This window comes from Eucyclogobius newberryi, unplaced genomic scaffold (genome assembly GCF_026437365.1).
Source record: "Eucyclogobius newberryi isolate DKJ021-1_F unplaced genomic scaffold, fEucNew1.0.hap1 SCAF_8, whole genome shotgun sequence".
NCBI lineage: Eukaryota > Metazoa > Chordata > Actinopteri > Gobiiformes > Gobiidae > Eucyclogobius > Eucyclogobius newberryi.
The window spans coordinates 18,886,501-18,958,589 of NW_027316500.1; the positions used below are offsets into that span (position 1 = coordinate 18,886,501).

At 41.2% G+C, this 72,089-nt stretch overlaps 1 protein-coding gene across 1 annotated transcript; it reads left to right on the forward strand.

Annotated features, from left to right (window-relative positions):
* The first annotated feature begins 18,325 nt into the window (after positions 1–18,325).
* Positions 18,326–50,342, forward strand: oprm1 (opioid receptor, mu 1). The gene is made up of 6 exons (XM_072437551.1): positions 18,326–18,836; positions 45,417–45,766; positions 48,031–48,206; positions 48,746–48,924; positions 49,247–49,427; positions 49,826–50,342. The coding sequence occupies exons 1-6, from the start codon at positions 18,562–18,564 to the stop codon at positions 49,829–49,831; spliced, it is 1,167 nt and encodes a 388-aa protein (XP_072293652.1). The 5' UTR covers positions 18,326–18,561; the 3' UTR covers positions 49,832–50,342.
* The last annotated feature ends 21,747 nt before the right edge of the window (positions 50,343–72,089 follow it).

The window sequence follows — 72,089 nt, forward strand, 5'->3', positions numbered from 1 at the left end:
CTTTCTTGATTTTAGCTTCCAACCTTTGTTTCCATGGTGGGTATTGTTTCTCATGACTCCCATGGTTGCTCTTATAGCCAAGCATCACTTCAGCAACAGGATCACTGCTCGCACTCATTGTTATATTCATTTTGTCCAAGAGAATTTCTAACGGCGTTTAGATTTATTATTATTTATTATTATATTTTATATAATATTCCATTTTGACCGTGCAGGAAACATTGTACTATGTGTACTACTGTTGCCTTTCTAGTTTGCCTGGTATGTTCAACAGTATGGCATTAAAAAAATGTATCTTCATGGAGTCAAGCAGCACCGGGCCAAGTTACAGGTCAGTGAGAGAGCCGAGCCCTTTCACAGTAAGAATGCATGTTACAAGGTGTAATTGAATAAAAGGACATGAGATCAGTTAAATGCTTATGGAACATTCCAGGCAAAGAAATAACCTCTCCATAGAGACAAGTAGTGGACCATCCACCAGAAAAGTTATATAGTACATCTTTAATATTTAGGCGTGTTATACTGGAATGTATTCCAGGAACTAAGGGCCTAAAGTGGAGTGTAGCATGTTTGGAATAAGAGGGAACCCACATGTTACAAGAGGAAAATAAATGACCTTGTCTTAAAACAATTTGCTAACATGGGCTATTCGTTAAGTCCATTAACAGATGTTAGCATGTCTCTTGACTGGTGACATTTCACAATCAATATATTCTAAGCAGGCAACAAGTTGAGGCTCTTCAATCGATATTTCTTTTAATTAAACCTGCATTTGTTAGCCTCCTTTATTTACTTAAACTGGCACCGTAACATGCTGTCACCTTCAGTTTTTCTTGGTTCTTATTCAACATTTATTAAAATGTTTATTATTTTCCGTTAAAGTTTTATAAACCAAGGCATTTGCACTTTAAAAGAAAAGTTTTTATGCAAAGAAGTTTAATCAGTAGTAATTTTGTGTGGTAGCTTTTTGACCGTTGAATGTGCTGCCTCCTCTGTGTTTTCACTCTCACTAATGAGATGACCAAGTGCTTGTGTTTGGAGAGGTCTTGTTTGATTAGAAGAAAAACACAGTTAGATGAGGCGATCCACAACCAACTCAAACATAGATATAAAACATAGAAAACATACAAAGGAAAAAATACCGGCAACCGTTATCAGATATTTTTATTTGCCAAATCAGGAACATTGTGTATTTTATATGGATTTTGGCCATTGTTCAAAACATGGTTGCCTGGTCAAAGTTGTGTCCTCGTAATTCCCTCCATGTCACATCTGCTGCTCATGTCCAACTAAGAAGTCACATTATAAACTTTGTCAAACTGGGGGAAAATAGGCTACGTCATTTTCTTTTATGTTTTAGTGAAATGTGTCTGTCCAACCTGTCATTTGCACTTAAATCTTCCACTGCGTTGCTATTTCTGCACACTAAGAACAAAAAAATGAACTAAATTAAAGAAGGTATTGGCTTTTGTCATTATCTTTCAACCTTGCATAATATACAGCTAGGTTTAATAGTTTGAGTATAATTTCTACTACTTGCACTTTTAGTAGTGTTTGATTTTGCACAGAATTCTTTCGGCACAACAATAGGTTACAGTACATTTACCAGAGGATTGGTTATGAGTTATGATTCTGCCCACATGTTTACCTTCAACAGCTGTGAACCACAAAATCAGATCTGATGCAAGCGCTTGAAGTCTTCTTATCGTCCACCCTCAGCCTGCAGCACCGTAAAGGTTCATTTCAACAAAAGTTGCTTTTCTAATCTCTAAGAAATATTTAAATGTGTCTGAAACAATGAATGTGAGGCATTGTCTGATTATCATTCTTTAACCTTGACCAAAGAAAGCACTCACAGGCTCAGGGGGAAAATTGAATTTGTAGATGCTCATGGTATAATAATATTCTCAGGGCACATTTTATGACCATGGATGACTGGCAATGAATATATACAAGAAAACAAGTTTTTTGTTGCATAAAGTGAGTCTGCGATGTCATTGAGCAGATTTTGCAAGTTTATTTAACAACGCATGCAGAAAATATTATGTGTATTTAGAAAAAAGTGTTTTAATTACCCAACAACTTAGTTTATTAAGGAAAAGTTTTGTTTTTTTAGCAGGGCTTCATCTCAATAAATAGTAAATGCAGTTTTTAATTTAATTTTGGGAGTCGAGTGGTCAGATCCTTGATGAGTTGCTTTGGAGACTAGTAAAATTAAAAGCTTTATCAACTCTACCTCCTGAGGAGACTCAGGTCTTTCTGATTGACAGGGCCACTCCTGAAGACCTTCTACGACTCTGTGGTGGCATCAGCTCCTGTAGGTGTGGCCTGCTGGAGCAGCAGCATCACAGAGAGGGAGAGGAGGAGGCTGGACAAAGTCATCAAGAAGTCCAGCTCTGTCCTGGGCTGTGCTCTGGACTCGGTGCAGGAGGTGGGGGACAGGAGGATCCTGGCTAGATTCACATGAGTCTCACCCCCTGCAGGACACTGTCCGCTCTGGAGAGCAGCTTCAGAGACAGACTGATCCACCCTCGCTGCGTGAGGGAAAGGTTTCGCAGGTCTTTCCTTCCTGCTGCTGTCAGACTTTATAACAAACACTGTTAGTCCTGAACACTCGCAATACTGACCTAACCATGTGCAATTCTGTCATATGTGCAATTGCTGTGAAATTCATGTGCAATCTATGTGCTGTCGTGACACATATTCATGTGCAGTCGTGGTCACATGCAATGGTATTTATGTATTTATTTATTTGTCTATGGAAGTTTTTGTTTATAGGAGATCTTCTACTGAAAGTATTTTTCAGACTTCCTATAAGCGATGTGATCTGTTCTTTTCTTCTGTATCTACCTCTGTATCTACCTCTGTATCTACCTGCGTTGCACCAATGAAATTTCCCCATGTGGGACAATAAAGGATTATCTTATTATCTTATCTTAAGATGTCATTATACATAGTACAAAGTACAGGTAATAGTTATGTTAATTATGCTTGATTTTCTACTTTTGACTTTTACTGAAGCAATACCAGTTTGCTTTCATTTGTGTGGAGGAGTGGCTACAATAGATCCCTGGAAAACATCAAACATCTCAGTCCAGTAAAGTGCAGTAAAGATACTGCACAGAACCCTCGAGCTCCCTGGCCTCTGGTGAAAGACCCAAGCTTAGAAAAATGGACGAGACCACCCGCGGAGGGTGAGAATGAATTTTTATAAGATATATATAGATATATATTAAGAGTATATATATAGTATATATAAGAGTGACGCAGAAGATCGCCCTCCTTGTTTACACATCTCATCGAATAACATTCCTAACCTTCAATGACAAATGAATAATAATAAGAATCATAATAATCTACGGTGATTGCATTGTTTACCGTAATGGTTGCCAGGTTGCATTATGGCAGTCTTTAACATCATTGGTGCATATGGATGTCACAGCTGGCCAATAGCCAGTGAGTGACTCACTGTGGCACCTCTTGAACTGTCTCTCGCAGACATATGCGGTAGAAATCAATAAACCCTGTTCTGACAAATAAATGTGATAAAAGTAGATCAGTCAGGACAGGAAGTAAGGGAAAAATGCTAGTAATAAACAGCAGAGGTGAACATTTGAAACTAATTAGGTTAATGGGAAGCCGGCATCCATGAGCCAATCAAATTTGCCAGTTCGCAATAGAACAGTTTTCCATTAAGTTTTAAATATGATTTAGTATGAATTACGCCTATAATAAAAAACTAATAATCATATTTGAAATGAGGAATGATACATGTTTGAACTGTATTCTGATTACTTCAATTTCAGTACATTTGATTTAATAATAAAAAAGCGACAGTTTTAAAAAAGAAAGTTCTACGTTTGTTGGAATGATTGCTATGCATTTATTTATTAGAGAAGGAAAATCACTCATGAACTCACAGCTGTGTTTTATTTGTTCTCACTATTAATGCCAGGCTGTTTAAAGCTTATCTTATATGATTAAATAGGACAGCGTATTGATTTCATTTTACAAAACTAACTGTATTGTGACTACCACCAAACAGGAAAACAGCATTGTATTGAGTTACATTTCCAGCCCTCAGAGATGGATAGTACTCATACATTACTTGAATCACTTTTTGAAAAATTTAACTTTTCAGAGTAGTTTTCAGACTGAAACTACATGAGTAATATTTAGTTTGAAGTAACTCTTACTTGAGTAAAAGTTTTGGTTCCTCTTCCCACTATGAGTAAATGCTAGTGACAAAAACTTTACTTTACTTTGACCTTATTAAATGAGACGAGCATTAATTTGTGTTTCTTGCACCACTCCCTCAGCTAGGATATGTCACTTTAACTTCAAATATTAAATCAGATGTTATGTCAAGACAGTTACTCCTACCTGATTTTTTTACTCTTACTTGAGCAATTTCTTTGACTACTTTGTACTTCAACATAATATTATTTAGAATCCTCTGCCCACACTGACTTAATTAATTATGATTTGTTTTATTTTGTATACGTTTTATATTGAATATTCTGTTTCTTTACCTGCAAAAAAGCAAGCAAAAAAATATTTCAATTTGAGGATGATTAAAGGAAATTCTGATTAGCATTTAAGATATTTTTGAATGTTGCCTAATATCCCAGCGGACCTGTACTGTGCAAGGTCACTGTCCGACATCGCCAGACCTAATTACATTGTGACGCTAATGAATATATGAGCACCATAATATGAATTACTGCAGCCATCGTGTCTGGAGACAGGAGAAGCATCGTAGAAGACGATTCATTATAAATGATGAGATGCAGACAGCGGCATAAGCAAAGCAGACACATACAGACCCCAGATGTGGCCATAACGCTGATGCTTAGCAGAGATTTCCCAAAAAGCAGAATCATTGTCAAAACAAAGATATTGATGGTGATGACAATAAAGCCATAAAAAGAATTTAAGACAAACATAGTGCGTCGGAAAGTAATGAGTTTACGTGGCGCTGTCTGGATCGACTACTGAGAGAAAATGACAAAGTGAAGGCGACAGCAACACACGGCACCAGCATAAATAATGAAAGAAAACAGAGGAAATTAGTAAAACCAGAGAATGGTGGTCAGAAAACAAAATAGACAAAAATACGTTGTTTTCCAGCCAGGGTTCAGAGGAGCGATGTTTAATGACGTAGAAGCTGTCGTAAGAGATATTTTTAACAGGGTTATATAAGATGGTAGAGCAGTGTTTATTTAAGAACGGATAGAGGGATGTAAACTGTTATGGAAGTCATTAAAAAGTTGCTTCTAAACTAAGTAGAGTCATAAAATTGTTGAAGTATAAACATTTATTTAGGAATACAATTAGGGTTCAAGGTGTTCAAGACATCACCTTTTTAGTTTTTCCCTTTTGAAATGAGTCTGTGGGACACTGTGCAATAGTACATTTGACTTTTTCGATGTCTAAAAGCATCTTATGAAAAGAGAGAACCTGACTTCTTATATAAAACATGGTAGAAAGCCTTTTGTAATTTCCAAATTGTGGAAAATAGCAACAGATTGTGGACACAAACCTCTGACAATGCATTGAATTCATGTCGCAATGTTAAGAATGGCATCAACTTTCCAGCTGATGTATTGTCATTCTGCTGTCTAAACCTGAACAGACCAGCATCTGCTGGTGGAGTGAAGAAGCAGCAGTTTGAAACAAAATAGAAACAATGGGCCTCATTCATAAAGCGTTCTTACGCATACACAAATACATATGTTCTTAACTGAAAATAACATTTTGAGGACAAATCCTACAAATAGTCAGGAGCACTCTTTCTAATTCTAATTCCCACATAATTGTGAGTTTTATATATTTACAAATGATAATTGCTTGGTAAAATAATATTGGATACTAAAAGCATGATCAGAAGTGATATAAAGAACAGCCTTGAGCTTCTGTTTGGGCCACAGTTATAAACACTACAAGACTCAACACACAGCAACTTCTTAAAGTGGAAGTTACCAAAGTGTTCTTAGAAATGATACAAGGTTTAGTGAAGATCTATGGACAATAAAAAGGGCTTGGATCAGGGTATGATGACGTTAGAGCAGTCACCAGGAGGCATTTTGCACCCAGTTGCAGAGGGAGACTGAGTGAAAATGCAAGATTATTAAAACCTGCACAAGTGACAACAAAACTCATGGTGTGTATTTTGACGAGGATACAACATTAAAACATGATCCAGGGCTGTCCAAACTTTTATCATCACAGGCACACTGAAACTGATTTCAATTCAATTCAATTTATTTTTGTAACGCCCAAAGTTACAACAGCAGTTGCCTCGGAGGGCGACAGTGAAAAACAAATTAAACAATGTTCATAGGGACTTGGCTTGACTTGACTGATGAAGCGGAGGGCCAATCAGGGGCCGTAAACTGGGGTCAATATAGTAAATCATTTTAAGGTGAATTTACTACAGGTTGTTAAACCAAACCAGAAACAGAAAGGGTTGGCAATTTAGGCCAATTCATTCAAAGGAGGGGACCCCACCCTTCTTGACAACTATAGACCCATCTTAATACTCTATGCGCTTGCTAAAAATCTGGAATTTCATAGTCAACAACTCAAGGAATTCTTGGTCCCTAACAACATCCTTAATAATCTTCAGTCTGGGTTCAGAAAGTGTGACAGAACTACGACAGCATTGTGTTGCTTTGTTGATCTGTCTAAGGCTCAAGTGATGATTCAGGTACATTCAGGATGGTTCAGACACTATCTGTCTAATCAGACACAGTATGTGCATGTGGATGGAGTGTCAACCACCTCACTTACTGTGCAACAAGGGGTACCACAGGGATCTGTGCTGGACCCCCCACGCTTTATTATCTACTTAAATAATTTGTCCAACAAGATTAAAAATGCCTCTCTTCATTGCTACACCAGTGGTACGTGTTTTACTCTTCAGTTTCTGCATTCCGTACATTCATATGGCAACAGTATGGAACATATATTATAGTACAAATATTTTGGTTACCTTACAGACAGCTCTCTTTTGTTGCCTCATAGTCAAAGCTTGTCAAAAAGCGGTGCTCAGACTTGGCTTCTTCTTTAGAATCATGTCTTGTCTGTCTTTTTAGGCACAGCCACATTTCTCCCTGTCCTTTATTGTGGGAACATTATATATAGACAACCACTTCAGTCACCTGACACAGTTTACTATCGAGCTCTCATGTTCATCACAAACCTCAAATCACTTACTCATCATTGTCTCCTTTACTTCTGGGTTGGTTGGCCCTCTCTTTCTTCATGTCGCTTCATTCATTAGCACATGTTCATTTATAAATAGTTTTTCTGTCTTCTTGCCTCACTTACTGTACAAGCACATGTTACATTGTTTTTATGTTTGTATTCTTATCTATGTCTTTTACTAACTTTCTTTTGTTCTGTTTGTTCTGACAAATGTAAAAGCCTAGCCAGGGACCAGGGCTGCAAATGAGCATGTGGCAAGTCGTACGTAAATGACATCCATGAAGCCCATGAAGCCACATCCTCAGAGTCTTCAGGGCACATCTGGCTGGCACAAGTGATGTGGTTGTTATGGTTATGTTGTCCATAAATCCTTTTTTGGGGGGGCTGCCTTGTGCTAAGAGGGATTGGTGTTGTCAGTGAGGCCATTGGCTCAGAATGGGGCCACAGGGGATCATTGGTAACCCTGACAAAGGAATGGCTCCACACAAATAAATGACTGTCTGAATTTGTGAGAGGAAACCTGAGTCCAAACTCAGAGTAACGCAGGACGGACATCTGTCCATTGAGGTCCCAGGATGGCCTCCAAACCCACCTGTAGGGCCCAAAGACCTACAAGTGTGTGCTGTTAAGAGAAAGAAAGACATGATTCAAAGAACTGTGAGATCGAAAATAAAAACATGAAATCAGTGAAGCTCTTTCCTACTTTAATTTAATTAGTTATATAACAGGTGAAATTAAATTAAGTTCTGAAAACTCACTCATAAAACTGCATTAAATTGATTTTAAATCTAAATATTATGCGTATCCTGAAACCCTAAAATGTGGTTGGCTGAGGTGTGTGTGTGTGTGTGTGTGTACGTATTTGCACACATACATATATACATATATACTTACATGTACATATATGTGCATACATTGACAGTTGTTGAGAAGAGCTGGTAATTGGCATCCACAGAAACAGCAGCACACACACACACACACAAACACACACACACTTACATGTATTTCTAACAGAACAATCATTTGCAGCTTTTGCACTCACTCTAGCAGACCAACACATTTTGAGGGCGGCTCTGGCGAAAAAGCAGAGTGGTCCTTTTCTCTAACTGTGATTGCAACCCCATAAATTCCTCCTGTGTTTTCAGCACTCTGGTTGTCATTTCAAGGTGCACACTGGTTGGTTATTGACCTTGAAAATGTTTCCTCTATGTACACTGAAGGGTTATTGTCGGTGGTGTAGAGCAGTGGTGACTGTGAAGCAGGCTGTTAATTTTTGTAGATTGATAATTGATCCTAAGTCGATACGACATATTGCATTTACGAGGCTCTTTGCTCTTCCAGAAAACAATTATGACCTATTATAAGCCTTCTGCTCGATAATGGTACAATGAATGCAAATGCTGCTAAAGCTTTTATGCAATGCAATTACAGCTATGAAAAGACGCTTGATAAAAGATCAGTATGAATCCTTCTTGTTGTTGACAAGGCAGACAGGGGGCTTTGTAAAATAAATCCAAATAGAAAATCTCACAATATTAGACAATATTCAAAGGAAAAAAGGAAAACAAGGGCGATGAGAATGCTGAATGGATCTGTGGTCAGCACAAACAGGAGAGGTGAGCTGGAGGAGCAGGAGATAAAGTAGGTGTTGGCATGTGCAGATGGATTGGTGATGCCTGAAGATACAGATAAATGGAGCAACACACAGTGACATTGGAGGCAGTGAATAAATGGTGCTCCCCGTGTGCTTCCTGCTGCTCTGTCATTTCTAACATCCTTTGTTTCAGATGTGACCGGTGTGCCTACAAAGTATATATTTTAATGTTTAACAAATAAGAGTACGCTCGGATATGGACTCAAACTCAAAAATCTTTACATTCATGGCAAATAATAAATCATCTACATTTTTCATTTTCATGTATACAATTATCAAAAGAAATGTTTATATTTCAGCACTCCGTGGGCCACTAAAAGGATAATTCCAATAGTTATATCAGTGGTTGTATTATCGTCACAAATACTATTTAAAAGGTAATGTTGCACAGTTTACAAATTCAAAACTTGTATCAGAAATGGTTAAGTGGTCATCAAATCAAATGAAAGTGTTCAGTTGTGCTTTTTCAAGTGCGGAACTGATTCAATTATTGGCTGAAAATACAAAATATAAAGATATTTAACATGCTGGCCCAAATGTTAAGTTCTTGATTGAAATGTGATGTCCCATGACTTTATCACATTAAGCGTGTGGCTAAAATCAAAACATTAACAATCAGGCAGACAAAGATTTACGTTTTTGATGGAGGGTCCACAAGAGATGACACCAAAAAAGGTACATATTGCAACTTTGAGGTTGAGTAATGCCACTATGCAGTTATTGTGACTGAAAAAAGTCCCCTTACTTACTTTTTGGTGGATAGACCCAGTAATTACAAAGACATTGACAGGTTATAAAGCAGGTTAGACTATATGGAGCTGTCTTGATTATAATTGCACATTCTCTACCATACACATGCCCATTAAACCTGATTATACAGGCAGAGGGGTTTTTCAGTGTGAACACTATGTCACGGCTAATCACGACTCCTTTAAAAATAACACAGCGCTCCCTTAATGTTCACAGATGTGCACTGCATCTTCACACTTTTACTATTACAGTACTCCTGACATTCATCACCTCAATAGACATGGTGTGTTTGTAGTTTATAATCTGATTCCATTGTTTGTTGTGAATGCATTGTATTCTTCTATGCTTTAAGAATGTATCTACATCCCTATTATTTCCATTTGGTCACAGAGCTGTTTAGGGCATCTTTCTCCATTCTTTACTTATTTTCTTTTTACACATCATGGGACAAATAAACATTGTATCGAAGCATCAGAAATGTTCTCCACTTCTGTGCATTGAGTTAAGGACAGGACAATTTATGTAATGTATGTTTTTAATGTACAGGAGGTTTGTGAAATCACATTGATATGTAAAGTAAAGAAGATTAGGAAGTCACAGTTCACAAAAATCACAATATTCAACTGCATGCTGGGATGTTGTTGTCATAAAAAGGCTCATGGTTTAGACGGAGACGTTCATTATGACTAATGTGTGCAAGACTGCAATGGGCCAAGGAAGAAACCATTTGTTTCTGAGCTGCATGAAGACAACAGTTACAACATATCAATAAAAGCTCCAAAAGTAAAAGAATATATTTGTTTTAAAGATTGTTTACAACACATAGACGCTGTCCTTGACTTCATTCTAGTTTTAGAAAACACCCTTTGCAGCATAAGTAGCTATCTGTAAACAAAAAAATATTATATATGACAATCATCTGATACACCAAAGTCCAATGAGGCAAAGAGTGAAGAGTAGGGTTGGAAGCAAATGCCTGGGTCTATCACAGACACTTGTTTCTTGGTCGTGATGAAATATAATTGTACAGGTATATTTGAGTTTGATCACAGTTCTGCCCAATCAGAGGGCAGGAGTCTGTTAAAATCAATCAGTATCAGCTTGTTTTACTTGGAACCAGGAGAAAGAGTGCCATCCATCCATCCATCCATCTTCTGCCGCTTTATCCGGGGCCGGGTCGCGGGGGCAGCAGTCTGAGCAGGGACTCCCAGACTTCCTTCTCCCCAGACACTTCCTCTAACTCCTCCGGGGGGATACCGAGGCATTCCCAGGCCAGCCGAGAGACATAGTCTCTCCAGCGTGTCCTGGGTCTTCCCCGGGGCCGCTTCCCACCTCTTCCCACATGCCTGAAACACCTCCCGAGGGAGGCGCCCAGGAGGCATCCGGAACAGATGCCCGAGCCACCTCAGCTGGCTCCTCTCGACGTGGAGGAGCAGCGGCTCTACTCCGAGCTCCCCCCGTGTGGCCGAGCTCCTCACCCTATCTCTAAGGGAGCGCCCAGCCACACGGCGGAGGAAACTCATTTTGACCGCTTGTTCTTTCGGTCACTACCCAAAGCTCATGACCATAGGTGAGGGTAGGAACGTAGACCGACAGGTAAATAGAGAGCTTTGCCTTTCGACTCAGCTCCCTCTTTACCACAACGGTCCGATGCAGCGACTGCATCACTGCAGCCGCTGCACCGATCCGCCTGTCGATCTCACGTTCCATCCTTCCCTCACTCGTGAACAAGACCCCGAGATACTTGAACTCCTCCACTTGGGGCAAGGACTCTCCATCCACCTGGAGAGGGCAAGCCACCTTTTTCCGGTCGAGAACCATGGCCTCGGATTTGGAGGTGCTGATTCTCATCCCAGCCGCTTCACACTCGGCTGCAAACCGTCCCAGTGCATGTTGCAGGTCCGGGTTTGATGGAGCCATCAGGACAACATCGTCTGCAAACAGCAGAGATGAGATCCTGTGGTCCCCAAACCGGACACCCTCCGACCCCTGACTGCGCCTAGAAATTCTGTCCATAAAAATTATGAACAGAACCGGTGACAAAGGGCAGCCCTGGCGGAGTCCAACATGCACTGGGAACAGGTCTGACTTACTGCCGGCAATGCGAACACAGCTCCTGCTCCGGTCATACAGGGACCGGACAGCCCTGAGCAAAGGGCCCCGGACCCCGTACTCCCGGAGCACCCCCTAAAGGACACCCCGAGGGACACAGTCGAAAGCCTTCTCCAGATCCACAAAGCACATATGGACTGGTTGACCAAACTCCCATGAGCCCTCGAGAAAGAGTGCCTCAGAGAGAATTGCAATGAGTAGTACCATTGGGAAACAAAACAGCCTCTTTAGAAAAGGATGTATCACCTCTACATAGTCCCCAACAACAGCAGCAGAAGCAGAAGCAGCAGAAGCACACTGTCAGCTGCAGTGCACACCTCCTTTGAGAATAGTGAAGTGTCCTTTACCCATGCAAAAACAACAGAAAAACTTGACTAAAAAACTTGTTATGCCAAAGGGCTTCCAACTCCTCCTCCCAAAGGAGTAAGCTCCATCAGTGAGCCATGGTCATTGACACGTTCTGTGCCTAATTGGTAAGATTGGACTCATTAATAGTCTAAAATAGACACTAATGTCTGTAGTGAGAGCAATGTATGAGAAAGAGCAAGGTAAAAAGGAATGTTCTTTAGAGAGAGTGCTCAGAGAGAGTCAATTATGCTGTGCCATTTGTGCAGAAAGTGACAACCTTACACAAAGAGAAGAAGATACTGTAACTCCATTGGCTGTATCTTCTGTGCTAGAATGTTGTGCCTGTTCATGTGCGTAGGTCCACTCTAATATTAATGATGAATTATAAACCAAACCAAGGATTGTATTGAGATGCAATTGCTGATAAATGAAATAGTTGTGACCTTTATAAGAATTTTGCTTATCACAAAATGGCCTTCACTTACATGAGAGGAAAAGGCAGTTGTGTATTGCCTCAGGGCTGTACCTTTGGTTACTGACTATTTACTGTGGGGTAAAACAGAGCCTGCACCTTGTTTTAATGGAGAAAATCAAATGTTTGCCATGTGAGAAGGCTGCTTTTAGGGACAAACCTGTTTCATCATTGCTCTGGGAACACAGGGGCTCCCAAACTTTTGAGGTTGATGAAAACATGTAAAATCAGGCTTAACATAATTAATTTGAATATTTTATTATTGGATCTAATTTTACGAAATTATACTTTTGCCAATTTAGAAATGTATAAAACCAATGATACCTTGAAATCACCTTTCAACATAACATAACATCTCTCAAATATTTAAATCAATATTTTATAGAATAATAAAGTCTGTTATAATTGTAAGTGAGTGAGCCATGATACAAAAGTCAGACGGAGGCTTCTGAAGACCACGAGAGAGCATTAATATTGTATAGTAATTAATTTACTTACACTTACTTTAGCGTGGATACTTTTAGCTTAAGCGCTCAAGAGTCAAGTGACACCTTTCATTTTGTAGTTGCTATTTGCTACTTGACATATGCAAATACAATCATAAAAGACCAGCACTTATCAGCACATAATGTCATGGGTTCCATCTCAGACCAGTTCTTAACAATTTCTCATTCTGCTCTCTGTGTGAGGAAGCAGTTGTCTGTCTGTTAACCCAGTTTCCTTGTCACACTTTTATCTTTATATTAATTTATTTCTGTATGTTCAGCAATCCAATTCTGACATTTTAAAGCAAAGAATTTTCATTCCCATTATTTCATTTTCAACAAATGTTGGCACAGGTTTTTTATTACCTTTAATTACCTCTCTCCCTGCTCTTCTGTTTTTATTAAAAATTCAACTCCACGTGACATAATAGTAACATCACAAGATGGAAAATGTTTTTGTTAAATGATTGGAAATACATATCACTTTTTATACGAGTACAATCACCAGACAGGGAGGGTTGTATAAACACACATGAAACATACTTATAACATATTCAGAAATATATTTATGTTTATGCTGCCGTACATAAAAAATAGAATCTGCATAGTAGCCAAAAATTGTGTTTCTCCTTATGCCCAACAACAGCAAAAATAAGTAATTTCAAATTGCTCTATAATCCAGAAAAGTAAACGTAAATCTGGCTGTTAATGTCACTGCATTACTTTATCATTCAAAATTATTTATTTTATGGACACATTTGCGGAGTCTTCATTCATTTTTATTGCTCCTGTTGGGAAATGTGTCCTCTGCATTTGAGCCATCCTTCAATAAGACGAGAGCAAACTGTTATGTCCTTAGACATGGCACTTGCCAATATTACATGATTCTGGTGCGTTACACATTTATTAATGTATAATTATGAATATACATTAACAAATGTATATTCATAATGAATTATGTGTTTGGGTTGTCAAAAGTATTGAAATTCAGATACTAATCAATAAGTATTTATACTAAAAATATCACATAAGCAGAACAGAATTAGATCTTTCCTGAAAAGTTTTAAAATAATCGAGTTGATAAGTGAAATAATAATTGACATGATGACCACATGATAATGTAAGTAAAACAAATATTACTGTTGAAACTGACCTTTTCAGCAACATTGTGGTATCAAAATCAGTACTAAATACCAAGACTATTCCTCATCGACAGCAAGTTTTAAATGTTAGCGCTATAATTTAAGGTAATTGGCCTATTTGTACAGTTGTTGTTTTTCACTTGAAACAATTACACCTCTCTGCTGATGCACCGTGCTGGGTTCAGCCTGGAGTCTACGGGCCACAGGGCTCAGTGCAGCTCTAGCCTTAGTGCACATGCTGTGAATCACCTGTGAACCCAGAATCTGTGTTGCCACGGTGCTCTGATCCTGTTCTCGCCATGGCAACAGGACTGAATTTCCCAGTTTTTCCTCATGCTACAGCTCACTGGAGACTTCGTAGTGATTAGTCTTTTCAGCATGTGGAGTTGACACTTTCTTGTGAGCAATCTAGCCAAAGATCTGATATATTTTTCTTATTCCAGCCATTACTTTTCTTCTGGGGCTAGATCAGGATGCCCTTTCCACACACACACTTTCTTCAGTCCCGTTTGGGGAGATCCAAAGCCATTCCCAGTCCAACTGAGAGACATAGGCCATTTCCCAATCCATGTCGTCTCCCTCACCCTGTGCACTAGCTACTTCATTTGGCACGAGAGCCCTTGCAGCTGGATTGAGGGCCCTACCACTACTGAGGGTTTTATAAACCACTCACACACTCAGGCGTTTGTTTTCAGGTGTGACTTAAATATGGCTGTGCGAGTAGAAGGAGATAGGGAGAGGGAGTGGGAAAGGCCATAGTTCCTCTGGAATGTTAGGTCTTCCCTGAAGCCTCCTCCGTTGCCTGAGATCCAGAATATACTTTTCAATACACAATTATTTACAAAGACTGAGTCTGGTCAGCTGTCATGGAATGAGACATACACCGATGCTATTCCGTAACACATCGAGAACACAATTCAACTTAGAATATGAAACGACACAGAAATATCAGACATTTGTGTGGCAAGCTTGGGAGAAAACGCGGGGACTGATCACGCAAGCTGTTGTAAGCAGCCTGCGTGATCCTCCTGCGTCTCACCCCGTTTTTTCCCATGCTGGTTGGTTTTATTAGATATTCTGGAATAGGCGGGTCACATTTCTCATTGGTCAGCTTCACATCAAGGCACTTGGTATTTTTCCGTAGAGATCAAGCCTTGGGTAAACATTACCCAAACTCCTCTGGGTTGTCACCCCCCTTCGGGTAAACATCCTTTGGCCCATCTTTATGACCCCTTCACAAATGCAGTTTGTCACACACCCGTTCTTCTCTTAGACTAATGATGCAGATAAAATATCACTATTATGCAGATAAAATACATCACAGAAATATAATCATATATTCACATTTTATCACATCAGCACACACTCCATCATGCCTCAAGTCAAACTCAAACAGTACTGTGCAATTAGATTTGTTTATGTCTGTGACGCATGAACAAAGGAGCTCATTGGGTATCTATCATTTACAACAAAATCAAATTCCCTTCACCTCAGAGTTTTTTGTGCTTCACTCATTGATATAGCCAGATGCTATGTTTTTCAGTCCTGAGATATTTCTTTGCTTTCCTTTTTCCTCATACGCAGCGATATATGTTTTAATGCAGACTATCCATGCATGTACCGGATTGGCTAATCCAATAGCCAATCACATCTATCTGCTAAAATGGTGACCAGACTGATATCGATCTGTGTAAAAATACAGGGATATAATTCTGGACTTTCTAGAGAGGTCCTCCTGAGACACCCCCATAACATCTGAGTCACTTGAGCTATCAAATACTGCTTGGTAAGATATAGTATAGAGATTGTGATTTGCCTGTGTAGATCATTAAATGCATAACAATAGGTAAATCATTTAAGAACTTCCATGTATCATTTTATGCATGTTTGCATTTGAAACAAATGGACTGAAGTAGTTACATCGTGCCTTGCTGTCATTCCTAAACAGATGAGGTTACAGTTTCTGTTATGCTTCATTTGTGTATTACTAATTAAATTAAGCTAGCAGCTTCTTTGGAACGCTCAGCTCTGTTGTGTTTGTTATCTTAACCAACCAACAACGGCGTTCCGGAGGAAATGACGCTAGCAGAAGCAATAATGCCCCGTCCTTTTTATTGCCTTGTTTGTGTGGAATGTACTGATTAACATCCCTTTGCAGTCAAACTCAGCAGTGTGACTTTGAGTTGTAGCACCGCTGATGTTAAACAGCCCCAGCACAAACAAGCCTGTGGCACGTTTACCAACCGATCTTTGGTCATTTTGCACCTCTGTGGAGCAGTAATGAGACAAGTGGGGACATTACTCTGATTAAATCAATTCCTATTGGATTACACTATGCCATATTCCATGGCTTCACTGATTATAGAGGCAGAACAACATGGACAAACTGCCCTCACAAGAGGATCAGGGCCCTGGTCATGAAGACAAGAGAGCCTTGACATGTAATTCCAGAAAACCATTATAGTTTTACACATGTGTAGTTACAGAGGCATCACAAACTAGTGCTGAGCAATTTCAAGCAGACACAAAATAGAAAAAAATGATGGGGATAAATTGCTTGGGTTTAAATCAGAGTGAATCAGGAGGACTTCATATCCAGTTATACAACCATGACAAAAGAGTGTGTGCATGTTTAAAAGGTTAATGTGAAGGTACGTTTGGCTATGATAAGAGCTGGGAAATATGGTATTAAAAATTGAATTGTGATCTCATTCCTGTGACAATGGCAAGGCAAGTTTATTTGTAGAGCACAATTCGTACACAAACTGCTCTTTTAGTATTAATTGCCACTGTTATTCAAAAAATGCTTAAACAAAGACACTTTTTCGTGCCCATCCCAGTCAACAATTACAGTTAAGTGTGAACTTTCAGAAGAAGAAAATTCATTTATTTAACTCTTCAGATGGACGGTAGATACATTTTGGAACTTCTTCAAGGCAATATAAAGATAATAAATGTGCATGAATCTTGATCAAATCATGATCAGTCTCAACAATAATTGTAATATACATTTATTGCATATGACATACCACTTGCGGATGACCTCTAATTTAAAAAGGCAAAAGGAAAGAACACAATAAGGCTACAAAATAATTTACAGATCAACAAAATAGTCCATACAATTCTAAGGTTGAAATCAAACATGTTGAAATTCATTATATGCAGTTCTTTTTTTTAAAGTATGATGTTCGTCAATATTAATATTTATGTTACCATTTATAGGGTCAAGCTACACATAATATTGTCCTGAGAGTGATAAGTATTCTGCAACCACAATAACAGGCTTATCACAAATAAATAATACCAATATTAATATTAATGGGTCACATAACTTGAATAAATTATATAGAAAAACACTCTTATTGACCTTTGTTATCCAGGTATAGCATAATTATCATCAAAATAAAATTATTATTGATCAAAATATCAACATATTTTTTCTACCATTTACTAACATGAACATCTGGAAGAGCCACAAGTCAATGCACAGTTTAATTTATGCTTTTACACAACATATCAACAAATAGTTGCATCATTTAGGCTTGTCTCAATAGGAAAGGAAAACATATGTATGAAAAATTATTATAACATTGAAACTACTTTATTCCACAGTAACCCGAAAACAACAGTAAATCCTTTTCTAAAGGAACCATATCCTAGAATAGAAGGGGGAAAATGATTAGAATAGTAGTTTGTAGTGTCATTTAAACCTTTACAGTTGGAAGTTTGCCATAGTACCAAAAACATAAGAATATAGAAAAAATACATATGGTATTGAGCACCAAAAATAATAAAGAAAATAGTAATAATTGTGGCAGGACATGGCAATTCAATAATTGCAACTCAAAATGCGACTTATTCAATAGTGACTAATCTTGCTGCCCCAGTCTACAGTTTATTTACGCATCTTACATAAACCAGTGCCTCAGCTGTGCCTTAGCTTTAGGCCATAAGCAGAAGGAAATCTGTTATAGGGCCTACTAAATAAGCACAGAATACAAAAGAAAAGAGACAAAACCATAAAACACAGTGACTTGATAGTAGGCCTAGAGGTATACCTTTCACCTCAGACCAATCAGATGGCAGTTTCCGTGCACCAGAGAGACTGGGCACGAGAATAGTAAACAAAAGCATGTGTCTGCACAACGCAGGAGGAAAAGGGAGCGAGCCAATCCTGTCCCGTGCAGCGGCAGTGAAGCGCCAAGCTCCCACTCAGCTGTATGTCTCCGCGCAGATCGCCTCTCCTCACTTCGCCAACAACTGAGCAGCTTTGGCGCCTCTTCTGGAGCAGTCCGACACTTCTCTTCGGCTCTTCACTCACGCCAAGTCCGCCCTGACAGAACCTGTGACCGTGGCGAGCGCATCGGTAACACTCGGAGGCTGAGCACCATGGAGAGCGCACGCAACGGCTCGGACGCGGAATTCTGGAGCCAGTTCCCCGTGGTTCACAATAACAACAGCCTCTGTCGGAACTTCAGCGATCCCAACAACACTACTACGGGCTTCGCGGACTTGAAATGCGGCGCAGACCGGAGGGGACATCTGGGGGACTTGGAAACCGACACGAACCCAGTCTTCATCGCGATTGTCATCACGGCACTCTACTCCATAGTGTGCGTAGTGGGGTTGGTTGGAAACGTGCTGGTTATGTACATTATTGTCAGGTAAGAAGAGTGATTCATCCACACGTGATATTGTCACTGATATATTGTTTCTGATAACTCCTAAGCGTGTATTACAGTGTCTTATAGCCTGTTGCTGCCCTCAGGGCACACAGCTTACGGCCAATTTGAGAGCGCGTTTGTTGCAGTCCATGACTAAAATGCCTCCAACCTCATGCGTAAATGGCACAAGAGTGACAGGGGAATGGGGACTGGGAGATCGTCATCTGTAATGTATGGTCTAATTTGTTAAACAGAACCTGTGAAACCCAATTTTTTTTAAATTTTTGGCCCAAAGGCTTTATTTGACAGGAAAGTACATCATGGAATGGGGATGAGACTTGAACTCACACCGCTGCGGCCCGCTCCACATGTCATATGTGCTTTCCACTCGATCACGAGTGACACAGCATGTGCTTTTTAAAAGTCTACACATGTATCATCATGTTTATGATCCATATAGACTACATATGCTATATTGGCAAATGACACCCAATAGGCTATGTGAACTCAAGTCTGAACCATGTCAGAAAGAGATGAAAAACACTGAATAAGAGTCAAAATACTTTTGTATTTTCGTCAGAATCAATGTGACATGGTTTCATTACTTTTTCATCAAGACAAATAAAATATTTGTTTATTATTACCACTTCTTGTCACACGGCTACTACTCTTATAGTCCTTATATGGTCCTACTTATTCACAAGCTCATACCGAGACACTGGGGAGGGTTGTCACACTTTTTACTCATGAGCAAATTATTCATCATACATCTCCCAGCTTGAAGCCTTATCTTAGGGTACATTAACATTTTCGTATCTCAGACTTTAGTCTTTATTGTTTCCAAAAGGACATTATTTTCCACATGCACAGAGCTTGTTGGATACATACATAAACAGACAAAACAGTCAATAGACACATTACACTGGAGTGCACTTCAGTGAGCCTATTGAAAAATGTAATGACTGAGGGAATCAGGCTTTTCCCAAAGCAAGCTCTCCCGGACCTGAATGCCCTGTACCTCCGTCCTGAGGGCAGAAAGTGAGGTGTTCATGTGAGTGAGTGGAGTCCTGTTCTGTGGAGAGTTCAATGAGTCCAATGGCCTGGTTTTTAAGTCCATGTTCGGTGTGGAGAGTCAGATGAGAGTCTGGTCCGGAGTTTTTACAGAGATATTGAAAAGGAATAATGACTTAATGTTCTGAATGATGGATTGATTTAATAGAAGTACCTTTGAGTTTCTGGATTATTGAATGTCTGTGATGTGCTGATCCAATGTGAGTGAGTTGTCTTTTACCCTGAATTAACCTTTAATTGTGTTGTCACAATATGTGGGGTTGGTTGTTTCTGTTCCTATTGATTGCCTCATTCCAAAATTAATTTAAGGAAGCCTGAAGGTGATTGTTTAGATTTTTACTAGAAAATTTTTATTTTTTCATCTGCTGTTATCACCTGCACCTGTGCTCCCGAGATAGCCCCGCCCCTTGCCTCTTGCCTTACTCCTATTGGCTGAGCTGTGCCAGTTTCTGCCTGATCTGAGCATGGATCTATTATAATATTGGATCTGAGCTTCAGAGGCTCTGGGTTTTACTCTTGAGTCGACAGAGAAAGTTTATATCCAGCTTCAAGCAACACGAGAAATTACTCAGAAGTAAGTTCAGCCTGTGGAACTATAATAAGATCTGAAAGATTAATCCAAGATGGCGGTGCATTGGTTTCTGTGGCCTGTGCTCATCGGTGCATAACCAAACATTTCAACCAAACATTTTCTTTTTTAAAATATTTTCTTTTGTTCCCAATTTTTTTTAAATTTGTTTGTACACAATTCATAATAACGGGGGACGCAAACTGAGACCAAAGAAAAATTATAATAATACAAATTATGAGAATAATAATAATAATAATGGCACAGTGTGAGTCCAACATAAACATCCCATCTTCCCCAAGATTTTTCAAATGTTTCCAGTTTCAAATCAAGTCTTAAAGTATTTTTTTCCATAGGTCTGATGTCTGTTAATAATAATGTAAATCCAGTCCTTAATCGTCAGGGGGATTTGTGTCATCTATTTTGTTGTGACGGCTTTTTTTTCCTGCTGACAAATTATATTCCAAAGATATTTATTCGTTTATGCATTGATATAATTTGGATATTATTCTCTTTGAAAGTTCTGATTTATAAGCCTTGATAATAATTTCAGGTAGAGGGTTATAATGTTCATTCATTTGTTTAATTTCTTGGTTATAATAACTCCTTATTTGTAAATACCTATAGAAGTTCTGTTTCTCCAAGTCAAAGATTATTTTAGTATATCAAAGCTTTTCACATGATTATGTTTTACAATCTGGTAAAAGACTTTTATACCTTTTGTAATCCAAGCCTTGAATCTCAGGTCTGTTCTGTTTGGTAGAATCCTTGGTCATAAGCCAACTAGTATCATATTTTAACATATTAGTTTAGTTTGTATGTCTTAATGTCTTAATTAGCTCCTTCCATGTTATAAGCACAGGTTTTACCCAGGGATTATTAACTTCCTCCAAATTACTCAACCGTTAGTCATCTGCCAGTAAGTCCTGTACTGGAACCCCCGGCACAACATTCATCTCAATATTTTTTAATTGGGCTTCATATTCTGGGTCACATCAGTACAGCAGGGCTCTGATCTGATCTGAAGTAGCTTTTCAGACGAGGTAAACCCCAGCCTCCTTTTTCTTTTGGTAATTATAAAGTTTTAAATCGGATTCTAGGTTTCTTGCCTTGCCATACAACAAAACATTTTTGACATCTTCAGCATTATTTCCTGAATAAAGCTATGATTAATTTCTGAATACGAGCGATCGCTTTTAATGTTTTATTTCTTTCTCTGGGGACATGGAATGTCACCTTGCTGGGGAGGAAAGATCCTGAGCTTGTGCAAGAAGTTGAGCAGTACCGACTAGATATAGTCGGCCTCACCTCCACGCACATTTCGGGCTCTGGAACCCATCTCCTCGAGAGGACTTCTCTGGTGTTGCCCGCGGGGAGAGGCGGCGGGCTGGTGTGGGCTTGCTGATAGCCCCTCAGCTCAGCCGCCACGTGTTAGAGTTCAGCCGCCAAGTGTTAGAGTTCACTCCAGTGAACGAGAGGTGGGTTGGGGATAGGTCTCCCACTGTTGTGTCGGCCTATTGGCTGAATAGCAGTGCAGAGTACCCAACCTTCTTGGAGTCCCTGGAAGGGGTACTGGACAGTGCACCGACCGGGGACATTGTTCTACTGGGGGACTTCAACGACAGTGACACTTGGAGAGGCGTGATCGGGAAGAACGGCTTCCCCGATCTGAACCCGAGCGGTGTTCAGTTATTGGACTTCTGTGCTAGCCACGGATTGTCCATAACGAACACGATGTTCAAGCACAAGGGTGTCCATCAGTGCATGTGGCACCAGGACACCCTAGGCCAGAGATCAATGATCAACTTTGTTGTCGTGTCATCTGACCTCCGGCCGCATGTCTTGGACACTCACCTGGTGGTGACTTTAGATCCTCTGACGGAGGAGGAAGCCGGGCAAACTTGGCAGCCCCAAGCGCATTGTGAGGGTCTGTTGGGAACATTTTTCGGTGCCCCCTGTCAGCAGGGTCTTCAACTCAAACCTCCTGGAGAACTTCTCCCAGATCCAGGGGAGGCTGGAGACATTGAGTTCGAGTGGACCGTGTCCTTGAACTCTATTGTCAATGTGGCTTTTTGGAGCTGTGGACGCAAGTTCTCAGTGTCTGTCGCGTCAGCAACCCCCGAACCCGGTGGTGGACACCAGAAGTAAGGGATGGCGTCTGGCTGAAGAAGGCCTCTTTGGCTTGTAGGACTCCTGAGACAGTTGACAGATATCGGCGGGCCAGGCGTACCGCAGCTTGTGTTGTTGCAGAGGCAAAAACCAGGGGCTGGGAGGAGTTCGGGCAGGCTATGGAGGAGGACTATCAGTCGGCCCCAAAGAAATTCTAGAAAACCGTCCGACGACTCAGGAGGGGGAAGCAGTGCTTCACCAACACCGTTTATGGTGCGGGTGGAGACCTGTTGACCTTGACTGGGGATGTCCTCAGACGGCGGAAGGAATACTTTGAGGATCTCCTTAATCCCGCAATCACGTCTTCCGAAAAGGAAGCAGAGACTGAGGACTCGGAGGTTGACCCGTCTATCACCCAAGCTGAAGTCACTGAGGTTGTTAGCAATCTCCTCTGTGGCAGGGCTGTAGGAGTGGATGAGATTTGAGATTTGTGAGTATCTCATGTCTCCGGATGTTGTAGTTGTCTTGGTTGACACGTCTCGGCAACATCGTGTGGCGGTCAGGGACCGTGCCTCTGGACTGGCGGACCGGGGTGGTGGTCCCTCTGTTCAAGAAGGGGGACCGGAGTGTGTGTTCCAACTATAGAGGGATCACACTCCTCAGCCTCCCCGGTTTGGTCTATTTCAGGGTACTGGAGAGGAGAAATCGACCGATAGTCGAACCTCGGATTCAGGAGGAGCAGAGTGGTTTTCGTCCTGGTCGTGGAACACTGGACCAGCTCTATACCCTCCATCGGATGCTCGAGGGTTCATGGGAGTTTGCCCAACCAGTCCACATGTGCTTTGTGGATCTGGAGAAGGCTTTCGACCGTGTCCCTCGGGATGTCCTTTGGGGGGTGCCCCAGGAGTACGGGGTCCGGGGCCCTTTACTCAGGGCTGTCTGGTCCCTGTATGACCGGAGCAGGAGCTGTGTTCGCATTGCAGGCAGTAAATCAGACCTGTTCCCAGTGCATGTTGGACTCCACCAGAGCTGCCCTTTGTCACCGGTTCTGTTCATAGTTTTTATGGAAAGAATTTCTATGGTCGGAGGATGTCCTGCTCTCCCTTAGGGATAGAGTGAGGAGCTCAGTCACATGGGAGGAGCTCGGAGTAGAGCCGCTGCTCCTCCACGTCGAGAGGAGCCAGCTGAGGTGGTTCGGGCCTCTGCTCCAGATGCGTCCTGGGCGCCTCCCTGGGGTGTTGTTTTGGGCATGTCCCACGGGAAAGAGGCCCCAGGAAAGACCCAGGACACGCTGGAGGGACTATGTCTCTCCGCTGGCCTGGGAACGCCTCAGGATTGCCTGAAGGAAGTGTCTGGGGAGGAGGAAGTCTGGGAGTCCCTGCTAAGACTGCTGGCCCCATGACCTGGCCCCGGATAAGCGGAAGAAGATGGATGGATGGATGGATAAATAATACAGCATGTCACCTACACTTTGTCTCTGGAATTGTGCCAAAAAAAGATGGGAAGAAAAACTTAAATGCGAGCCGATGATTGGGCCACTTATGAATCCAGTGTTGCAACTCCACATTATTCTTATCTATCGCCAGAGCCACGGCAATTATTATTGTAAGGAAAAAACCAACAACAGGCTTTAACATGTGACTGTGGAACTGTGAGGGCATGTTCTGTCTAAAAACAGTCAGACTCAGACATAACCTGTTTTACGTGAAGTGGAGCAGTACCTCCTGCCTACCACCGCCATTAGATGAGAGAAGCAGCTTCTTCAGTGAAAAAAAAAGCTTTTATTATTCCTGATTTCCACTTTAAGTTTGTAACTGTTTAGTATGATTTAATAGTTCAGTTTTAGGGGCGTTGTTGACTGTACAGTCCAATAGAGACAGTATGGACAGAAAGGGAGTGTCTTATCCAGATAATATAATAGTTCCATGGTTTAACTGGATTCTTACAAAAATGTTTAGCTTAATGTTTGTTAACCTCAAGCCACAGCGCCCCCTGGTGTGGCTATGAAAAAAGGACGTGACATGCTATATGATAATATCATATAGCATGTCACGTCCTTTTTTCATAGCCACTGTATTTCAAACACAAGTAGTAAAACTTTATAAACAAATATAATACCATACAGTTAGCCCTGATGAAGGCCAAAGGGCTGAAAAACGTTGCTGTTATTTATTTATCTGTGATAAAGGATTTTAAACAACAACCTTTTTTTCTCTTTCTCTCTCTCTCTTTTTTTTCTCTCCCTCTTTCTTTCTTTCTCTTTCTCTCCCTCTTCCTCTCTATCCTTTTTTTCTTTTTCTTTTTTGAGCGGTATAGCGTGGAACACATACTTTTAAGACGTACAACTACAGAAGACATACAACTATTGTAGATGGCAATAATGTACCTTTTCAGTTGACTGCCAACTGCCATTAAAAGCAACGCAACAACAACAACAACAACAACACATTAATTCTAAGAACATAATACCAAATACATTTACGAAACTACATAATCAAACGATCGCCTGATCTAAAGAGGACGGAACAGATCGGTTGGCAAAAATATTGAGCTGATATTTACTTTTTGCATGTTGGTCATAAACAGGTCCTCGACTATAATAATGAATTGTCCATAATTTGCATATTTATCTTTGGCTGAAAGATAAGTACTTTAGTAATTTAGTAATGATCACACACTGCCAGTGCCACAGGGGTAATGGGGTGATGAAGGTAATAAAGAGTCACAGATTGACAGATTCGTAAATGGAGGAACAAGGAGAAGGAGACAGGTGACTGATGAGTTGTCCACTGGAGACAAGTGCTTAGACTATTAATGTGGCTGTTTTCAAGTTAAGTGTCCTGCAGAACACCGATGAAATCTAATCTTTAAATGTGCAATAGTTGGACATCGTGTCTCAAACCATCACTCCCACTATGACCTTGTTACTCCCACGATGCACCACTCTTCAATCCCCATTGGCCAGCAGAATTGAAGAGAAACATAATTAAATATGGTTTGCTGTGTGCATCTTTATGATTCCATGTTTTTTTCCCTTCTTTACCTGTGATGCAGAGCTCCCCTGGCTCTCATAGGCTATAGAAATGCAGCACAAATAGAACCACAAGTCAAATACAAGTACTTTAATAGTACTTTTAATGATGGCATGTTTCTTGGTGCGTATGTTTGGTTACACCTTAATGACTTCATGATTCCTGCCTGGTTGTATGTTTTACTTACAGCAAATACAATTACAAGCTTTCTTCTTTCTTCCCAATGTCCTGCAGTACACTGTCCTGTTGGCAAAATCTGAATTGTTTGTCCGTCTTGTAGTCTGCTCAGAACCAGACCAAATATTATATATGGATTGTGGTTTAGTGCTGTGTTAACAAAGGTGCAGCGATGATACATACCTGAGGACATTATGTGTGTATTAGCTTGCTCATCATAAGTGTTTTGCAGCAAAAGGACAAGCCAACCTTTCCCTGTGGCCTCTCTAATGAAATCACAAGTGTTGACAGTAATGGATAAGCAGCTGGTTTGTATAGGAGCGTGTATGCCATCAGATATAAGTTCAGCCATTTCCATAAAGTTAACTCTTGTAATGGCTCTTGTGGGGAAATTGAAAGACAATCAGGGTCATTAAAATTCATGGTTTGTGTTTCTCCATTTATTTTGTCACCCATCTCTTGGTCCTCTTTTTCTTGGCTGGCAGATTGAAAGTGAACACCCATTTAGCTAATGACACACTGTGGATATTTACTTGTAAATGGGAATCGAGGCTTCATGTCTGAAATTGCACTTTACAATCTTGGCCGGAGATGCAATCTTGATAAATTAAGCCGCAAAGGCATGAAAGAGGTTTCCTCCTCTCATCAAAGTCAACAGAACCATAAAACATTCACTTTAACGCCTTGAACTCAATGTCTCTCCAATTGTTGAAACTTCCTGTAGAACAACAAGAACACCGGTGCTGCATGGGTAAAATCAACAGAGATTTGAATGAGCAGAAACCCTTGAATTTAAGAGTTACATTTGCTACCAGTGCAGGGCTTCCTGTTACCATGGAAACATTGGGAGGCGTTCAGAGCATTATGTGTGCAAAATGATTTCCCATCCCTCTAGCCACAGCCTCCTCTCCACATCCTCTTCTCCTCACGCTCCTCCAAATCACCGGCATCTCCCTGGCATCCAGTGGAGGCCGCAGCTCGACCATTGATTGTGAAAAGGTTGAAAGTAGCTCAACCTCTGGACCCCACCTGACCCTCTAATATTTTACAAAGTAGCAACTCTTGAGCTGTACGTGACCTTTATTCCAAATTATCGTTTGGACAAGAAAACCAAACACTGTATTTTTGTGTATAAAGGAAAATCAGCAGTGGACTGGTTATATGCTGGCCTGTGAGATACATCACCTGAATGTTCACGGGTGATAATATCACCCCTTTGTTCTTTACATAACAGTTCTTTTATCTTAACTTGTAAACATGTATAGTTAGTACAAACAGCAAATTTGCAGGAGCAAAAATTAACCACCACAATTCTTTTCATTCACTAATTAAGTTCCATAAGACCCCCTTGAGAGAGAAATATTTTTTTTTAATTTGAAGTTTTGCCAACCCTTAAATTAAACTACATTATTTACATGACTAGCACGAGGTTGTGTGCAATGACAAAACAGGCTTTATCAAAATAAATTACCATAATAAAGGGAATCTGTCCACAATTGAGGTTGAGTGGAGTTTAAACGACTGATTTGTTAATATTGTATTGCTCTGAACAGTGTGTGCTTTCTCTCTGATGATGTGAAAAATGTGCTAAAAAAAATGCCTTAAGAGACCCTTGTCAAATTCTATAATGCCAACTGATTCACGAAAAGTTCAACAGGTTTTAAATACAAAGGCCTTCATCCCTGAGAATGTGACATTTCAAGCTAAAAAGAAAAATTGCAGTGCCTATAATTTATTATGTGAATGTGATTTCGGATTAGACTAATCTGATTTGTACTAAACTACTCTCACACTGGTCCAGATGTTTAAGTTAATTTGTTTATATACCTTGAAATGGGGGGTGAGAACAGGAGAGACATTCAGCAAATTGCCAGAGGGAATTAATTAACTATTTTCTGTTCTTTCTAATAACTCTTATTTTGGTAGTCCACACTCAGTATTTGCGGGATGCGCTCTGCATGATCATTTTCTATTAATAGTTTTGAAGTATATTTTGTAGAACCACTGAAGACCTTTACCTCAATGTTTTGCTAAATTCCTTCAAATTGTCAGAATTGGTGTGCCAGCCTAAGCCAGGACCAGTTTTATCAACATTACATGTGCCGTTTTATCCAGTGTTGTGCTTGGTTGTACACCAGGACTGTGTGAAACGTCCATCAAGTACTAAAACATGTCTTCACTTTTGGATATAGATTTCAATTATTGTCGAACAAGTTTAGAGTTGGCTTAAGTTTGCCTTAATTTTTGAGGTAATAAAAATACAAATACAAGTGGTTTCCAGTATACTTATTCTGATCAAAGGTCTTCCCCCCCTTATCTGATCTTTTCCTTTCCATCATTTGTACTAGTTTTACAGTAGCGTGAACAGGATTGAAGACCAACATACCAATTTGTATCTTTTCCTTAGAAGTAGCAAAGTCTAAATTATTATAATTCTTTAAAAGAGCAAATTGTTTGTGTTTTTTAAGCAAATACTTCAGTATAGGCTAATGTATAGCAATGATTTAGCCGAGATACTTTTACTTGAATCGACACCTAAACGTGGTGGAGGGGTTCGAGTGCCCGAATGATCCCAGGAGCTATATTGTGGGGGGCTTTAAGCCCCTGGTAGGGTCTCCCAAGGAAAACAGGGTCAGGGTCAGACCCAGAGCAGTTCAGAAGCCCCTTATGAATAGAGAGACACCAAGGCCAGTTACGTTGCCCGGATTGGCATTACCGGGCCCCCATCCTCCCAGCTGACGGCGAGCGTCTGTTGGTCGGGCCTTTCCCCACGGGGCCCGACCGGGCACAGCCCGAACGAGTGACGTGGGGCTGTCCTCCCGAGGGCCCACCACCTGCAGGAGGATTCGTAAAGGGCGGGTGCAGAGTGATCTGGGTGGCAGTCGACGGCAGGGGCCTCGACGACCAGATCTCCAGACCCAGACTGGGGACATGGAATGTCACCTCGCTGGGGAGGAAAAAGCAGTATCGACTAGATATAGCTGGCCTCACCTCCATGCACATTTTGGGCTCTGGAACCCATCTCCTCGAAAGGGGCTGGACACTTCTCTGGTGTTGCCCGGGGGGAGAGGCGGCGGGCTGGTGTGGGCTTGCTTATCCCTCTGCTGTTTGCAGACGATGTTGTCCTGATGGCTCCATCAAACCCGGACCTGCAACATGCGGTCCGGGTTGTGAAGTGGCTGGGATGAGAATCAGCACCTCCAAATCCGAGGCCATAGTTCTTAACTGGAGAAAGGTGGCTTGCCCTCTCCAGGTGGGTGGAGAGTCCTTGCCCCAAGTGGAGGAGTTGAAGTATCTCTGGGTCTTGTTCACAAATGAGGGAAGGATGGAGCGTGAGATTGACAGGCGGATCGGTGCAGTCGCTGCATTGGACTGTTGTGGTGAGGAAGGAGTCGAAAGACAAAGCTCACAATTTACCGGTCAATCTACGTTCCTACCCTCACCTATGGTCATGAGCTTTGGGTAATGACTGAAAGGACAAGATCGCGGATACAAGCGGTCGAAATGAGTTTCCACGGCTGGGTGACTGGGCGTTTCCTTAGAGATAGGGTGAGGAGCTCGGTCATGCGGGGGGAGCTCGGAGTAGAGCCGCTACTCTTCCACATCTGTTCCGAATGCCTCCTGGGCGCCTCCCTGGGGGGGTGTTTCCGGCATGTCCCACCGGGAAGAGGATCCGTGGAAGACCCAGGACACGCTGGAGGGACTATGTCTCTCGGCTGGCCTGGGAACGCCTTGGATGGACTTTAACTTAGGCAGATGTTAGGTACATCTGTACTTTTATCTGCCTAGGTGTATCTGTACTTTTATTAAAGTAATGAAATACAGTACTTTGACCACCTGAACCAGTGAACGTTATCGTCTTAAAATGTCCATTGCTTTATCCTTTTACTAAGAGGGAATTTGTTGTGGTGTGACGACTCAGCCATGTCTATGTAATATTTTTAGCTCTACTTCACATGTGATGTGAAAGTGTCAACATAGACTTAGAATACATTAATGCAAGACGTTCCTCTGTATTGCACTTGCCACTTGTATACATTGCCCAGCCTTTTTCCACCTGAACAACCTTCCCAACACACTGATAAACCTGGGTGTGTGAACAGCTGCAAAGTGTCATGCCTCATTGCGTACCCTTTCCTCGTGCTGCTACCAATGCCGCTCTGAAAACCTCAGCGGTCTCGCCCTCCAGATTTAACGCACCCGTGACTGTGTTTGTTTTAAAGTAGACTGGCAAACTCACCTTTCATGATCAAAATTGATTAAAGGCTCACCTCTGGCTGGTGCAATAATAAAACTATCAGTGTGGGGAGGCGGATTAATTGAGTGAAAAGAGGAAAGCTGTGTGACTTTTAATCAGAGAAATGAGCGAGAAGAGCCTGGGTTGAATTGGTATTATGTTCGAGACAAATGTGTAGTGAACAATTGAATGATTTAGCAAAGCCATTATGAATACAGGGGTAATTAGACAGACTCTGGTTTGATTATTACAGACATCAATCAATTATTGAGTAACGTAAGTTGATGAAAAAGGCTGAAAAAACTATATTTTATAAACTGAAAATGTTATATTCTCCAAAAAACTAGTCCAAAATGGAATTTCTATGGCCTCATCTTTTGCTTTTGGACTCCTTCCTCACAGCAAATACATGATAATGCCATAATTTCTTGTTGAACTTGATGAAGACAGTGGTGAAAAAATATTTAGCAAACAAGTGGTGTGAGTATTTGCAACTGTGAACAGAGTAAGAGGCAAATGTGAAATAATTTAGCAATGTTGTGAACCATATTGTTTAGAAAGGGGCAACAGCTGAAGAAAAGAGAAAAAAGCTCTGCCCATTTGAATTTGTTTTCTTCATTTGAGCTCGATCATCAGAGACAGGTGGCATCCAACATGCTCCTCGCTGCCAAATTCCATCACATTCTTTAGAAGAAATAGCAGCTCAAAGCACTACAGACTGAAAACTGTTTGTTTCTTTGCGAAACATTATAGACCAATCAAAATGCGAAATACTTTGCATAAATACCTGCCCATAACAAAATGCCCTGCCCTTTTATGGCCTTGGTGTTCAAGTGAATGAAAGGTGACTGCGATTATTTTTTGCAGAAGATCCTTCGAGCATAACAAATATGTTTCCAAGCAACAGGCGGTGAAAAATGTTCTCTAGGAGCCAGTGCTTGGAGTAAATTGGTCTCCTGTCCAATTTTTCATAATTCCCTCCCTCTCAGTCTAGGAGATCATAAATTGCTTACACGTTTAAAGTTATTTAGACCAACAGAACATGCACAGTTTGATTACATTTATAAACCACTCAAAGTTGTATTTAGAGTATATTTGAATCATTTTTATTTTCCTGTGGACAACACGTTATTGTTTCGCTCCCCATGTCACAGTCCTTGCTTTTCGCAAAACGGTGACATACGTATGTAGGTTTCAGCAGTGTAACGAAGCCATTTTGAAACAAATGGAGGGGAAAAACACCTCTGCTCGCTATCATGAACTGCAGCTCTCCAGACGATGTAACGTAAAGGGGCCGGCGCAAATCAACGCTGTGGTTATCAACATGGAAGTAAGCAGGCTTACTTTTTAAACGTGACATTTTAGATAAATATTTGCAATTTAAGATGTCCAAAATACACCATGATCCACGAGCATTATAGATTCAAACTTTATAGAAGACAGAATCACAATAGGTCTTCTAGAGACAGAGAGAGAGAAAGAGAGACAGAGAGAGACAGAGACATCAAGACAGAGAGAGAGATAGAGAGAGAGAGAGAGAGAGAGAGAGAGAGAGACAGAGAGAGAAAGACAGAGAGAGACAGAGACAGCAAGACAGAGAGAGAGACAGAGAGAGAGAGAGACAGAGAGACAGAGAGAGAAAGAGAGAGAGAGAGACAGAGAGAGAAAGAGAGAGAAAGAGAGACAGAGAGAGAAAGAGAGAGAAAGAGAGAGACAGAGAGAGAAAGAGAGAGAAAGAGAGAGAAAGAGAGAGAGAGAGAGAGAGACAGAGAGAGAAAGAGAGAGAAAGAGAGAGAAAGAGAAAGAGAGAGAGACAGAGAGAGACAGAGAGAGAAAGAGAGAGAAAGAGAGAGAGAGAGAGAGACCGCAACCCTCAATTTGATCCCTTTTGTAAATGTAAAGTCGACAGGCGCTTTAACCCTCAGGGCGACTGTATAATGCTGCTGTTCATACAGTATGTACATGGACATGTTGCTGTTGATTACCACCCGGTGAGAATGGATTTCTCATTCGTTTACTTCAGGAGCCGTTAGGTTAATTGCAAAGCAGCGCACTCCCTCATCAGTTGATGATGGCTCCAAACCCACGAGAGGTAACAATGCTGTTACCAGTCATTGATTTTGGATAGTACAGTAATTAATAGAACAAGAGAACCTTGGAGTTTGCCCACGGATTGGAATTAGACTATTATTATCAGTTTACAATATATATTTTGGGTTGCATTAATGTATCTTTAAAAATGTCACACAACATTCCCTCAAATGGAAGTGTATATGTTTATTCCCCATACTGAGTTTTAAAGTATAAGGTTTATTATGAATATGGACGATGTGACTTGTGTGATGTAAATAAATATCAGTATTTAAGAAAGAGTATAGAAATAGATTTTACTTCCACATAAAGTCTGATTAATTTGATTAATTTGATTTATATTTGTATATCTATATTTGTCACAGATACTTCTTTGACTGGACAATGACCAGTCAATTACAATGTCATTCACTCTCTGCTCAGTAAGATGGCTTTGCAGGGTTTGGCTGCAGCATACACACAGGGAAACCAGTTTTGGTACATTTGTGGCTCTGAAAACTTGGTTAACTGGTAAAATGGTATTATTTGATCCATGTACAATAATTAATGTGTAGCAGATAACTTTTGTTATAGAATGACAATATATGAATATATCATCTGCATCAGACTAACTAATACAGGACTGATATTGAGCCAAGGTAATTTAATGGGACATGTTGTTTCAAGAACAAATATGCATTCATTATTATAACAATAAAAATGTCTCTGAAGCAGAGTATATCATATTCACTCTCCCATTAGTGGGAGTTTGACCAATTAATTACTGTGTACATTCTCAGGCAGGTCAAAAGGACTCAAATGCTACACACGATGGAGTAAACTCAAAAGGCAACTAAAACTCCTCTGATGGATAATGAAACAGGAATACCAAAACAGACTAAAGGTAACTAAAAGTGTCCCGGACTGGATTCCTTTATTTCAGGAAAAGTGAACAAATTAAAACAGGTTTCAGATCTGAGATCAGATGTATTAAACTAAAAGTGTCCCTAGCAGAGTAATATGAACAGGAGACAAGAAACACAAACTTCACCAGACTTCTTAAACAGGCTTGAATGTCTGTGACTGACAATCAAACAGAGAATGAAGGGAGATAGGGAGCATATATACCCTCCCATAGACTAAAGAAGGAATGAAGGGAGAGAGGGAGCATATATACCCTCCCATAGACTAAAGAGAGAATGAAGGGAGAGAGGGAGCATATATACCCTCCCATAGACTAAAGAAGGAATGAAGGGAGAGAGGGAGCATATTACCCTCCTATAGACTAAAGAGGGAATGAAGGGAGAGAGGGAGCATATATACCCTCCCATAGACTAAAGAGGGAATGAAAGGAGAGAGGGAGCATATATACCCTCCCATAGACTAAAGAGGGAATGAAAGGAGAGAGGGAGCATATATACCCTCCCATAGACTAAAGAAGGAATGAAGGGAGAGAGGGAGCATATATACCCTCCCATAGACTAAAGAAGGAATGAAGGGAGAGAGGGAGCATATATACCCTCCTATAGACTAAAGAGGGAATGAAGGGAGAGAGGGAGCATATATATCCTCCCATAGACTAAAGAAGGAATGAAGGGAGAGAGGGAACGTATATATCCTCCCATAGACTAAAGAGGGAATGAAGGGAGAGAGGGAGCATATATACCCTCCTATAGACTAAAGAGGGAATGAAGGGAGAGAGGGAGCATATATATCCTCCCATAGACTAAAGAAGGAATGAAGGGAGAGAGGGAATGTATATATCCTCCCATAGACTAAAGAGGGAATGAAGGGAGAGAGGGAGCATATATACCCTCCTATAGACTAAAGAGGGAATGAAGGGAGAGAGGGAGCATATATACCCTCCTATAGACTAAAGAGGGAATGAAGGGAGAGAGGGAGCATATATAACCTCCTATAGACTAAAGAGGGAATGAAGGGAGAGAGGGAGCATATATATCCTCCCATAGACTAAAGAGGGAATGAAGGGAGAGAGGGAGCATATATACCCTCCCATAGACTAAAGAGGGAATGAAAGGAGAGAGGGAGCATATATAACCTCCTATAGACTAAAGAAGGAATGAAGGGAGAGAGGGAACGTATATATCCTCCCATAGACTAAAGAGGGAATGAAAGGAGAGAGGGAGCATATATAACCTCCTATAGACTAAAGAAGGAATGAAGGGAGAGAGGGAGCATATATACCCTCCCATAGACTAAAGAGGGAATGAAGGGAGAGAGGGAGCATATATATCCTCCCATAGACTAAAGAAGGAATGAAGGGAGAGAGGGAACATATATACCCTCCCATAGACTAAAGAAGGAATGAAGGGAGAGAGGGAACATATATATCCTCCCATAGACTAAAGAGGGAATGAAGGGAGAGAGGGAGCATATATACCCTCCCATAGACTAAAGAAGGAATGAAGGGAGAGAGGGAGCATATATACCCTCCCATAGACTAAAGAGGGAATGAAGGGAGAGAGGGAGCATATATATCCTCCCATAGACTAAAGAGAGAATGAAGGGAGAGAGGGAGCATATATACCCTCCCATAGACTAAAAAGGGAATGAAGGGAGAGAGGGAGCATATATAACCTCCCATAGACTAAAAAGGGAATGAAGGGAGAGAGGGAGCATATATATCCTCCCATAGACTAAAGAGAGATTGAAGGGAGAGAAGGAGCATATATATCCTCCCATAGACTAAAAAGGGAATGAAGGGAGAGAGGGAGCATATATATCCTCCCATAGACTAAAGAGAGAATGAAGGGAGAGAGGGAGCATATATACCCTCCTATAGACTAAAGAGGGAATGAAGGGAGAGAGGGAGCATATATATCCTCCCATAGACTAAAGAGGGAATGAAGGGAGAGAGGGAGCATATATATCCTCCCATAGACTAAAGAGGGAATGAAGGGAGAGAGGGAGCATATATATCCTCCTATAGACTAAAGAGGGAATGAAGGGAGAGAGGGAGCATATATACCCTCCTATAGACTAAAGAGGGAATGAAGGGAGAGAGGGAGCATATATACCCTCCCATAGACTAAAAAGGGAATGAAGGGAGAGAGGGAGCATATATATCCTCCCATAGACTAAAGAGGGAATGAAGGGAGAGAGGGAGCATATATATCCTCCCATAGACTAAAGAGGGAATGAAGGGAGAGAGGGAGCATATATATCCTCCCATAGACTAACGAGGTAATGAAGGGAGAGAGGGAGCATATATATCCTCCCATAGACTAAAGAGAGAATGAAGGGAGAGAGGGAGCATATATACCCTCCCATAGACTAAAGAGGGAATGAAAGGAGAGAGGGAGCATATATAACCTCCTATAGACTAAAGAGGGAATGAGGGGAGAGAGGGAACATATATATCCTCCCATAGACTAGAGAGGCAATGAAGGGAGAGAGGGAGCATATATAACCTCCTATAGACTAACGAGGTAATCAAGGGAGAGAGGGAGCATATATACCCTCCCATAGACTAAAGAGGGAATGAAGGGAGAGAGGGAGCATATATACCCTCCCATAGACTAGAGAGGGAATGAAGGGAGAGAGGGAGCATATATATCCTCCCATAGACTAAAGAAGGAATAGAAAACAGAGCAGGGAGAAAAACACGAACAAGAACAGAAACACAGGATTGTGACAGACATATCTTTGAATTATGGAATCAACTGTTGTCTAGACTGCAATCTCAGACCAAATCTCTCATCTCAACTGTCGCTGTAGCTGGAGCAGCAGAAGAAAGCTGCTGGATATGGCCCTGGAGCACATCATGTTATCATTCCACTCAGTAAGTTTACATCTATGAGATTACCATCGGCTCTGATGCATTTCTGCTGAGTACAGGCTGAAATAACACAACGCAGAAATCACTGAAAAACAGGGAAGACAGATGTCCAGTGTAACTTTGCACAGCAAGAGTAATTCCTGGAAAGTTTGAGTTGACAAACTCAGGAGAATCCATCTTGTCCTGCTCTCGCTGTTGCAATTGGGCTCCACTCACCAGCTGGACGTATTGGACCAATCTTCAAGCAGTTTTGTAGTTTTAGGTGGGAAGCCAAACTGAACTGATAAAGGTTTCTACAGTGCAAAAACCCCTATAATGTGTTTTATGCTCTTTGGATGCTCATCTGGAAGGTTCCACAGTATGACATTAAACCATCTGCATGGAGACAAGCAGTTGGCTTTACCAGGCAACGGTTCAGCACAGATTTGTGAAGAAGCTTGCAAAATGCAAGATAAGTTTAATGCCATACTCTGGAACATTCCAGGAGACAAGCAGGTGACATAAACAGTTACATATTGTACCTTCACCTCCTCATTCATCCTCAAATATTTTTATTTTACCATTAGCCCTGGAGACTCATGCTATGCATTGCTGATTTCTCTGCAGCTTTAAAACCATATTTTGCATCAAGGTTATTAATTTCCTATTCAAGGCCACGTTTCACTGACAATACTGAAAACTAGAAAAGAAGAAAATGCATTTCCTTCAAAATGATGTCAGATAAGATAAGAAGTGTTTATCTTTGGTGGCAGAGCATTGAATATAACACATGAATACATTCTGTCAATGACAAAAAAGAACGTGGCTGTGCACACACACACACTCTTTACCGTATTCATACTCTAGTATGTTATAAATATATCACTTCAAATATATACCAAATTTAATCACAGATTTATTCATATTCAAATCATTTGCTTCTTTCTCTCATTGACAAAATATCTTCCATCATAAAGTCAAAGGCGGCTGGCAACAAAGGAAGTGCCGTTTCTACCATTTTCTAGTCTATTCACCACCATTTCTATACCAGGACTCTGCTTTCATTTTAAGCTCCACAAGTTTGTTTACGGTTGACTTAACAAACAAAACCAATGCTCTCATTTGGGGTGCACAGCGTGGGAGTGTGAAAGCGTGCCGTGCACAATGGCAGACATTTACATGACGGGCCTCTCGGTCATGCAGGTCGTTCCATTCCGATACTGAAGCAGGAGGATGCATTTGTGACACCCCCCCACAGCTTTACCTTTGCTGCTGTTATCTTCAACTGAATTACTGCTTGAGAATGGATTTTCTTTTATACAATGGAGGGAAAGGCTGCAATAGACATGGAATATATCACGGAAGAATGTTTGTTTACTCGTTTTCTACCTTTTAGTGAAAGTTAGAGCAAATCCAATTAAAAAGAGCCTGGTCAAAAATGTTTTAATTTAATGGATGCTATTTTTAACTAAATACCTCTTCACACACTTGACGCACTGTTCTTTCGTGGAAACCGGTGTGACCCCATTAGAGCCAAATTAAACTGAAAACGGACAGATTTATTATGCTGTAAAAGGGACATGACGCAGAACAAAAAAATAAATAAAATCGTTCCCAAAAGCACAAAACATCCACAAGAGATGAAATGGGGCTGAAGAACGTGTCTTATTTCTAAACCCATTAAGTGAACAGAACTGATGCCAAAATTCACTTGGCCATTAAATTTGAAAGAATCTGGAGCTCAGGTTGAAGTGGTGATTAAGAAGAATATAAAGGCCGTAGTCCAAGGACCTGTTTGAGTGAAGGCTGAGTGGATGGAGAGAGATGATGAAATGGGCACTGAAGTGGAAATTGTAGTGGTGGAGAATGAAACGAATCTTGGACAAGAAAAACTATCTCAAGTTGCCATTTGCAGAAACAAAGCTGGGTTGAGCTTCATTATAAATTCATTCATCTAGCTCTCAATAATGCTGCATATACTTATAAGTCTTCAGCAGAAACGTGTCTATTCAAATCCTGCTCCGGGCCATTCCTGTGTTTGAAGAACAGAAAAGTCAATAGTAATTTATGGGTGCACTGACATTACTTATACATTTAAAAGAAGCAATCCAACAATGCTCCTGATTCCCTCATACTGCGATGAATCAGTTAGTGTTGTGTTAGTAAAATCAATTCAAGTCATCAATTTCAATACCACTATGATACAATGTCATTTTAACACAGAATAATGGTCGTTTCTGTAGTTGTTTCCAAATGGTTTTATTGTTGTGATGACCAAGACCCAAGTGTCATTATCAATACCTGTTCAAATTAATATCTATGTATCAATACTTTGACAGCCCTAGAATCAGCACTGTGGACAGCAACAGTAGTGATGCCTCTCATATGTTGCTGCTCATTAAATGTTACTTAAAATGCATAAGATTAAACAAACCATTTCACTTTCAGTCCCATTCCATTTATTTTTGTTATGACAAAAGTCACAACGGCAGTTTCCTCGCAGGCTGAAGTTACACTTAAACATAGTGAACATGATAATACTCAAAATGTTGCCTATTTGTTCCTATTTTTGTTGGAGTGATGTTTATAATGTAACTCGCTGGTTGGACATGAGCAGCAGATGTGATATAGGTAGAGATATGCCACAACTTTTACCTAGCAACGATACTGTAAACAAAGGTAAGAATCCATATATATTAAAGTAATAATACCTGATAACAGCTGTATTTTGTTAAAAGATTGTTTGAACTGTCAGAAAAGTGTTTTTACGCTTATTGTTGACTTAGATAATTTACAACTTTTATTATTCATTTATTTTTTCTTCACAAAATTAATGCTTGACTGATATAAAAACTCGATATTTACCTAAGGGACTATGAAGTAATTAGAAAAACATGAGAACTTGAGTCATATGCACTAATAAGATAATAAGAACTAAATAAGCTAAACAAACAGAACTTCATGATGGTGATGGTGTGTGAGGCCAGAGAACACACACACACACACACACACACCTGCAGTATGGTTTACCTCACCACTAACACACAGCACGCACAATGAGCCTGTGGCCATTTGTTAAAATTTGGTAATAAATATCTTAATCCAAATAAATACACTGAGCTAAGATGAAAACCAGCTGTGATGTGTGTCAGCTTTCAAATTGTAGTTTTACTCTTCAGACATGGCTCCAGATGGAACAGACCAAATCCTAAAACCAAACAATTGAAAAGGTTTATTTATGTATATTCAACAGATGGCGATGTTTAACTGTCAGCCTCATAAAAATATGAATAGTATGTTCACATAAAGCTAATTGAAAAGATGACACAACTAGATCATCAGCTTACATTTTGTTCATTGTAAACGGCAATATTGATCTAAAATGTCTAAATAATAGAAACAGGTCCATTGACTTCCTGCCAAACTGATAAGCCCCGCCTCTTCACAGTGACATAGTGACACAGTGACAGTGACAAGCAGCAGTCATTTACCTTTTTTTTTATTTTAATTTTTAAAGCATACAACTCAACATTTGAATTTTTCTAACAATCACAACTAAGTACAATGATGTGGGCGGGGATAGGGGATAGGGGATAGTTTCTGAGCACTGGAGCCTCAAACATGCATGAATCAATCCAAATACGATTGAGTAAACGATTGCAGTACAGAATTTAGTCCACAAACAACGACTGCTTTTCTTTTGTAGTTTTCCGATCCCATGTAACGATAGTGATGTGGTTGTCCCGCCTGTCACGTGACTTTGCCCCTTAGCACTCCCCCGCGCCCTCGGTGAGCACATAAACACACATAGTTATGGTCTGATTGGCCGACATCAATGCACACACACTGCTGAATGGGCTCACGCTGGGGACCATTTTCAACAAGCTGCACTCCTGGAGCTTGTGGCTAACATGCAAGTTGAGTCAGTCAATGTTTTTCAACTCCCATGTCTTCATCACGTGGCATCTATCAAACGTGATGTTTTTAGCCTTGCAAGGAATTAGTCTGTAGGGCCCTACTGGGTGCTCACTTCAGTCTCTTAATCAGTTTGTTTGTATTTTGTGGGCATCACAACAAGTAGAACAATTTAAGTTCTGGACAAAAAGACTTTTAGGCTCAAATGGTTTCATGCCATTCTTGTTGTAGTGATAATAGAAATGGCGTTAAAGGGCATGAGACAACAAATATAATCTTGCTTAGTTTTCCCTAGTCGACACTTTGGGTGAAGTTTATCATTTTACCTCCTGAGACCGGCTTCTGTTACATAGACCTAGAAATAGAATTATAACAGATACAATATATTTTTTTGGGCTCAACATGTATTTTATTTACACTAGGGAACTTTCTCTATGTAAGCACTTAACTAAGTTGTAACATGTTTTATTCTGCTTTGCGTTTGCAAAATGTTTTAGAAACATTTAGAAACATTTTTTTTGAGTTTGTTCTGATTTAGGATCATTAAACAAGGGTCCTAACAAGGGTCCTAATTTGACAAAAAATAGATACAAATAATCATAATAATCTTCATCATAGCTCCATTGTTGTGTTTTCAACTTCCAAAAGTCACACGTTGTGTGATTGCTGTGATAGTAACTGTTGATGTCAATGTAATATATGAATGTAGCCCCTGAAAAAGAGCCTAAAAGAGTCCGTATGATACTGCTGTCATACTAGAAGTAGTATGAGATAGGGCAGGCTATTGTAGTATTGGTGTAGTACTTTATAGTAATAACATTACTTCTACTTCTTTACTTAATGAATTTCCCCATGTGGGACAATAAAGGATTATCTTATCTTATATCATCATCATTATTAGTAATAGTGTTTTTCAAAGAACCTCTCTTGTTTTGTTCAGTTCAGATGAGGTCTTGAGAAAGCAAAAGAACCAAAACAGAACATAAATGTTTTTGTTAGATAATTAAAGCTAATTAAAAAAGCCTGCCTCAAGGTTTTGCAGAACGTTTTAGCTGAAAAAACATTAGCGATAGTGTTGACACGTCGCACTCCATTTAAATATAAAGGCACTAATAAAAGCACAGCAAGGTTAAGCATGTTATGAAATTGCAACACAGATAAAAGCACTGTAATGCAATACAGAACGATAACTGTGCTACTGTACAAATGTCCCTCTAAATACAGAAAGTGCATCAGAGTCATTAGTTCTTAGCTCCTCGAGTAGAGAATTCCAGGGCTTTGAGGCCTTGCTAGAGAACGCTTCTGATCTGAACATATGGTGCTCATGTTTATTAGTCAACAGTCGTTCTGCTGAGCTCTGTACAATTTGAAGACGTCTCAGAGGTTTATGACTAACTGCATAAAAGAAACTACAATAATCTAAACGAGCAGGCAGTTTGCTTTAGAAGAGAGGATACATTCCAAAGACATTACAAGTGCAACATTTGTACTTGTAATAAAAGTAATGCAATAAATAAAAGTAGTACAAAAGTAACAAAATAACTTTTTGTATACATCAATGTCAGTAAACATTGTACAGGATATTCCTCACAATCAGATGTCCAGATTTAATAGATTTAGGGCATAATCTACACAAGCTTTAAAAGCACCCTCATGCCAGGTGAGTGTCGCTCTGATTAGTTTTTAACATGAAAACTCATCTTAAAATTCTTAAAATTTGACAAAACTCTATAAAATGTGTACAAAAGTGACCCAGGTGGAACAAGAATATGTGCATAACAGAATGTTATTCAAAAATGTCAAATAGAACCTTATCTTTCTACAGACGAGCTGTCTATTATATTCTGATTATGATAAATGCACACTATGGCCCCCATACTGAGGCCACAGAGGAATGAGGAGAGGTAGGAGCTATCGCTGACCACAAAGTCAATAAAAAGAGCTGCTGGAAATTACCCAGCACTTGACAGCGAGTGACAGATTTGAACAGTGCAGTCTCCAGCGGTCTTAATGGTCCCCACACAAATAAAGGCCCCAATAACAAACATGTACTAAGCTGTTAATCAGAATTTAATGAACTTACTGTCATCTCTGGTTGTTAAGCGGATTCCAGGCTATTGAGAAGAGTGCTGCAACAAAATATGAGCAAATTACCTTTGTGCACAGAGGCACATGGCAGCCCTGGGTTTGTTAGATTGAAGAGTGGAGAACATCATGAGTCTCTGTCATATTGGAGGTAAATGGATTAATTACATAACTTCACCAAAGAGAGTGTTTGAGGTTTGAAGTGGTACATGGCATGGGCAGGAAATTATCTCACATTTCTCCTCAGCTAATGGATTTTTGTCAGAGCTTTGTTCTGGGGCTGGGCAATAAGGTGATGAAAATGTAATCGTGATCCCATTCCCATGACAATATGCTGTTCTGTCAAAATGGTCAATATTTTGAATTTTTTGAACACTTTTCCTCACACACTATTGATCAGCCTCTGTAAGGAGTGAGTGACAGCTGGATTGAACCAATGTGACGGCTTTAGTTATCTCCTCAAAGCATTTGAAGATACAAATAATATGAATTGGGATGAAATTGAAACCATAATCTGTCTCCAAGAACATTATTTTTGGCATTTCGCCCACTACAAGCTGATAGATTTGATAGGGAGTACAATGGGAACTCTAATTTTCATGGTACATATATCATTTCCTACAAATCTTCCAGGAAAGACTTGAGGAAACAGATGAATTTGAAAGAGAAGGCCTGGTGCCACATTTGGAGAAGGAAACGTGGTCATGCATGTTGAGATGTTGCTGTGGGAGATGTAATGATGGAAAGTGAAGGTCGGTGCAGCTCTGTGTAACTGTGAAAGACGAGGAGGGGAGATCTGTTAGGTATTGGTAGCGTGAAGGTGGAATTTGCATAGTAAGAGAACCTTTATTTGTCCAACAATGGAGACATTTCCGAGTTTAAAGAACTGCAGAATAAAACTAAAAACTAAAAATATGCAGTCAAAAATCACATCAAAGAAAAGAGCTCTTTAATCCTCAGGCCTTCCTGGAACCACTTTTCCTGCTGTCCTTTTGTCTTTTCTAATAATAGAATGATATTTGTACCTGGTGTTTATAAATACACACATTTTGTATTCCTAGAATCAATGGCTTCAAGTGGAAGAATGATTTTGTCCACTTTTGGTAAAATATTACTAATAATAGTCTGGGTCCAGTAATATCTGTAGAAACTGTGAAATGTTTCAAAGGGTAACAATGAACATGAACCCACTTTTTATGATCAACAAACCTGCTACACATTTGTCTCTTTTTTTATTTTAAAGTTTAAAAAATGGAAGAATGTGAGTTTTGCTCTTATAGAAATAACACCAAAACTAAAAGATGATCAAAAAACCTCCTCTACGTTATTTTTGGTAGTCTGGCCGGTATACCTGCACAAACTAGAATCACTTTTCATCCTTTACATAGGAAATACATCATATTTTACATTTTTTACGCTTTACAAGAGTACAACTTTATCCATGCTAAGAAAATGGGTTAATAATTAAAAAAGACCCAATTTTTTTAAATCTTGCATGGAATATGTCAGTAGGAGCTCATGTCATAAAATGGATGAAAAAGAAATTTTAAGGAGGCCCTGCGAGGTACTTAAATCCAATCGGAGTGCAACACAAAAGATCAAAACACACAATAGGTGTGTAAACGTTCATTCTAAAATCGAGGGCAAGTCAGAATTCTATGGTAGAATTTGCCTTTAACGTTCAAAGTGCAGATGGTTTGGCCTGGTTTATAGCTCTGTAATTACCTTAAAGCCACATCAAACACAGTACACAAAGTTCAAAATACTCATCACAAGTAAACTTGTGAAATTACACTTTTCACAATAGCTTAAAAATAATTACCATTATTAAACCCCAAAGGCGTGATTGTTGTCAATTGAATGGCTTTGAATGTTTAGAGGCAATTACTAACAAACCATAATAAGGTTTATTATGGTTTATTATGGATATTCCTCTGAAAAACTGTTAATTGCCCATAGAGTTATGCAGCTCCAACTGAAAGTATGTCATCGCATTCTGTTATGAACGCAACCAAACAAATGAGCAAATAACAGTCGCACAGGGCAAAATGTGAAAACGAAACACATCATCTAGATTTATTAGAGGGATTACAGGATATATAGTATTGGAGTAAACAGTATGAAACAGAATAAATCAGCCGAGTTGAGTGAGGCGTGCTGAATAAGTGTTTGTGTTCCTGTCGTGGATTTAGACTGGAGCTTCATTAGTGGCTTTGATTTTCTCTTTATCGTATAATGACACTCAGGAGAGCTGTTTCAAAGCCCTGACCTTATCTCAGAATTCACATTGAGTAATGATTAGTGAAATGATTAGTTGTGCTTCATTCTTGATACAACCCATCTCTTCATGTTATAACTGCCAATAAGGTTCATTTTGGCTTACATGTTTTGTTAGTATGTGACCAAAAAAACAAAAAACAGGGGTTTTGTTTAATTTAATGAAGTTAGCCTAGTTTGCTGAAAGTATCTAAATCAGAAAAAGCTTTGTGATAAAACCTTATCAATGCTCGTCCAGTGGTGGTTTGGTGAAATGTGTGTCTAGAAAGATATTTCAGTTATTCAGTCCTGTGACTTGTCTCACTACTGTGAGATTTCTCTAAACCATTCTGATTTGCTCATATCTAATTAGATATAAAGGTGTGCAGGGATAACCGGTGCTTTCATAAGAGTGTTGAGGCTTGAGAGCTCTTGTCCTCTCTGAAATGAGCCACTTTAGGCTTTCTGACTCATTCGCTGCTACGGCAACAGCAGATAATTCCCCCAGAGGCTCCAGTGCACCCATTATCCTGCATTGTTAATAAATGTTTTTAGTACTATAGCTATCTGGTATTCATGCACACAAACACTATGACTGTCTTATTAGTATTATTATTTTTTAAAGAATAACCATAGAACATAGAACACTACAGAACCAAACAACCAGAGAGCGAAAATGAAAATAAGAATACAAGAATACTTAAACTAAACACCAATAGAAAACAAAATCGCAGTCCTACTTAGTCCAAAGTCTACAAACTTTCTCCAATTTCAAATTAAGAACATTTGTCTTATGTCTATTACTATGTCAGTCCAGTCCTTGATCGTTGGTTTGAATTCAATTCCATTTATTTAGCAGCGGTTGTCTCGGAGGGCGAGCTTGGTGAGGCTGATATCATCCATTTCATTAATTTAACATTTTTAGGGCATGTTTTTTTTATTTAATTCAAATTAAATCTTCAGTATTTGAGTGCTCTGAAAGTAAATACAATGAATAACTATTACAATTAGTATTTGTATTTTATTTATTTATAAAGGAACAACATATTAACGAACACTATACATGGAAATAAGATCATAGCCGACATGGCTCATTTCTGAATTCAGTCCCTTGGCAGGCTGATTCTGTTCTTTCTAGCTCACAGTGGTAAACTATTTTAGAGGCAAAATATTGAGCATGAAATTATACTGCATTGAGGATTGGAATATCACCCATCGGCTCATTTTGCTGTCTTTTCTGTGTGTACAGTACAATAGCATTCTGTGTTTTGTGTTTTTATAGATACACCAAAATGAAAACAGCCACCAACATCTACATCTTTAACCTGGCTCTTGCTGACGCCTTGGTCACCAGCACGTTGCCGTTCCAGAGCGTGAACTATCTGATGGGCACGTGGCCGTTTGGAGACATCGTGTGTAAGATGGTCATCTCCATCGATTACTACAACATGTTTACCTCCATCTTTACCCTCACCACCATGAGCATTGACCGCTACGTCGCTGTGTGCCACCCGGTCAAAGCACTGGACTTCAGGACACCCCGAAATGCCAAAATTGTCAACATATGCAACTGGATTCTCTCTTCTGCTATCGGTTTGCCTGTTATGTTCAAGGCCAGGACTCTTCCCACGTGTAAGTACACATTAAATTAACCTAAATAAAATGTGGTTTATTGTACTTACTGCAAATGGTAGTGGATGTATTCATTCATACCAGAAAATGTTGGTTTATTTGGACAAAGTGCATTTGTCAAGTATCTTTGTCCACTGCAAATTATTGACCCCATCTTAAACCCTTTGTAGACTTAACGTAAGAACAGAATAGGTTGTGTTCATGTTCTACAATCCCTATAGCTTAAACTGAATTGGGGGTCAGATGTTATTCACTGTTTAACCGGCCAGTCCCCCGGAAGAGTTGGAGGAAGTGTCTGGGGAGTAGGAAGTCTGGGAGTCCCTGCTTAGACTGCTGCCCCCGCGCCCGGCCCCGAATAAGCGGAAGAAAATGGATGGATGTTTAACCGTCACATTGCAAATTTACTGTCCTGGTTTATGATTCAAATCTCTGGAATTCCTAAGTTATTCACATGAAACAAAAGCTGGCAACAAGGTTCAACTTCTTCATTGACAACAAAAAGAAAACAAATGTTTTCAAAATGTACTGACAAATGATGATGATGGTCAGTTGAAAGGACTTCAAGCCATGAGATTAATACAACAAGTTTGTGGAGATGTTCCCAAACAAATAATTACACGGTTCAACAAAAAAAACGGTGACTTTCCCACAGAGTTACACGGGCCCTTAACCTCCATCTGAATTTATGGCATGAGCAGGTACTAGAATGTGACCACAACCAATATATATCTGGAAAAGTAATTGCAATTGAACTTAAATTCAAATGTTAATGGTTGCTTTTTGCAAATTAAAAACAAAACGTTTCTTACATGCGAGCCCACATGGAGCCAGGAGAAAAAGGTCCAAACATGCATGAGCACTAAAGATTCAAGTCAGAGAACCTCTGGTCATGGGGGGTTCACAGAGGGAGACGAGAGCCTCTGGTCATGGGGGGTTCACAGAAGGAGACGAGAGCCTCTGGTCATGGGGGGTTCACAGAAGGAGACGAGAGCCTCTGGTCATGGGGGGTTCACAGAGGGAGACGAGAGCCTCATGGGGGGTTCACAGAGGGAGACGAGAGTCTCTGGTCATGGGGGGTTCACAGAGGGAGACGAGAGCCTCATGGGGGGTTCACAGAGGGAGACGAGAGCCTCTGGTCATGGGGGGTTCACAGAGGGAGACGAGAGCCTCTGGTCATGGGGGGTTCACAGAGGGAGACGAGAGCCTCTGGTCATGGGGGGTTCACAGAGGGAGACGAGAGCCTCTGGTCATGGGGGGTTCACAGAGGGAGACGAGAGCCTCTGGTCATGGGGGGTTCACAGAGGGACAGAATGAGGCACAATGCTCTTTTGCCAGGAAACTACAGAATAAGTTAATTGACTTCTAAAAATGCTGATTAAAACATCCAAATTAACTCAAAATTGTTGTACGAGTCATTTGTAAGAAAATGAAAACAAAGCAGAAATGTTTACATCTCTTGTGAGGTGAACCACGTTCCCCCGCTGGCCTTGCACTAACAAACTGCTCTCTCTGTGTAATTTAGCTCTGTAACTGTTTTATAAAAGTGGCTTGTTCTTGGCTGGTGCCTAATACATTTGTCTGTGTGCTGTGGATTCCTGCCGTGTTGCCACGTCGCTTCAAGAGGGTTTTAATTGCAACAGTTATAGACAGAAAATTGGCAGTGAAATTACTGAGCCATGATATATTACATTCACTGAGGAAGAGCAACGGGAGTTTACAGATCAAAATCACAGCGGTGGAGCTCGGAGAGAGGCGCGAAGGGAGCGTTTGAGGAAAAATCTGCAAAAAATACTCTTCTTCTCGGTGTGCCTTGAACAATGGCCTTGTGGGTAAACAAGATGGATAGTTTTGAAACTGCGTAGCCGTGAAACAAGTAGTCATTGTATGGATTGGAAAGTCTATTAATTCAAAATTGTGTAGAAATTGTGGAAAGCAGTTTAAGCTCGGGGAAAATATACGGGAAAAACAATGAATTTAAGTTGATCTCATTCAACCCAAGGTGTTTTTTTATTGTTCGCCTGAAAACTTAGTAATGCTTTACACTCCATGTTTTGGCTAATGGTTTATCAAAACACAAAGGCTTTTGGTTAATGCTTTATAAAAAAAAAAATAAGTTATAATAAGCTATATAACTTATAACTATAAATGCTAGTAATTGCCTAAGTTCTTATAAAAAAACCTTTTCTTAAAACATTACCAGAAACTCTTGAAAAATGTAGTTGTAAATCCATTTTCAATTCTAATGACTGTATCTCTTCCTATAGCCAAGAACAGTGTGGACTGTGCACTGGAGTTCCCTCACCCGTCCTGGTACTGGGACACCCTGATGAAGATTTGCGTCTTCATCTTCGCCTTCATCATGCCCGTCCTCATCATCACTGTGTGCTACGGCCTCATGATCCTGCGCCTGAAGAGTGTGCGCATGCTGTCCGGGTCTCAAGTGAGCCAAAAGCCTTTGTCTTCCACCAACACCAGATGCATAAATGATGAGAGGATCAGAATTAGCATAACAAGGATTTTAAAATGTCATTCAGTTTTTATGCCTATGATTTCCATTAAAAAAAGGAAAACAAAACACACTGTGGCTCAGCGGTAGAAGCAATTAAGGGAATGTGATTTGAGCCCAAAGTGTAGCGTCTAGTTGGCTTAAGGCTGTGTTCCAATTCAATTATGCCACTTTGCCTGACAAACAATATAAATGATTGGTTGTTTCCTTTTAGCATTTAGGGTCATGTTCTGCATAAATCTGAATAAAGCCTTCCACTCTGCCTCCTGCCTCTTATATCCTTTTACCAACACATTTCATTTTCTTACAAAAAAGTGCAGAACCAGCCATTTCAATCTGGGCTCACTTCCCTACGTTTTATGATCCTATCCATCCTCATTTTTAACATCTTCAGTAATGTGTCCTTTTTTCTGTGGCCTCAAAAAAGTCCTCCAGTTTTCAGTTTGTAGAAAATATTTTGTCTTCCTTTTTAGGAGAAAGACAGAAACTTGCGTCGGATCACCCGCATGGTCCTGGTTGTGGTGGCGGTCTTCATTGTGTGCTGGACGCCCATTCACATCTTCGTCATCATCACTGCTCTAGTGACCATCCCCAACTCCACACTGCAGTCTATTACCTGGCACTTCTGCATCGCCCTGGGCTACACAAACAGGTAACTGCAGACACATGTGCAGGAGCTCATCAATGATCCACCAACGACTTCTCAAACCTGCTCAAATATTTACCCTTGGCAAATGTTTCGGCTTTCAGAGTTTTGGTATCCGCTTTTTAATAATTTTTTTTTACCCATAACAGGCTTGCTTCAATAACAGTGGGTTCTTTTCTTTCTCTGAGTAAACCTGCATTTAACAATGTGGTGGGAAATGAAAAGGATTCCGTTGTCAAGGCAGCTTTAGTTAAACAACAAAAAAATTTCAGTAAATCTTTTGATGCATTTTTTGTGTTAACTTTGTCCTTGTCCTTGTCATCCACAGCAGTTTGAACCCAGTGCTCTATGGATACCTGGATGAGAACTTCAAAAGGTGTTTCCGTGAGTTTTGCACCCCCAGTCAGTCTGTGTTGGACATGCAGAACTCCAGAACCGGAGCCAACAGCCGCAAGATTCCCCAGCGCGAACACAACACCGCCAACACCGGGGAGCGGTCCAATCAACAGGTATGACATCATAAGATGTCAGTTTCAAATGATGAGACGGACCATCGCCAGCTATCAGGGATTCAAGTTCACTTTTGACTGTCCCAGTTTTGGGATTTGAAAAAAAAAATCCGTTATACCAGAGAGGTGTAGAAAAGGTAGTTGAATTGAATCTGAAGTGGAAATATCACGTATTTTGGATTATGAACTACTTTTGGAGTTGTCCATGATGTAGAAATATAAAAAGCTTTGCAAAAGTTGATCTCTGTCTTTTTTTTTTATCAAGGTCGTTCATAATAAAAAACAAAAAAATAAGCAAAAATTGTAATCCATGTGCCCAGACCGGCGTGATAAAAGGAAGATTGACATTAGTATGTGAAGGACTCTTCTTGACACGAGTGCCCTTCTCTCTCCGGCAGGTATGACTAGCCTTGGAGGGGTCGTCAGTGGACACTCGCTGCTGTAGCGGTGCGGCTGCGACCCCCGATGACCTCCAGTCTGAGGTCACCCAGGTCACGACCGGCCTCTGAACACCTCATTAGGTGATCCATCGAACCAACTCCTGCATGGCTGAGAGAAGACATGGCTTTACACCCAGAGTGCAAGGTGGACAGAAACAAGTGTAACAAGCAAACAGCAAAGGAAGTGTGCACTATTTCTGTTGATACTGGGAAGAGTATTTAAAATGCAAACAGGCAGATTCCCCTCACACTGAGTAGCGGCTTGCCTTGAACTGATGAAATCCGCCCCCACAGCAGGGCTTGAGTGGCCCTCGTTGGAGCTTCTTTCGCCACTCCCAGCTCTCGACTTAATTTCCATTCTCATACAAAGAGAGGCCCATTGATTATCGAATGTTTTCAGAGCACATCTTGTTTTGTTCCTCTTATGAATCTACAAGTACATGTGCTGTGAAATCTGTGGACTTACATGTGATTTAGATGTTGTTTGAGCTTTCATTGGTTTCTTACATTTCATTTTCATTGTATAGGATTTAACATAAACATTTAAATTAAAGTCTAATTTAAAGTTGTACAATCTGGACCAGAACCAACAACAGTTCTCCACCCAAGTGAGACAATTATTCTTTGGAGTTTGCTGATTGTTCAACCAGAACAAGCATTGATGTTTACTATTCACCACAGTTTCACTTTTGACAGAAACTATAGACTGAGCTGTGATTTTCTGGTCTAAAAAAATGACTGATAACAAAGTAAGTATCTGTATTTTTTACTTCACATGTAAATGATCATAATGTTCTGTCAGATGTATTTTAATTCACTGATCAGTGACAGCACAAAGGGGCTTCAGTGTCAAATAAAAACACAACGTGATCAGGAAGAAAAAAAACAATAACTATGTAAAAGTGTTGCTTGCTTTACCACCCTTTAACTGTTTGCTGTTGCTTTCAGCCCTGTGTAAATACTTAGGATACTCTCCTTCTAAAAGGGCATAAATCTGTCGCCTGAATGTATAGGAGATATTTACAGTTTTTAAAGAGTATTTGTTGCTGGATTAGACTGTTTGCCTGATGCATGTGTGTGAAGTGACGTGGTACCCGAGTATATTCTTAGGTCCTCAGGGCCTCTGCAGCGGTTCAAACGGACTGTCACCTCAGCTCTTGTAGCAGTTGAACCCAGCCACCTTGTATGTCATCATTGTGTGCGCAATCGTCACTTTAGTGCTTGATATAATATATACGAGCCTAGCTATTGTGTCATTTGCCTTTGCTGTAACTTCACTGGATATTGTATCTTATAAAAGAGCTGTGAACATGAACCATGATTGTATTTAAAACATGTTCATCAGCGGCACTTGGCTACCACTGTTGCTTTTTACACATGATTTTAAATTAGGGCAGCAGGTGTTGTGCTTCTATAACTTTGTTCAATTGCCTTGTTGACTAAGATCTGTAAAGCTAAGATAAGTAAATGTGAGTATAAATAAACATAACTTTGTTGAAAGTAAAACAGTGTGTTGTTCTTCACATAATGTAGTGGACAAACCGCCTGCAGGATACGTCCCTCTTCACTTCACCATTGAAATAGTCTGTAAAAAGAGTAATTCATATGAAAAGTAATTATGTTCGGTGCAGTGAATAATTCATTTCTTTATGTTATCGTGTGTTACCAATCTTAAATGGGTGAGTGAATGTGCAACCAACGTGACATGTTAATAAAATCATTAAACAATGATAAATGATAAAAGACAGCTCATTTGACATGGTTTTGAAAGAACTAAAAGTGTAGATTCTTTATGCTAAACTGACATGAACATAGACATTTTATTTTATTACATGTTTGTAAAATACTTAATACATTATGTGTTCTCTCCACTTCAGTTTCTCACATTAGACTTTAAAATATTCTCACTTATTTCCCAGATTGATCCACAAAACCGCCACATCTTCTGGGAAACCAATTCTACAGAAAACCATGTCCTGTCCAAATGCAAGCCCTTTATTGCTGAGACAAACTGCAGAAGAAATTGTTCATAAAGTGATGCAATGTTTTTCTATGCAATAACTTGACACAATGTTCCACCAATTTACCAGACTATTCCCTTAATGGACCCTCTCTATATGACTTTATAGAGGGTTTAGGACATTTTCTAAAACATACAGTTTGTGCTGCTTTTTTTCTCCATTACCGTGGCAACATAGTGTGAAATTACCTACTTAAAGTGATAACTAGCTACGGCCACCAGAGCACTGTAAAGAGCGGGACATAGTGTTCAGATAAAATAAATTATTTACAGGATTGCATTGCTGGGAGTGACCTGCCTACCCTTTGAACAAGTGAGTAAGAAATCTTGAGTAGACCCTTTTAGGACATCATTCACGTCCAGCCATGAGAAGGAGCCCCTAGTCCAGGGCTCCAAACGATTTAATCCGGCCCAGGACCCATTGTCCAGGTATTTAAAAAACAAAAACAAATCTTGTTTCTGTTTTAATTCTGTGTTAGCACTAGTTTAGACCTGCTTTGGTCTATGTTTGGTCCTTGTTCAAATATATCTAAGACCTGTTTTGCTCCTGGGTTAGTCCTGGCTCAGACCTGGCTGGTACTAGTCTAGTCCTAGTTTAATTCTGGTTCATTTCTGGATGGACAATTTTGCAAAGCAATGTTGATAAAGCATTGAGTTATAGTTTACTACCACACGAGTGAGATACACATTGGATTGCTATATTCTAACTTTATTGGGACATTTACAAAATTCCTGTCTGAATCAGCTGCACGCATTTGGCAAATTTGCGTTTGAGAAGGGAAAACATACTTTCACTGAAGCAAGTTTTCAAATCTGTTTAGAGCTCAACCGCAACGGTGCAGCAGCAAGAGTCATAATAGACGCCGCACCGCTGGTGGCTATATCATTTGTTCGCTATCTAAACCCTGTCCAGGGTGTACCTCATCTCTGGGATAGGCTACAGTCACCCGCGACACCTAACGGGAAAAGCATCATATAATATAATAGTGGAGCAGATATGTGTAACTGCAAATGGTGTTCACTTTGTGGTACAAAACATCCGACACATTTTTCTAGTCCTGTAACTTAAAGACACACATTTATTCAAACATTCTTCAAGTATTTGATGATGATAAATTACTGGACCAATTAACTGCATATGAACACTGGTAAAAACATCAATTACTTCTTACTTCTTTTTTTAAGTAAAATGTACAGATAATAAAGTGCATTTCTTTTCTGTCTGATGATGTAAGAGAAGATAAGATAAGATAATCCTTTAATATCCACACAAGGGGAAATTTCGTTGTTACAACGCAGTAGAACAGGAGGAAAGGACAGATTATAGGAAGTTTCAAAACACACTCTTAATAGAACTCTTATGAACAAAACAAAAAACTCTTATTGACAAAACTCCTCTCCTATCTTAATAGGGAATGGAGGGGGGGAAATAAAATAAAATAAAATCGATAATAAAAATACAAAATAGAGATAAAAATCAGATAATAATAATAAAATAATGATAATAGAATAAAATAAAATAAAAAAAAAATAAAGTAAAAATAGCTAGCCCAAGACTAGGTAATACTATTAGCAGCAGGTAAGTAAACCGTATAAAAATAAAAATAAAAAAATAGAACACTCTTATTTACAGGTATTGTACATGGTTACATCAGTATTGCACATGTTCAGTTCAACAGTGTTTGTTGTAGAGTCTGACAGCAGCAGGAAGGAAAGACTTGTGAAACCTCTCCTTCACACAGCGAGGGTGGATCAGTCTGTCACTGAAGCTGCTCTCCAGAGAGGACAGAGTGTCCTGCAGGGGGTGAGACTCATGGTCCAGCATAGATGTGAATCTAGCCAGGACCCTCCTGTCCCCCACCTCCTGCACCGAGTCCAGAGCACAGCCCAGGACGGAGCAGGACTTCTTGATGACTTTGTCCAGCTTCTTCCTCTCCCTCTCTGTGATGCTGCTGCTCCAGCAGGCCACACCTACAGGAGCTGATGCCACCACAGAGTCGTAGAAGGTCTTCAGGAGTGGCCCTGTCACTCAGAAAGACCTGAGTCTCCTCAGGAGGTAGAGCCGACTCTGGCTCTTCCTGTACAGTGCGTCTGTGTTATGAGTCCAGTCCAGTTTGTGGTTCATCTGAACACTCAGGTACTTGTATGAGTCCACTCTCTCAATGTCCCGTCCCTGGATGTTCACTGGTGAGGGGGCAGTGGGTGGTGGAAATCCACCACCATCTCCTTGGTCTTCCCCGCGTTGATGAGGAGGTGGTTCCGCTGACACCAGTCCACAAAGTCCTGCTCCAGTCCATGTAAAGCAATCTTTTGGTCTGACCTGTGTAAAATATGTTTTCTGCAAAAAACAACACTTCCTGTACTCTTTTGATTTTGTGAGGATTTTGTATTTTTTACGCCGGAAGTGTGGGAAGAAAGCAAATACAGTTTAGTAGGGTTTAGTTAAAGCTGGGAAGCCCCACTGAACCATTACTTTATATTACAATAATCAACGGTGTTTTTCCTCTTGAATGTAGAGTGCTTGATCTCTGCTGTCTCAGCTAATGAGACAATCTAGATTGTCTAGGGAAGAGGAGTCGGCCTAGAAAATCTAGATTGTCTCATTAGCTGAGACAGCAGAGATCTTTTCTAGGGAAGAGGAGTCGGCCCTCTCCTTGAACCGACACCTTAACGTGGTGGAGGGGTTTGAGTGCCCGAATGATCCCGGGAGCTATGTTGTCGGGGGCTTCATGCCCCTGGTAGGGTCTCCCAAGGCAAACAGGTCCTAGGTGACGGGTCAGACAAAGATCGGTTCAGAAGCCCTTTATGATGACAACACAAACAAGGCAGTTTACGTCGCCCGGATCAGCGTCACCGGGGCCCCATCCTGGAGCCAGGCCTGGGATGGGTGCTCCATGGCGAGCGCCTGGTGGCCGGGTCTTACCCCACGGGGCCCGGCCGGGCACAGCCCGAAAGAGCAACGTGGGGCCGCCCTCCCGTGGGCCCAACACCCGCAGGAGGATCCATAAGGGGCCAGTGCAGAGAGATCTGGGCGGCAGTCGACGGCAGGGGCCTCGGCGACCAGATCTCCAGACACAGAGACTAACTCTGGGGACATGCAATGTCACCTCGCTGGGGGGGAAAGAGCCTGAGCTTGTGCGGGAGGTTGAGCGATACCGACTAGATATAGTCGGCCTCACCTCCACGCACAGTTTGGGCTCTGGAACCCATCTCCTTGAGAGGAGCTGGACGCTCCACTTCTCTGGTGTTGCCCGCGGGGAGAGGCGGCGGGCTGGTGTGGGCTTGCTGATAGCCCCTCAGCTCAGCCGCCACGTGTTGGAGTTTACCCCGGTGAACGAGAGGGTCGCGTCCCTCCGCCTTCGGGTGGGGGACAGGCCTCTCACTGTTGTGGCGGCCTACGGGCCTAACAGCAGTGCAGAGTACCCGGCCTTCTTGGAGTCCTTGGGAGGGGTACTGGACAGTGCACTGACCGGGGACTCCGTTGTTCTACTGGGGGACTTCAACGCCCACGTGGGCAATGACAGTGACACCTGGAGCAGGGTGATCGGGAAGAACGGCTTCCCCGATCTGAACCCGAGCGGTGTTCAGTTATTGGACTTCTGTGCTAGCCACGGATTGTCCATAACGAACACCATGTTCAAGCACAAGGGTGTCCATCAGTGCACATGGCACCAGGACACCCTAGGCCGGAGGTCAATTATCGACTTTGTTGTCGTGTCATCTGACCTCCGGCCGCGTGTCTTGGACACTCGGGTGAAGAGAGGGGCAGAGTTGTCAACCGATCACCACCTGGTGGTGAGTTGGATCCGCTGGCGGAGGAGGAAGCCGGACAGACTTGGCAGACCCAAGCGCATTGTGAGGGTCTGTTGGGAACGTCTAGTGGAGCCCTCTGTAAGTAGGGTATTCAACTCGCACCTCCGGGAGAGCTTCTCCCATGTCCCGGGGGAGGCTGGGGACATTGAGTCCGAGTGGACCATGTTCTCCGCCTCCATTGTTGATGCGGCTGCTTGGAGCTGTGGTCGCAAGGTCTCCGGTGCCTGTCGTGGCGGCAACCCCCGAACCCGGTGGTGGACACCGGAAGTAAGGGAGGCCACTCTGGCTTGTAGGTCTCCGGAGGTCATCGACGGGTATCGGCAGGCCAAGCGAGCCGCGGCTCGTGCTGTCGCAGAGGCAAAAACCCGGGCCTGGGAGGAGTTCGGGGAGGCCATGGAGGAGGACTATCGGTCGGCACCAAAGAAATTCTGGCAAACCGTCCGGCGCCTCAGGAGGTGGAAGCAGTGTCTCACCAACACCGTTTACGGTGCGGGTGGAGGCCTGCTGACCTCGACTGGGGATGTCGTCGGACGGTGGAAGGAATACTTTGAGGATCTCCTTAATCCCTCAGTCACGTCTTCCGAAGAGGAAGTAGAGACCGGGGACTCGGAGGCTGGCTCATCCATCACCCAAGCTGAAGTCACTGAGGTTGTTCGCAAACTCCTCGGTGGCAGGGCTCCGGGGGTGGATGAGATCCGCCCTGAGTACCTAAAGTATCTGGATGTTGTAGGACTGTCTCTGCAACATCGCGTGGCGTTCGGGGACCGTGCCTCTGTTCAAGAAGGGGGACCGGAGGGTGTGTTCCAACTACAGAGGGATCACACTCCTCAGCCTCCCGGGAAAGGTCTATTCCAAGGTACTGGAGAGGAGAATCCGACCGATAGTCGAACCTCGGATTCAGGAGGAGCAGAGTGGTTTTCGTCCCGGTCGTGGAACACTGGACCAGCTCTATACCCTCCATCGGGTGCTCGAGGGTTCATGGGAGTTTGCCCAACCAGTCCACATGTGCTTTGTGGATCTGGAGAAGGCTTTCGACCGTGTCCCTCGGGGTGTCCTTTGGGGGGTGCTCCGGGAGTACGGGGTCCGGGGCCCTTTGCTCAGGGCTGTCAGGTCCCTGTATGACCGGAGCAGGAGCTGTGTTCGCATTGCCGGCAGTAAGTCAGACCTGTTCCCAGTGCATGTTGGACTCCGCCAGGGCTGCCCTTTGTCACCGGTTCTGTTCATAATTTTTATGGACAGAATTTCTAGGCGCAGTCAGGGGTCGGAGGGTGTCCGGTTTGGGGACCACAGGATCTCATCCCTGCTGTTTGCAGACGATGTTGTCCTGATGGCTCCATCAAACCCGGACCTGCAGCTGCACTGGGACGGTTTGCAGCCGAGTGTGAAGCGGCTGGGATGAGAATCAGCACCTCCAAATCCGAGGCCATGGTTCTCGACCAGAAAAAGGTGGCTTGCCCTCTCCAGGTGGGTGGGGTGTCCTTGCCCCAAGTGGAGGAGTTCAAGTATCTCGGGGTCTTGTTCACGAGTGAGGGAAGGATGGAGCGTGAGATCGACAGGCGGCTCGGTGCAGCGGCTGCAGTGATGCAGTCGCTGCATCGGACTGTTGTGGTGAAGAGGGAGCTGAGCCGAAAGGCAAAGCTCTCTATTTACCGGTCGGTCTACGTTCCTACCCTCACCTATGGTCATGAGCTTTGGGTAGTGACCGAAAGAACAAGATCGCGGATACAAGCGGTCGAAATGAGTTTCCTCCGCCGTGTGGATGGGCGCTTCCTTAGAGATAAGGTGAGGAGTTCGGCCACACGGGGGGAGCTCAGAGTAGAGCCGCTGCTCCTCCATGTCGAGAGGAGCCAGCTGAGGTGGCTCGGGCATCTGTTCCGGATGCCTCCTGAGGTGTTTCAGGCATGTCCCACCGGGAAGAGGCCCCGGGGAAGACCCAGGACACGCTGGAGAGACTATGTCTCTCGGCTGGCCTGGGAACGCCTCGGGATCCCCCCGGAGGAGTTAGAGGAAGTGTCTGGGGAGAGGGAGGTCTGGGAGTCCCTGCTCAGACTGCTGCCCCCGCGACCCGGCCCCGGATAAAGCGGCAGAAGATGGATGGATGGATGGATGGATGGAGGAGTCGGCACAAATGTGTTTTCACAGGGGGTAAGTTGCCAGTCCTCTGAGCATAGATATCTCTTATGTCACTTCCTGGACCACCATAACGGCCCACCCCCTTTTGGGTGAAAACAAACGGCGCGTCTATTCATAATGAGGATGAGATTGGTGATAAACTTCAAATTAATGTCCCAAAACTATATCTTGCGATTTCTAATGTATAGCCAAAGACAAAAGAATGCAAAGGACCAGTATTTTGGGCTTCAGACAATTCCCAGAGACAAGGTTAAACGCAACTGACTGGACCCAATCATATCTGTGTGATGCATGTGTTTTCATATCATACACTGTTAATGATTAATGAGCTGTCAATCAAAATAAAATATGAATCCACAGTATGATTTGTGATTTCTTACATGACTTTTTGTTTCTATCTGTAACATTTACTTTGTGTTGTATTAACTTTGAGGGTTATACAAGTCCAGTATTTATTGTGTTAGATTTCATATAGTTAAATTAATTGTTTGTAGTATACTTTGTGCAGTTTATAAAGTATAAAACTATAACTATAAAACTATAACTGCATGCTTGTGGGTTCATTTATCACAAGCTACAGGTAGCAGGCTAACTGCTGGTTATTGTTAACATGCATGAATTACATTACATTACAATCATCATACTTAATCAAACATGAGGAGCCTGATTGAATATTTACATAATTACTGTCATGAAGAAACTAAATGATAATTATTCACTAAATGGATGAATGAGTTTGCATTTCTAAATTACGGCCACTATGTAGAGCTGTTCCTCACTCGAAACAGAGGAACTCTAGTGCTAATCGGCTGCTAACGCTATTTTCTATTAAAATCATCCATTGGTATTGATTTCATACATTCGTGAAAAAAGGTGGGAGTTTCCCCGGAATTTCTTCCCCCAAAAGTGGGCGTGACTCAGCGCAAAATGCCCCTATGACCGGAGACATCTATTCCCTATGATCCATGTCAGGGGTGGTAATGCAACTATCCCTTGTTATCCCAGCTATCCCAGCTATCCCTATCCCAGCCTACCTTGCTCTTTCCATCCTTTTACCATGTTATTATATTATTTACTTAAGTACAGCCTATCATAACGGTCACTGGACTGTTGCGTTTAAGGGTCAGCTCAAAACCTTTTTATTTAGTCAAGCCTTGGATTTGTTTTAGGGACTGATTTGACTGTATATTGTTGTATATGTATTGCTCAATGTGAGTTTTTGGTGTTTTTATTGTTTTATTCTGTGCTTTTGTGACACACTTTGTGACTTCTGTCTGTGAAAGGTGCAATTACAAATAAAATTTACTTACTTACTTACTTACTTACACCTTACATATTTCAAGAAGCTGATGCTCGGTAGCTCAAATCTCCCTCTGCCTTTAGTCCTCTGCCTACAGTCGTTTTGTCCTTAGGAAAAACACTTGTCTTGCTTGTGTGATCTGTGGCTAGAGAAGTCACTTAACACCATTAGAGTAGCACAGTCTGAACACACTAGGCCTCTAGCCTGCACTCAGTATAAAAAAGCGACTTGTGTTGCCGTCCACAAAGACAAAAATAAAACTCACATCACAACATTTCTCTGAACTTAAACCCTGTTAAGTGATGCTTGTCGTCACACTCCTAACTCCTAATGACCTTGAGTACTGATAACTCAAACTACAGACCAAGCATGATGTGTAGGTATCGATATCTTCCCATTGAGTATAGGCATTAGTATACGGTACCATTCCAACCACACAACTGCTGCTTTTAAGATTCAGTAACTTGAGTAAAAGAGCCTTGTTTTGCTCCTTTGGTAAATTGACTCCATTAAGCTGACAATACTAAACCACTTCCATGCTGAACTACTTGAACTCTTTTTAATCTGACAATTCTTATTCTCTCCATGTTTTGTTTTGTTTCTATTCCCTATAACTGCAGATGACTCTTCACTTTTTAAAGATTTTGTGTCCCGTAGGCTTTATTAGACAGAGGGCAGGGTGAAATGGGGGATGAGAGAGAGGGGAGGACAGTGAAACGTCAGAGTTGGGATTCAAACTCACGACACTGTAGCTGCTGCTGCTGCTGCTTGGGGCCTTTGTATTTCAGGTTTAATGTCTTTGTCCACATCACTCTGGTGAAAGTTCTAAGAGTTGAACCATAAAGACTGCTGTTTTATTTAGCTCATCAGGTCTCATCCACACTTGGCTGAGTTTGCCCTTTCTCTTCAGGCTTGTTGGTGTATTCAAAAGGACAAAAAAACAAGTAAAGGTCATCATGTTTTCAAATTCAAACATCACAATGCAATCTATAGGGACAGGTTTCAGTGTAGAAAGACCTGTAAAAAATGTATGAAAGGTATGAAAGGTGAGTCCAAATGTGAATTTTGGACTCATTTTGGACTCAAATATATACATTTTTCAATCAAAATGTATATATATATTTATATATTTAATGTGTTGTTCATAAATAATAATGACATCATGATAGATTCTGTATCGTGGAGGAGTGTCAATGCATTTTAATACAAAACTCATGGTATCAGTATCAGATTGCCATGGTATTACTTGGTATCAAATAATCATCACTATGGTCCAGTAGTTAAGACTGCTGCCTCACTGCGAGGAGTTTATGCATTTGATTCCCAGATATATATAGTCTACATTTTTTGACTAGTGGTCATGTCTGATTTATGTCATTTTGTTGGACAATATGAGACAAATGAAACAGTTTGATTACCTTTGATTTAACATTAAAAACTCACACTATTTTAGAAAATGCCTGTACCCACTGGAATTTTGGGGTATCATCATTTAGTAGAACTTTATTTATGTTATTGCATAAAACTATTGGAAATCCTTTTGTAATAATAAATATAAAGTTTGGCTTGAATAATTTCCTATTAGTTGGAGCCTGCCTCTGAAAGAACCCAAGCTCTTCTGTCCCCTTTGTTGCACGGAGCATGAAACCAGCCAGTGCAGCGGAGCAAAGGTACATGAAAAGTTCAGTCTATCTTGGTCCTGTCTGTTCCAATATAAGATGTCAGGGAGCGAAGGCTCTGGTGATTGAAGTGGACAGTGTGATTGGTCCTGTCATAGCAATTATTATCAAGTAGTGCTGGATGTACATACCCCCACAGAGAAGCATATTGAGGGGGCTAAACCTGTAGATGTCTAAATCAATCAGCCAACATCATTCTTGTCAGTGGGACGAGTGACATAAACCACGTTTCCATTGGTTCCCTTTGGAGCGACCTGTTCTGATGGGCTAAAGCTAATTCTGCTCAAACTAAATATATTGTAGGTATTTGGCCGCAGCCGCTTTCCTTGTCTCTTGAGGTGGCCATTTGCCTGTGGAATTCCCAGGTACTTGTAACTGTCCTGTCGGTGGTGCCCATAGTGATCTGAGCACACACCGGGCCATTCAAAGTGCTTTACACACAGGAACAATGTATTAAGATAACAAAGACAGAAATCACAGAAAATAACATAAGACATAAAAGGGAAGAGTTTCAAATAAAATGCTTTCGGTCATATACAAAGCTAAACAAAACTGTTTTAGCCTGGATTTGAACATTGCCAGAGCCTGTCTCACATCTGTCCCTCTTGTCTCACACAAGTATTACTGAAAACTATTTTGAGTAGATACTCTTTTCTGAGGTTGTGGATTTGTTGGCCATTGCTTCTTGCAGGTCCCACCCACTGCAGTCAACTCTACTGTAAGTAGTGATTGTTATTGCAGACAGTTTCATTTGTGGGCAGTGATCCTACACAAGTATAAAACTAAATTGAACAAAAAGTCTCAATAAAAGTTACCGTACAATATGTGACCACGGTTAACACAAGGCCACTTGGGGCTCTGATCCATCATTTTGCGTCCTTTTACCACCTTGCGTCATCACCCGGTGATGACGCAAGGTGGTAAAAGGACACGCAGATACAGATGGTTACACACTGTCACCATAATGCTCACTAATGTATGAATACTGTAAGAGTTTTACAGCATACATACAACTCATTTGAAGCTAAATTGTTTCTTATGACTTTTGTTACCCCTGTTTGCCAAACCTTTGTGTGTAATGTTGCCAACACTATATTCTTTTCTGAATCCTTGAATTGAGTTGGGAACATTCAATATACACCCTCTGCTTTAATAACACCAAGTGCATGACGCCCATAGGAGCATGAGTGATCCACTAATCCTTGTATGAAAAGAATGGGCAAAATAATGAACGTTGCCTACAGACAAATATAAATAAAGCATTGTCAAATAAAAACAAGAGAAAAAGGTGCGGTGATTTGAGCTAAACACGATTCTTGGCCCTGAGGCGGCGAAACCAGGTGCACGCAGCTCTGTCATGTGCGTGCTTCCCTCAGGCTATTTCACACCGAAATGAAACTGAATACAGACATCGTCATCCCACAACAGGAAACTACAGATTCTGCCGGCTTCTAAGAAAGGGGAAGTTGATACATGGAAGAGGTTTTACTCAGCATAGAGCTTTGGAGTTCCTCATAGTTGTATTTAGCATTTTCTGAATTATAAACGTTTTATTATTATTCCATCCTTTGTATGTACCAGTACTCACTAACATTTTAGCAACTTATCTCTGCTTACTCAGAATCAGATACAAATATAACTTTGTGAGCAAAAGGCAGTATTAATCAATGGTATAAATGTTAATCAAAGGTGCTGGCATGGCCCTGGTTTCATGGGATCGAGATGAAAGGGATTATGTCGTTCCGTCCCAGGATTCTTTGTGTGAGAAAACCACATTTGATCCGTTCACACATGGTAGCACTTTTACAGCGGCTTCCTATACACATTTTATATAATGAATGATGCAAACATTCATCCATATTTGAAATCATGATGTCAATAATGTTTTGTTGAACTTTTGATCTAATTGTCCAATAGATATTGTTTTGTGCACCAGCTCATCATAAATCTACATGAGACAGATGTAATCATCTAAAATGTGCATTATGTTACCTGCTTCAATGCATTTTTGCTGGATCTAGTATGACATTATGCATCAAACATACCAACAAATGATCCAGTATAAATGCATCTGTTTGTGTGCCTTCATATGACAAACTTATGTTTGAAGCATAGAAAAATGCTATGTTAAAAATAAATTTAACCATTTGACTCTCATGTCTTTTAAACAATAATTAACAAACAAATGAAGAAACAAAACAATAATATTCCATGTTATTTGAGATGTATACACCTGCCATGTCAATTTATATTGCTATGACCAACAGTGAATGTTAAATCACCCCAGATACTTCTTGTTTCTTCTTCTCAACGATAAAAAAACAATGATAAACATTTTGTCACAGTCACAGTTGCAGAATCAAGCAGGCGTCAGGTTCTCCAAAATGAGGTAATGTATACTAATATGTGAGTAAATAATCCGGACATACCACTGTTTCTTCTGCTGGTCCAATCTGTCACAGCGCCCATCCATTTCAGGGCCAATAAAGCAGCCACCCGGCCGGTTGCTCCTCCGGCCAATCACAGAGTGTTTCAGTTTGTCAAAAGACCAACCAGCCATCCCAACACTGCAAGACACACTTTGTTTTGTCTCTATTCACTTGCCTGTCTTCTAACGCCCTGGAATGGCTTCTTCTCTGGGCACTTGGTTTAAATCACTATTTCGCTGACTCCACTTTTACAACGCCATCATTCAGACAGATATATCCTGGCTCTCCACTCAGGCAATATTCCCTTCCATCCACCTGATTTCATTACCTTTTCTTCTGTAAGTACTTGGCATTGCACCTCACCTTATTGAGCTGAAATATTGTCGATCCACTTTTTATTATGGTGCCCAGGTAACTTTTCACTTAGTAGAGCCAGTCTACGTCTGGGATCAGAAACCAACACATTTGTGTAATGAAGCCATAGTGAAGGTTCAGACTGGAGGACTCCTGCTTCACCTACACAAGCTATAAAAGGCTCAGCTGGGCCTATAAACACTTCAGGTACAACCTTGGGAAAGCTATATTATTTAGGTGCTACTTTACTAATATTGTATAAATTAATCAATACTTGCTTTTTATTGCAGATAACAGATAACCTTTATTTGTCTAACCCTCTTATAAAAAACTCTTATAAAAACCTCTTATACGCTTAATAAAAATAACACTCTTATTTACAGCTGTTGACAGTAAACAACAAATGTGTTATTTAAACATGTCTCAAATGCAAATGGTATAACATGAACAATACGTTAAAGCTGCTACAAACTGCTTAAATCCTCCTTTGAAGTGGAATTCAGGTTTTCATGTTTTTCTAATAATTACTTGATAGGATAGCACCTGTGGTAAATCTTTATCACAGTTTTACTTCCATTAAGTAGCAGTTTGTGAAGACTTTAAAAATAAAAGTTATCCCCATGGCTTCAAAATGCTGTTAAGTGTCTTAAAATATGGTTGTTCGGTAACAGTTGTGTGTGTCATAGTTTCTGCCCTTGTCTAACCAGGAAGTACAATTATATGCTATATATATATATATATATATATATATATATATATATATATATATATATATATATATATATATATATATATGTATACTATATTAAACATTTTACATAAATGGACAAACTGGGGACAAATAAGCAAAATGTTTTGTCAAATCTGAACTTTAACTGAGTTGTAAATGTGTTGTCTCATATCATACAGATCATAAAACGCCAGTAACCGTTTTTATCGCTAAAACTACGCGTCCCACAATGCCGCCGGTGGCCGCCCCTCCCCCACGGGGCTCTGCTGCACTGCTGTGTGAGCTGCCGAGGGAGATGTGCACTTTAAGCACTTTTGAGCAGAAGTTTAGTGGTGTGTCAGTTCAGATGTACAGATAACTACACAGACGTGGAAATGTTAGTTAGTACATTTAAAAGTGTATTATATCTTGAGAAGTTTATTTTGTTATAAAGTCAAATGTTTATCTCTGTGTAGAACTGTAGATCAACTCTGAAGTTGTAATGCACATAAACTGAAGCACAGTGTTGGTGAAATTACACTTGTTTTTATAAATACATTTCAGTTTAGAACAACAGAGAATAAACGTTTTGTAATTTTTTTTTATCAATCCAGTAATTGCTTCAAAACAGTGTAGGCGATATAAATCTATTTATTTCTTATGTTTTTAATAGTTTTATGTTTTACGTTATGTTCGGCCCGCGACCCAGCGTGAGCGTCGAAATTCGCCCCGCGGCCCAAATGAGTTTGACACCCGTGATATAGACTTTAATGAGTATCCTGTGTTTTTTTTCACTTCAATATGCTCCTCGTGTAGGGCTGTGTTAAGGCATAAACAGCAGATTAAGTTTATCTCTCTTCCCCATTCATTATGGTTGGTGTCAGACGTAACTGTGGTAAGTGTTTTGTAAGTAATTGTGTGGGACTAGCAAATAGGGCACCCCCCGAAATGTATTTTATTTCATGTTATAATTGATTTAATATCATTTTTGTTTGTTTTAGAAAGACAAACTGTGTTCAATTCGCTTTGATTTGCATTAGTGTAGTTCCTATACCACACCACAAGGGGAGCTCTATTATCTCCGTATCTGGGGCGTCTGCTCAAAAGTAAAACTGTTTCCTGTAACAACAGAAAGCATGACATGGACATTGACAAATGTTTGTCTTTGTTACAGGTAAAGTGGTAAAACAAATGTTTATATGGGAACTGTGAACATGAATAAGGCAATAGAGGGACAGTTTAGGCCGAAACTGTCTGTAAGATTATGAAGTTGAAGCCTGGTTGTTGTTTTATTGTAACTTTGTGCTATGCTAACATAAGTATGCTAAAATGCTAATCGAAACAAAGGGGATCACCAGGAGAGTTAAGAATGACACTTTTGCTTAATCTAAAAACGTTCTAAGAGAACAAAGACACATGTCTGTCACAAATTTGTTTATGAATATGATATTTTGTTATTTTATGATTATTTTGAGCTATTGTACATTGTAAAAGTAAAACTGTTTCCTGTAACAACAGAGAGCATGACATGGACATTGACAAATGTTTGTCTTTGTTACAGGTAGAAATAAATAACAATGGAAATACACTTTGAGCCTCATATTTGAAGTGTGCAACAAAATCTGGTGTCAGAAGTGGGATCAGCGGTGCAGCAAGAAACAGAGATGCCCAGAGATGGAGTTCGAACAACTACAAGACCAGCTCAGTGAAGTCTTGGTGCAACTGAACTGTGAGCAACTCCTGGAGGTATGCGTGCATGGTAAAATCTCAACTGAAAACCTGAAAAAGAAGCACACGCTGATCAGAGCCATAAGTGAAGTAGTTGATAAAGCTACGGAAGATGAGGAAGAAGAAGTGGCACGTGAGTTTCTAACCCGCTTGATGACATTTGCAAATGGTCTGAAAGGAAGAACTGACACAACTAAGTCTGGTACAGAAAATCCCAGTCCAGAGGCAGCAATGTTGGCCGGTCTGAAAGAACAATATGCCGCTCTCCAAGTTAACTTCCAGACAGCAACACAAAAACTGGAGGAAGAAATGGCAAAACTCACAACTAGTGCCACTAAACATGAACAAAAAACATCTTTTGTCCCCAGGTCAGCTACTCCACCGCCAACTCAGCTACCTGAGTTTATCATACGCAGAGAATTCAAAATTAATGGTCAAATTGGAGAAAGAGGACAAAAGGATAAATTATCATACTCCAATCTCATTCATCAGATCGAGATGGGACGGAGAAAAGGGCACAGTGAAGCCGAAATAGTGGAAGCTGTGATCAAAGCTGTTAGCCCAGGCCTGACTCTCCGTGATATTTTAGAGATCAAAACAGACTTGACACTATCTCAACTCCGAACTATCCTTAAAGGACACTACAAAGAGGATAGCTCAACTGATCTCTACCACAGACTGATTAACATCACCCAAGAACACAATGAGTCCCCACAGAACTTTTTGTTTAGAGCAATAGAGTTAAAGGAGCGTCTCTTTGCTTCATCAAGAGAGCCAGGGGCAGAAGAACAGTACAGTGCTGAGCTCATACAAAAAACAAAAAAAGTTTCTGCGAGCTGTGGGTACAGGACTCATAAATGATAATATCAAGTACCAAATAAAAAGCTACCTTGATGATGCTGAGGTTACTGATGATGTTCTGATTGCAAAGATTAATGAAGCAGCAAGCCTAGAGTGGGAGAGGCAACAGAAGTTTCGAAAACACAGCAAGGAAACAAGAATCAGGGAAATAAAAGCAGAACCTCAGACATCGAAAGGAGCAGAGATGAATGCTGTTGGAGGCCGTGAACTGTCGTCTGCTGTGCTGCAAAAGACTAAAACACTGCCTACAGTGTCTCATAGAGAATCTGAACTGCTGGACGTTATAAGCAAACTTAAAGGGGATATAGCTGAAATAAAAAGTGCCATTGTCGAATCAAAAAGATATTCCCCCCAACCACGCATAAACAAGAAAAGAGGCTGTAAGAAGTGCCAAGAGCGTGACCAGGAGGAACAGTGTGATCATTGCTTTAAATGTGGACAGAGTGGTCACCTTTCCAGAGGATGTAGGGCCCGAAGAAAGCCCATGGACCGAACTGAGCCAATAGATCTCTCAGCTAGCATGGTACAAACGATTCCACTGGTTCCACAGTCAAAACAAAAAGAGCAAAGTGATATGCACAAACTCATTACAGACAGTATTCAGTATCTTGAAACAAAAGGAGCAGCTGACCTTGAAGAAAAAGAAAGAGCAGTAGTGAGCATCAATCTCCTCTCACCAGAACGAAGAGCCCAGCTCCTCCACCTGTAAGAAACACATGATCATCTGCAGGTTTGATGGACTTGAAACAAAGGCATTGTGGGACACAGGCTCACAAGTCTGTCTCATCAACGAGAAATGGAGACAGCAGAATATCCCGCATACAAAAGTGAGAAGTCTGTCAGAAATCCTGGGCCATAGCATATTGGACGGAAGGGCAGTGAATCAAACGCCAATTCCTTTTCATGGGTGGGTTGAGGTGAAGTTTGAGCTTCCTACTTCTGAGGTCACACATATGGAGCTGCTCGTGCCAGTGCTGGTAACAGGTCAAGAGGAAATTGCAGAGGATCCCATCATTCGTTTCAATGTAATCGAATACCTGCTGGATAGGGGCATATATCCACCACGTGCCATGACAGATGCTGTCAGTGCAGCTTTCTCCTTTGACTGCAAGAAAACTGAAGTGTTTTTGAAAGTGATGAGAAATAAAGAGAAAGGGCTAAGAGAAGGCATGGTGAAAACAGGAAAAGAACTGATTACCATTCCTGCAGGCAAAACAAAGACTTTCCGGTGTAATGTGAGAACCAGTCCCCTTCCAGAACAACAAGATGTCCTGTTTGAGCCAAGTTCTCCTTTGCATCTACCAGAGGGCTTGGGGGTTCAAGAGAGTGTGGTGCGACTACAACGAGGGACGTGGTCTAGTGTCACCCTGCCAATCACAAATGCCACGGCTCATGACATCTTCCTGTCTCCACGAACCACACTAGGACAAACTCAAGCGGTGAAGACAATATACCCAGCTAACACAAAAACAGCGGAAATGATGCAACCGGAGGTAATGACGCAAACTATTGAACAGACTGTAGAACAACCAAGTAGGATTAACGAACAAGACAACAGTTTATGGGATCCGCCAGTTCCCCTGGATCATCTTGGCCCCGCACAACAGCTCAGAGTGAGACAAGTGCTGAGAGAAATGAGCAATGTCTTTGCTCGGAATGACAAGGATGTGGGAACCATACCATCCCTGCAGCTTAAGATCCGCCTCAGTGACCCTACACCGGTACGACACACCTATATTTCTGTACCAAAACCGCTCCATAAAGAAGTCAAAGAGTACCTTGAGGACCTCTTGAACAGAGGCTGGATCACCAAGTCCAAATCGCCCTACTCCAGTCCAATTGTATGCGTGAGGAAAAAGGACGGCAGCCTCCGCCTGTGCTGTGATTACAGAGGGTTGAACCGAAAGTATCCCGGACCGCCATCCCATTCCGCGAATCCAAGACATGCTTAATACGTTGACAGGGAGTTCCTGGTTTTCGGTGTTGGACCAAGGAAAGGCCTATCACCAGGGCTTTATAGAGGAATCAAGTCGTCCGTTCACAGCATTCATCACTCCATGGGGATTATATGAGTGGGTGAGAATACCTTTTGGCTTATCATCTGCCCCAGCTGAGTTCCAGAGGTCAATGGAGGAGTGTCTGTTGGGGCTACGAGACGAGATTTGCTTGCCTTACCTGGACGACAACCTGGTCCACTCTAAAACGTTTAATGATCATCTTAATGATCTGAAGAGTGTCCTGCAGCGCTATGAGACTCATGGAGTGAAACTTACACCCAAGAAATGTGAGCTCTTTAAGAGTCAGGTGCGATTTCTGGGCAGGCTAGTCACTAACGATGGATATACAATGGACCCTGCAGACATTGTCCCTGTTCAGGCACTCAAGGAGAAGAAACCGACAACAATCGGTGAAGTAAGGAAACTGCTGGGATTTGTCTCCTATTACAGAAGCTATATTCCTAACTTCTCACGCATAGCCACCCCTCTATATAACCTCTTGACAAAAGACAATGCCTCAAAAGAAAAAACAGCTCAAAAGAAGACAAGAAAGATAAAGATGGTAAAAAGTGGTCAGCTCCCAGCATCTTACCCTGTTGTGTGGACAACTGAACATGAATAAGTTCTGAATAAGCTCATCGATTTCCTGTCACAGCCGCCAATCCTGGGGTACCCTGATTTTGAACAGCCATTCATCTTACACTGTGATGCATCCCAGGAGGGTTTAGGAGCAGTGCTTTACCAGAACCAGCAAGGGAAGTTGCGTGTTATTGCATACGGGTCCAGAACTCTAACTGCCCCAGAGAAGAACTACCATCTCCACTCGGGAAAATTGGAGTTTCTGGCCCTCAAGTGGGCCATATGTAAGCGCTTCAGAGACTATTTGTACTATTCACCGCCTTTTCTGGTCTACACAGATAACAACCCCCTCACATATGTGCTCACGACTGCCAAGCTAAATGCAACCACACACCGGTGGGTCGCCGAACTCGCAGACTTCCAGTTCATGATCAAGTATCGTCCTGGAAGAGCTAATCGTGATGCAGATGGCTTATCACGCATGCCGCTGGACATGGAAAGATACATGGAAAGTTGCACACAGACAGTGGCACATGAAGTGATGCACAGCGTGACACAGGCTCTGTCTGTCAATGCAGAAAGTACTGACCCCTGGCTGTGTCCATTCACGATCTCTTCTGCAATAGCTGATCAGGAAGTAGAACAAATGACGATGTCAGTACAAGGACTGTCCTGAACTGCTCTCAGAGAAGCACAGTGTGATGATCCTATCATTGGACAGGTGTTGAAATATGTCTCCTCAAATTACTGGCCGAAAGGTGTGAAACAGATTCAAAACACGGATGTAGCTGCCCTAGCTCGAGAAAAGCAAAAACTCCACATCAATGAAGACGGGCTACTGTACCGAAGAACAGCAAACCGGTCCCAGCTGGTTCTGCCCAAGAAATACCATGAACTCGTCTACAAAGAGCTGCATGAGGAGATGGGACACCTTGGAGTGGAGAGAGTCTTAAACCTCATCCGAGACCGCTTCTACTGGCCTCATATGCAGCGCAATGTTGAACACCACATAACACGAGTATGCAGCTGCCTCAAAAACAAACGCCCAAACAAACCAACCAGAGCTCCTCTCACAAGCATCACAACAACGCACCCATTTGAGCTTGTGTCAATCGATTTCCTCCATCTGGAAAAATGTAAGGGTGGATATGAGTATATCCTGGTTGTAATGGACCATTTCACTCGATTCGCTCAAGCGTATGCCTGTAGGGACAAATCTACAAAAACTGCCGCTGAGAAACTCTATGGAGACTTCATGTTGAAATTCGGCTTTCCTACAAGACTCCATCATGATCAAGGGAGGGAGTTTCAAAACAAACTGTTCGCCAAGCTTGAGGAGTACAGCGGAGTGAAGGGGTCCAGGACTACACCTTATCACCTTCAGGGCAATGGCCAAGTGGAGAGGTTCAATAGGACACTGCTGAGCATGCTGCGGTGCCTGCCTGAGAGAGCGAAAGCAGACTGGAAAGCCTCTCTAGCAAAAGTGGTACATGCTTATAACTGCACCCGTAGTGAAGCCACAGGTTATGCACCGTATTTTCTCCTTTTTGGCCGCAACCCAAGACTTCCCATCGATTTGATGTTCGGACTCACTGTAAAAGACCAAAGTACATCTCACAGAGATTATGCAGAGAAATGGAGACACCGAATGAATGATGCTTACAGACTTGCCACAGAAACAGCCAACAAAGAAGGTGAACGTGGAAAAATGCAGTACGACAAGAAAACATATGGGGCAGATTTGAATCCTGGATCCAGACTCTTGGTGAGAAATCTGAATGAAAGAGGCTGTCCGGGTAAATTGAGAGCGTTTTGGGAAGACCAAGTATACGTGGTGACTCAAAGGAAATATGAAGACAGTCCTGTATACGAGATACGGCCAGAAAGTGGAAAAGGACGGGTACGGATCATGCACAGAAACCTCCTGCTTCCTTGTGACTTCATGCCTGCGGAAAAAGTCAATTTGCCTTCACAGAAACAGAAGAAGAAGAGTGACAAACGGGCACAAAAACAGCAACCACAAGAAGAACACAGTTCAGATGAAGAGGATGAATGGAGAGGCATAAAAAGATTACAACTACAGAACGAGAGACCTGAGGAACACTATGAGCTGGCAGAGGAGATCACTATAGAAGACCAAGAGGTGGAAAGACACTCAAGTGCAGTAGAGGAAAATGAGCCACAGATGGAGGAACAGGAGATGGATGTTGAAAGCCTGGACGAGGACAATGACACACAAAGCAATGGGGAAGACCATCAGTCTCCTGAGTCTGCAGGCAGTGACCAAGAAGACCCCGGTCCATCTTCGATGCAGCATACAAAGTATCCTTTAAGATTGAGAAAACCAAGACTAATGTTTACTTACCATAGGTTGGGACAACCCACTTTGTCAGATAAATAAGTGTTTAGTTGAACTGTTCAATAGCAACTATTCAGGTTCATAAGTTTAAAGTTTCAGCTTTAATGTTATTATTATTGTATTGACATAGCTCTTAAGTACTATTTTAATTTATTTTTGATATATTTGGTTAATGGTAAAGCCTGACATTTTCTTATGATAGGAGGTTATTGCTATGTTAAGAAACCTTACTCAGAGAAAGTGCAGATACCCCTGGCATGT

Excerpts from the sequence above, each read along its gene's own strand:
- oprm1 (XM_072437551.1), top strand. The coding sequence starts at position 18,562 with ATGGAGAGCGCACGCAACGGCTCGGACGCGGAATTCTGGAGCCAGTTC. Across the intron at positions 18,837-45,416 it reads GTTATGTACATTATTGTCAG|ATACACCAAAATGAAAACAG; the intron begins GTAAGAAGAGTG and ends GTGTTTTTATAG. Across the intron at positions 48,925-49,246 it reads GCCCTGGGCTACACAAACAG|CAGTTTGAACCCAGTGCTCT; the intron begins GTAACTGCAGAC and ends TGTCATCCACAG.